This window comes from Salvia hispanica, chromosome 3 (assembly GCF_029641045.1).
Source record: "Salvia hispanica isolate PSC_SH4W2 chromosome 3, Shi_PSC_v1, whole genome shotgun sequence".
NCBI lineage: Eukaryota > Viridiplantae > Streptophyta > Magnoliopsida > Lamiales > Lamiaceae > Salvia > Salvia hispanica.
The window spans coordinates 28,084,289-28,145,892 of NC_142694.1; the positions used below are offsets into that span (position 1 = coordinate 28,084,289).

At 35.1% G+C, this 61,604-nt stretch overlaps 6 protein-coding genes across 10 annotated transcripts; 3 read left to right on the top strand and 3 right to left on the bottom strand.

Annotated features, from left to right (window-relative positions):
- Positions 1-1,792: 1,792 nt before the first annotated feature.
- LOC125216441 (potassium channel SKOR-like) lies at positions 1,793-8,691 on the bottom strand. 2 transcript variants are annotated; one of them, XM_048118152.2, is made up of 13 exons: positions 8,311-8,691; positions 6,296-6,520; positions 6,146-6,209; positions 5,722-6,061; positions 5,154-5,449; positions 4,423-4,503; positions 3,986-4,084; positions 3,518-3,739; positions 3,227-3,415; positions 2,864-2,939; positions 2,489-2,783; positions 2,301-2,419; positions 1,793-2,222 (listed from the first exon to the last, which is right to left on the bottom strand). In XM_048118152.2, the coding sequence occupies exons 1-13, from the start codon at positions 8,544-8,546 to the stop codon at positions 1,969-1,971; spliced, it is 2,496 nt and encodes an 831-aa protein (XP_047974109.1). In that variant the 5' UTR covers positions 8,547-8,691; the 3' UTR covers positions 1,793-1,968. The 2 variants fall into 2 exon arrangements, with proteins under 2 accessions (XP_047974109.1, XP_047974108.1); XM_048118151.2 differs by having other exon boundaries at positions 1,793-2,225.
- Positions 8,692-14,346: 5,655 nt separating this feature from the next.
- LOC125215497 (pre-mRNA-splicing factor ISY1-like protein) lies at positions 14,347-17,346 on the bottom strand. 3 transcript variants are annotated; one of them, XM_048116928.2, is made up of 3 exons: positions 16,793-17,346; positions 15,550-15,985; positions 14,347-14,770 (listed from the first exon to the last, which is right to left on the bottom strand). In XM_048116928.2, exons 1-2 carry the CDS (start codon positions 17,254-17,256, stop codon positions 15,553-15,555), a joined length of 897 nt encoding a protein of 298 aa, XP_047972885.1. In that variant the 5' UTR covers positions 17,257-17,346; the 3' UTR covers positions 14,347-14,770; positions 15,550-15,552. The 3 variants fall into 3 exon arrangements, with proteins under 3 accessions (XP_047972885.1, XP_047972884.1, XP_047972883.1); XM_048116927.2 differs by having other exon boundaries at positions 14,347-14,775; XM_048116926.2 differs by lacking the exon at positions 14,347-14,770 and having other exon boundaries at positions 15,328-15,985.
- A 16,549-nt stretch (positions 17,347-33,895) lies between these two features.
- Positions 33,896-38,891, top strand: LOC125213084 (NADH dehydrogenase [ubiquinone] iron-sulfur protein 1, mitochondrial-like). Its single transcript, XM_048113444.2, has 5 exons — positions 33,896-34,366; positions 34,795-35,041; positions 35,810-36,104; positions 36,570-36,944; positions 37,758-38,891. The coding sequence occupies exons 1-5, from the start codon at positions 33,946-33,948 to the stop codon at positions 38,655-38,657; spliced, it is 2,238 nt and encodes a 745-aa protein (XP_047969401.1). The 5' UTR covers positions 33,896-33,945; the 3' UTR covers positions 38,658-38,891.
- Positions 38,892-45,931: 7,040 nt separating this feature from the next.
- LOC125217064 (aspartic proteinase PCS1-like) lies at positions 45,932-47,401 on the top strand. The gene has a single exon (XM_048118888.2). The coding sequence runs from the start codon at positions 46,018-46,020 to the stop codon at positions 47,302-47,304; it is 1,287 nt and encodes a 428-aa protein (XP_047974845.1). The 5' UTR covers positions 45,932-46,017; the 3' UTR covers positions 47,305-47,401.
- Positions 47,402-50,454: 3,053 nt separating this feature from the next.
- LOC125211140 (Pentatricopeptide repeat (PPR) superfamily protein) lies at positions 50,455-52,683 on the bottom strand. Of its 2 annotated transcripts, XM_048110843.2 has the most exons (2): positions 51,883-52,683; positions 50,455-51,801 (listed from the first exon to the last, which is right to left on the bottom strand). In XM_048110843.2, the coding sequence occupies exons 1-2, from the start codon at positions 52,645-52,647 to the stop codon at positions 50,884-50,886; spliced, it is 1,683 nt and encodes a 560-aa protein (XP_047966800.2). In that variant the 5' UTR covers positions 52,648-52,683; the 3' UTR covers positions 50,455-50,883. The 2 variants fall into 2 exon arrangements, with proteins under 2 accessions (XP_047966800.2, XP_047966799.1); XM_048110842.2 differs by having other exon boundaries at positions 50,455-52,683.
- A 1,982-nt stretch (positions 52,684-54,665) lies between these two features.
- On the top strand, positions 54,666-57,135 carry LOC125216955 (potassium channel SKOR-like). The gene is made up of 7 exons (XM_048118745.2): positions 54,666-54,746; positions 54,939-55,037; positions 55,342-55,563; positions 55,714-55,902; positions 56,196-56,271; positions 56,342-56,636; positions 56,717-57,135. The coding sequence occupies exons 1-7, from the start codon at positions 54,666-54,668 to the stop codon at positions 57,054-57,056; spliced, it is 1,302 nt and encodes a 433-aa protein (XP_047974702.2). The 3' UTR covers positions 57,057-57,135.
- Positions 57,136-61,604: the final 4,469 nt, after the last annotated feature.

A 61,604-nucleotide genomic window follows, 5' to 3' on the forward strand; every position in this document is an offset into this window, starting at 1 on the left:
TCCCCAAATGTTCTACAATATGTACAATTGGATAAGTCAGATGGGTGGGATGATGCCGGGGTAGCGGGGATGGGCGGTATGCCGCCAAATATGGCGGGAGTGGGTGGGATGATGCCCGGGGCAGCGGGGATGGGGAGTATGCCGCCAAATATGGCGGGGATGGGGAGTATGACGCCAAATATGGCGGGGATGGGTGGGTCGATGCAGTACAGAAGCCCGAGGACGCCTAGGGAATCTGTCTATCGCTCATATATAGATTTGTTGGCCGATGATTCCCCTAGTACTGTTCCGGAGACTCAGTACGCCGGCATCGAGACTTTCTCTTTTGAAGAGTTGGGGCAGGAGTTGGGGCTATCGCCGATCCTTGAGACTCCCGATGAGGCGGAGCCTGCTGCAAGGGGCAGGGGCAAAGGCAAGGGCAAGGCCAGGGGCAGGGGTAAGGGGCAAGGGCAACTGGAAAGCCCCGAGCTCTTCCTCGCAAACGGGGGCAGAGGACGAGGATGAGAAGAGGTCGATCTGGACCGTGTGGAAAAACGCCGCGCTTGCGAAGGCCTGGGTCGGTATAGTCGAGGATCCCTATGTCGGGGCGAACCAGTATATTGATCGATTGTGGCATCGCATTAGTGAGGCCTACCTAACACTCAAACCGGCTGGGGCGAAGCCTCGCACTTCCGAGCAATGCCGGAAACAGTGGGATCGGTTGAGGCCTAAGCTCAGTCGTTTTGCCGCCCTCTACCAAAACAACCTGCGCATGGCAACCAGCGGCATGTCTGAGGATGATGTGAAGAACCGGTCCCTGTCCCAGTACCCCGACAAAGAATTGAAGTTCAAAGAGTTTGACCAATGGGAGGCCTTTCTCGTGGTCAGGGATTCGCAAAAATTTTGTGCGGGTGTCGATCGGGATGGAAGCGGACGAAGATCAACTCTTCCGGTGAGTACAGCAGCATGTTGGTTCGCACGAGCTCCCCGAAGCCGAGGAAGTGTCTCCGCTACCACGATCAGACTCTCGCGGTCGTCGTCGCCCGATGGGGCAAAAGGCTGCGCAGCGGATGGCGAGAGGAAGCGGCAGCCGCAGCGGGTCCTTCGAGGTTGAATCGGAGGCCCCAGATGAACTAGACCGTTTCGCCCCCGCGCAGCTAACGAAGACCCTGAGTCAGAACATGCATAGGTGGTTTAGCACGCACGATCCTGTGTACAAAAGGATGTGCAAAGATGTGATTGACGCATGTCGGCGCGATTTAGGAATGCCACCCATTAATGATTATGGCGTCAAGATTGGGGGCGGGGACGTCGGAGGCGGCAGCGGCACGGGCGACGAGGAGGAGTGAGAGCCGAGGGTTGCATTTCTCTACTTTTTATGATTATGTAATTTTTAACTTAATTATGTTTTTTTTTAAGTATTATGTACTATTTTTTTAATGAAGTATTCGAATTTTTCTGTATTCCGTGTCGACATTTTAATTCCGTAAATTTTAATTCCGTAAATTGAATAATTGTGAATTTAATTTTATTGTGGGAAGTTCTAGTGGGAAGTCCTAGTGCAGGGGAAGTCCTAGTGATGTGGCAGTGGAATGAGAAGTCCTAGTGATGACGTGGCAGGAACTTTTTGTGGGAAGTCCTAGTGGAAAGGGCGTCACCGGAGATGCTCTTGGCTTTATAACATGTAAAATCCACATTTAACATAATTTTAAGCTTCAAACCTTAAAAAGACATATTACTAACACACTTACTCGATCATGAGTCTATGACTGCCTAAACTTGTAAACAGTAGTCAAAGAACATGGAGATTAAATTTAATCTAAGTGAGTGGTCAATTATTCTTTTGAAGAAGTCACATGGTCTCATTAGAACATCGAGCAAAAGGATGTACAAAATGCATTCATTGATTCTCGAAAACGATAATTTCTTTTAGGATTATTTGCATGTAAATACACAGATTTTCAATATTTTCTAGTTTTTTCCCGATCTTCAAGGGTTTTGGTGGATGAGATACAATTTCTGTCCGTCCGTTATCATATCGGCCTCAAGAATTTGGCCTCCGTCTTCTGATAATACAATGTATTTTGCTTCTGCATCAAGCATCCCCAGCTGGTGAGACACCGCTTCTATTAGCTCTTCCATGGTGTGAGGAACCCACATCACAACCCCATGTTTTCTTCCTTCTTTGGGATCCCATGGATGAAATGCAAAGACAGTGCACTTCTTCTTTGCATGTGTTTGCTCTGCTATAGTAACAATCATATTAATCAATCAATTTTCCACATTCTCACCAACATTCTTAACCTATAACAAATGACTACCTGTGACCTCGTTGGAACGGGGGCTATCCAATAATTGGGTCGTCCTCGCTTCTTCCAGGAGTCTGATCATGTTTTTGTTTCCACAAATTCTCCCTTCATCTATCGGGCTATTTCCCCATCTGGAAGACAAGTGAGATGTTTCAGCAGTTGGCTAATTTTACTAACAGAGGAAACAAGAGTGTGTATACCTATCTTTTGTCAAGACACTGGCTCCTGCTTCCACAAGCAACTTCCCCATTAGATACAATCCTTGAGAGGCAGCTACGTGAAGAGGGGTTCGATGATCATAGTCTTTTGAGTTGGGATCCATGCCATTGGACAACAACCTTCTCATAAAATCTGAATCTCCTTTTGCAACCACTGAGCACAAGTAGCTACCAGGATTGTCGATTTTCAGTATGGCCCCTTCTTTAGAAAGTAATGAAGCAACCTTGTCGTGCCCATTCTTAATGGCTTCGAGCAAGGGAGTGTTACCGAAGTTATCTGTTTAGAAAAACAAAAGTAAGTAATATGACAGAATTGTGATTTGAATATAAACCTGGTGTAGTTATTCTGAAGCTTACCTTCAGCATTGATATCTACATGTTCTTGTATCAGGAACATAGTGATATCTTCGTATCCTTTTGATGCAGCAAGATGCTGAGCATAAAGTAAACCATTTCATCACTATTACTTGACCACAAAAATGCACATCCAACTATATTTTTCTTATATAATTATATTTTGATGCCTCATAGAAACAAGACGATTAGAAAAGAGAGGAACAAAATCTTATATATTGGCTTCACTGGGTGATTGTATAACCATTTTGAAAGCATGTAGAAAAATAATCGAAAGAGAAGAATAAGAAAGCAGTGCACATGAATTACCAAGTTATTTAATTCATAATTTTACCAAACATTAACATGTAATTGTTTAAACCGTACCAGGGCTGTCCTTCCATCATAATCTTCTTTGTTGGGATCTGCTCCAGAACGGATTACACTTTTAAGTTGATACAAGTCACCGTAAAAAGCTGCACTATTCACTCTCAAAGCAAGATCAGCCTCTTGTTTACCAACATGAAATGTAATATCCGACTCCAATTGCTTCAGTCGAATATTAGATTCTTTTCCCTATCATAAGTTTATTATTTTTAGAACGACAAAGATTAGATTATTTTGCGAAGAAAGGAAGCATAATGGTACTAGACAAGCATAACTCTACAGTTTAATTACCTCCAACAAGTTAGTCAAGACTTTCCGCCCATCATGAAAACATATCTCGAGAATACTAGAGAAAGCTTGTTTATCAATACGGAGGAGTCTGCATAGCTCACATACGCGTACAGTATAGGGCTGGGGTATGTTGCAAAGAATGGAAATCTCTCCAAACGAGCTGTTAGACTCTAAAAGTGACACGGTTTCTTCTAATCCATCAGCCCCTATTAAAACCTCCTCCTGCAACATATGGCACCTTTCGTTCAATCTCATATCCTAAAAGGGAAATAAAGATATCTTACGAAAATCAGCCTAAAAATCATAACTAGTTATGCTGCATGAATTTCTTGATATAAGCCCTGGATATTTGCTAAAATACATCCATATGATGTAAACTAGAAAGATTTTGCATCAAAGCTCATTAGAGAATGTTTCGGAGGAACTTATGCAACATAATATAAAAGTATATGACTTGGAATGTCATACCAAGACACCGTGACAAACAAAATAGAGTTGATCCACAACACTCCCTTGTTCCATTATGACTTCTCCTGGAAGAAAAAATTCCTCATGGACTCGAGTTACCTGGAGAAAGAGATATGTTTAGAAACAATTAGTAGCCTAAACCAAAGAGTGGATGATGAATATTTATCATTTAAGGCGAGTCACAAGGATACATGCTAAGGAAAATTTACTAAATGGAGTATACTACAAACTCTAGTGTTTTCTCTCTACACTACATTAATTACAATCGTTGCATTATGTTATCAGAACATATTCGTTTATCAAAACAATGAAGAACATCATTGTTTATCAAAAACTGAACAGGTTGTCATATAAGTAGACCACCTGCAGTAGGAGAATAGTATATCTGATAGAGCATTCGATTATGAAATTACTTGATGATCACATGATTGACTTACAATTTGATTGTTGAATTCTGGGGAGCAACCTTTGAAAATGGGAATATTTTCTACATATGACTGATACAAAGTCTGAGATATCTGCAAGAAATAAACTATTGTCACTGAAAAGACCATTTCCATCCATTGAACTAACACATTAGTTATAACTTGATAAAAACAATGGACTGAAATATATCATGGTTGTAACACATAACACTTTAAACAATAAGAAACATCAGCCAAAATAGAGAGGAAACAAATTTAAACTAATATGCATAAATAAATGCACATACCTAAGACATAACTTTCCACTGCATAATCAATATGTGTTAAGAATTTAAAGAGGATCAAAACAGCTACATACACTAGCATCATCCAAGGATTATATTTCAACAAGTGATTGGGTCCAACTATAATGCATTGATCTTCAAAAGATGAGAAATTGAACACATTTGTTGAACTAAGGGGTAGGCAATATTGCCATTCAATTGAGCATTTTTACAAAACAGTGCAGGCTCACAGGCAAAACAGATAGTTCAAATCATCAATCTTTAATAATATACAAATCGGAACTCTACAAGTCTACATTGCAAAAGTTCAGCAATATGACCAAAATTCATAGTCATGCGCGCATACACACAATAACAGTTCTAACCATATGGTATAATAGCATCACTGCAATTTTCCAACTCACATAAGGTGATATGATCTGGCTATACATACTTTGTACAGAGTTTGCAGATTCTTACCTTGGCACGAATAGACATTGGGATATCTTGTAGAACAGAAGCATCAGTGAAACTGCTTTCATATTGCAAACGCAAGTGCCCTTTTATTTGATTACGTAATTCCTTTCCAAGTCTGTTTCTATTCATATATTTGGTAAGATCAGTCATTTTGTCTCTATATCTTACTGTCTTTGATCCTTTCACAATCAATGCTGTCATATTACCAATCAAATATGCACCAAGAATCATATCAAAGGAAACATAGATCATAACGAATATCATTTCTCTCAGATTCACGGCGTGTATATCTCCATAACCTGTACAAGAGAGAGACAAATATGATCAATTGAACAAATCTATAGATTCCGAACCTATTATATGAGAAAGTGACAATATAGTAATGTCAACATGGAGAAAGCAAAAGCTGAAGCGTTATTGAAGTTCTCACGGGCTAATAATTTGTTCATGTTCCCCTAACATTTTCTTCATTATGGCTGAATATAACGAAGTCTCATGCAAAATTGAATTTGCAACCAAATATTGTGATAGAGCATTTGGTATGCTTATGTGCAAAGTGAAAAGGACTCACCTACAGTAGCCATAGTGACAATGGCAAAATACATTGAAGTAGTGTAACGCGTCCATATATCTATCTCTCTGAAGTGTGAGTAACTATAGTCACCCAGTTTCAAGCTCCCAATCCATGTGTAACCTTCTTTTTCTTTAGGTATCATAGTAGCTAGGTAGTAGAAGATGCAAGCCGCTGTATGCGTGCAATAGAGTTCAACAGCGATTAGTTTCACTATTCTCGTGAAGAGATAATTGATTCTGATGTCTTTTTCCATCCTCTGGAAGAAATCTGTAAGTCTGCGAGCCCGTATCAACCTGATCCAAAGAAGATACCTCACCTCTTCTTTTCTTCCACAAGCCTATCGGACGTACATATTATATGCATGTTATCCAACTATGAAGGTAACGACACGCATAAATGTCACAAAAAGATAGAGGCAGACCTTATAGATAATATCCCAAGGCATGCAAGCTAGCAGGTCCGGAAAAAAATAAGATTTAATATATCTGCATGTGGAAAACCAAACAAAAGAAATTAACACACAATGCATGAAAGCATAAGAACTACAATGGAAAAAGATTATAATAAGTACCTTAGAGCGATTGGATTACGCTTGTAAATCATTTTGTAGGAATGATTGTCTCTGTAAGCGACAAAGAATTGCAAGATAATGTCGAAGAGGAATGCCACTTGGCCAACAATGTCCAAAATGAAGAGATTCTCCGGTAGTCCCCTGAAGAACCCGAACTCCATTGGTGTGAAGAATGACGAGTATATTGCCCATATTAGTATAAATTTCTCCCAGGCCTTGTACCACCTGCATGATTTCTTTATGAATCAATATTTCGGTGGTGAAGAAATGTTTGATCAGTTGGAGTAACTCTGCTTAACTGTTTTTTTGATCGTTTGATGGAGGGCCAACGACAGGGGTTACAAGATAAAGTTGTAGACATTTATGATCTCTATAAACGATGAAATGGGAGTGATGGCCAATATGCCATATCTACCTTGTTCTTCAAGTTTATTTTTTATCCTTGCAAATTCAAGAAAAACACATTTTTGGCAACAACGTCGTTGGATTTGATCCCAACATAGCAAATGAACACCGAAGAAATGTAATTTTTCGGATGTAATTTTCCTGTTTGAATAATGGTAAAGCTGATCAATGCAATGAAGTTGTAGTTCCATGTTCTAAAAAAAATTTCAATTTGCTTTTCTTTTTTGATTTGGAGTTTTCAGTTTACTATGTTAAGAAGGATGAATATGATACCCAGATTAACATACTATGTTAAGTGGGATAAATATATAATGAGGCAATATTTAATCGCTGCAAGCCGTTGTTACCACACGCTATATGCACATGTTACATGTATGATGAAATGTGGAATCCACAAAAAGTCTATTCACTAATCCTATATACGGGTTAAAAAGTACTCCATTTCCTATATCCACCTTTTGCAGTTTTTAAAATAAATCTCCACCTTTGAAAAATTAATAATTAAAAAAATGACATTAAATTGTTCTATTTTCCAATTCTCTTTATCGGATAAAGTACTCCGGGACTTCCTAATTCGATGTTTGAATCAAAAATATAGAATAATGAAAGATCAACCTATTTTTCACATTTATTAGAGGTCGGAATATTTATAGAACATCGTAGTTGATGCATCATTTCTAGAGGTCAAATTGTGTACTTAAAAAGATCTGTATGAGGTCCATATGTACAGATACGTGTACAAAAAATTCCAGTTACTTGACATGCTAGAAGTTTATTTGCTTACGTACAATATTTATAAATATCGATAAAAAAAAAAAAAAAGGGCTTTGGCCATACTAGTATTATTTAAATATAACCAAACGTAGACATATTATCTATCAGCTCGTTTTAAATATGAGCCAAATACATCTACAATAAACTACACCTAGTACAAATTTAATATTAAGAAACGTTTCTTTGTTCTGCAGGATATAAATTATGAGGGTAAAAAATTGGTAGAATATATATGGTCCGCATACTAAAATTAGAATAAATTAAATAGTTCTATAACTCGTGAACAAATCAAAATGGCACAATTGTTCTTTAAATGATGGATATATAGAGGGAGTAACTTAGTACTAGTAATTCATTAATTTCATCATAGTCCACCGGTAAGTTTTAAAAAATTATTTGAATTTTAAGAAAAAAATTGGAAAAATTAGTGAAATTTAGATTTTATTTTTATACAATATAATACTGTATATAAGGACACGAGTTAATAAACATACGGTTCACGTCACAAAAATAATCAAAGACAATTAGTAGAAATCAGATAAAAATAGTAAAATAAAGCTATACAATATTAAAATAAATGATTTAATATTAGTATACGTATCCCGAAAAATATGTGCTTATCTTTCATTCATATCCTCCACACGTCAGTGCACTTATCAATAAGCATCTAGCTGTATTCATCGGGCAAAAATGTGAAAGTCAAGTAAATAATAATTGGGGCATGTAAACCAGCTCAGACAAACAAATGGATTTCCGACACAACCACACCCCATTGTCTCGTATAGTATAACGTACCGAAACTGTTATACCGTATATTATATAACGAAATGAGTTACCTGTTATCTGGGTGGATGAACCAGCCTTGAGATAGGTCTTTCAAGCCATTGATGAGGTTGAACCTCCGGCGAGTCAAGTCCAAGTCCAGGTCCAAGTCCAAGTCAAGTCTGCCGCGGCGTGACGACTGGACTCGCTCTCTCATATCCTCTACCATGTATTCCTCCGTCCGGCCATGGCTCGAACCCTCTTCCTCACTGTGCCTGATTTTGAATGATTTCTTCTTAAACGACTCCATTTTCAATTTAGAGGAAAAGGAAGAGAAATGTTACAGTTAATCAAAATCTACTGTTGCATGTTGTCGGTGAGAAATGGAGGAATGGATGGATGTATTTATAGGAATTCATAAAACCACTGATATGCTTAGAAAGTGTAGTATCATCATTTATTTATACTGAAAATCTGAATGTACGTGTTGAAATGTTTATATAATGAGGCTATCAGGTTTTACCAATAACTTTGAATATTGGAAAAATATAGTAGTACTAGTATAACTATTTAGTGATCAATTTCTCACACTGAAATATTTTGAAAAAGTTAATCTCATATTATGATAATCATGAGATGTACATAATATGACAAAATAACTTGAAAAAGTTTAGCCACATATGATGATAATCATGATATATAGATGATATGATAAAATTAGTGTTGAAATGTCAAGTCAAACACATAAAAATGATTTCGCTTTGATGATTCATTGATAAAAAAAATTATGTATAATTTTGATTCATGTATTTTTGTTATAAAAATATACTACTATCATTTTTGTTTAATTATAAAATTATATGTTATCTGAGACCAAAATGATATTGGTTTGGACCTTGTGGTATGTCACTTTGGATTCAATTTGAGTGAGACATTTCGAAACACGTCTCATTTCAAGTGGAAAAATTAAATTAAGTAGTATTTATAATATGTCAATTTATTTGTTTTTTCTAATATATGACTTATTTATAATATGTGTGATTTATAGTAATAATTTATTTTGATTAAATTTCTTAATATTCTATAGTAATAATTTGTTTTTATTTGTGAGTTTAATATATTATTTGTTACTACTATTATTTTGTACAAGCCTAAATCATTGTTGCACACATACTTATTTATATAATTTTTATGCCATGTAGATATTGCTTATTTTTATTCGACTGTAAAAATAAATTAGTTATCATTAGTATTAGACATTTTCTCCGATTAGCAACTACTACTTTTTATTAAAAGTTGTACTGCATTTTATTAAGCTTGTTTTTTGGTGACACGGGAAGAACAGTATAGTGATTCTACTTGTTAATTTAGAAAATTAGGTATAAGATTTTGGAGTGAAGTATTTCTGAGTGTTATTTTTACGAATAAAGAGCCGGATTTTATATGATATTTTCAAATCCTTTTTTTTATTTGGGAATCAGATCTCTATGTGTAAATAGACGATGATTGAAATTTAACGATAGTGCCATAGTATTTTGAGTAAATTTATGGTCCTCGAATTCATAATTTCATATAAGTATTTAATGCTTCTCTACTGTCTACAATTTAAAATTTCACTTTGCCTCGATTTAAAAAAATACTACTACTAAAGAAAGTATGTGAAAAATGATAATGAAATGCAGATTTCATATTTATATAGTTCTATTAGTTTTATAATACAATGTAATTGAAATGTGATAGTAGAAAGTGTCACCTAGCAAAATGGCAAAAAATAACAAATATAAATATTATTATGTAGATAGACCGAAATGACCATTATAGATATTATTTTATGGACAAATAGAGTATACAATACTAAATTATCTCGTATACTTATTTAGACCTTAACTAGCTTAGTTTTAAATTTGAATATACTATATTAGTCCTTAATTCATGAATATATCTAGAATACAAAACGTGCTTAGTTTTTAGAGGCAAGTGCATCGATCCACCAACTTGGTCAATTCATATCGATTGCAAATGCATCCACCAACTTAATTGAGGTAGCTACAACTGTTTAAATTCCAATATCTATGTCTATGATAAGGATTAGTGAATAAGCGACCTTTCTTTAAATAAGGTAATCAATATATATGTAAAGCGAACTTCTTTTTAGTTTACTCAAAATAAACTAAATTATGATCATTGTGGGTCAGCTTCAATGTATTTACAAGCAAATTATTAAATAATAAAATTAAAGTACATAATGTCAATGAAAACCGTAAGCATAAACACAAGTTTTCCATGAATGACTATTTTATCATTATTTTGATAAGGGTAAATGGAAGGAAAAGTTAGGAGGATAAATAATTAAAATTCAGTATACACTCTCACTAATCACTGCTAATTAGGGAAAAAAAACTCATTAAAATTACTCCCTTCTCCGTGTTAACAAGGTTGGATTCCTTTTTGGGATATTTAGATTTCTCACTCTTATTTTATTCTATCTTCCGAAAGTATCTTTGTATTTTTAATTTTATTATTTCTATTTAATATATTAAACATTATTTTTTAATTACCATGTTAATATGAAATGTCTCTATTATCGGAACAACGATGGGGTATATTTATACTCGGCCAAAACACATCGAAAAGGGCACAACTTAATTAATTCTCTCAATTCTCCACTACAGTAGATCAGATAATTAATTAGTAATTGAATCAAGTCAAGAGGAGCTTAACTGTTACATTAAATTAAATTTTAAAAAAAGGCAATTATTGGAGGAAAAATTAATCAGTAATTAGTTTTGAGCCACACACTATCCTAATGGAAATCGACGAAGGAACAAACACACAAACAACTGTTATCCACATTATATTCACACTGATTAATTGAAGATGATGATATCCCACTTCAAGAATAACACAAAACTAATGTTGTAATTAATTAAGTCGACCTAAAACACTTTCATAAACAATTAATGGGATTGCGTAAAATATTCCTGTGCAATTTGGTTTTATGTGTGCCTTAACCACCAGTTTCTTTCTACTTCCTTTTTTGGCATACTTAAACAATAACAGTTAGTGGTTTATGCATCTGCGGATTCCCATTAGAGAATCATGACTGTTTAATTACTCGCAAAAATTCTTATAATTTGCTTATCATATAGTACTACAAGTTGCCTTATCTCCTTCTCGTTCACAATATTACTTTATTTAACGTCTCCTAAATTTAACTATCATGTCTCTGTCTGATGTTGTACATATCCATTGAGGATTATTGATTATAATATCAGACACAAACACACACTACCGAAAAATAATGTTAAAAGAACTTTTTTAACTGATAATTTATGTACCACCAACACATTAAAAAATGTCCTTACTGTTATAGAGTGTCCACACAATAGGACCGTCGCGGTGATGGAAGGGCGCCGAGAACGCGGCGTGGACATGGGCGGACCCAAATGGAGGAGACATTTTTCTATTAATTTTTTCAAAAAATTTATTGGTATTTAATGTAAATTATTTTATTAAAGCCCTTGATGTAAATTGTCCAAAAATATACATTGAAATAAAAATTAGAAATCTCAGCTCCTATCGATGTTTATTTCTACGCCCGCCCCTGGGCGTGGACGGGGCAGAGGGGGGAGGGGGTCGCCCGGCGGTTCCGCGGCAGCCTATTGCAGTATTGTCAGCCGTGACGGTCAAAAACGTAGTTTTTTTTTTCTTAATTTATTTTGTGATGGTGTGGCGGAAGAGTTTTTTGTGGCTGTGCTGACTGAGCAGACAAGTTTTTGTGGCTGTGGCGTGGCTGTTCCGCCTCTATTGTGGACACTCTTAGTGTCTCAATTAAAATTATAGGACGTTAATGGAAGCGTACTAAAACGGCAAAATATTAAGTTAATTTTTTCTTAATTTAGAAATGTTTTCATTTGCGTTCTAAATTGTTGTTATTTTTTAAAATTTTCCAACGCAAGTAATTATATCTCAATTTTTTTTTTCTTTAAAACTAAGTTTTTTGTAGTGATATGGTGTACTATAATTTATACACACAAAAGACATAAAGTGCATGGAAGTGTTGGGTAAAAAGTTAAAAGTAAAAATAGCCATAAAATGTTCGTAATTAATATTCTTAAACGCAGGAAATTTATTTTATGCGTATATTTTTCCCCAACTCAGCCAAAAAAAAAACTCAAATTTTAGAGTGATCCAGTGACAATGTCACAAATTTTGCGACAGCATTTTACAAATTTCCTCCATTAGTGTGATGTTTTTATATGGATATCTCGCTATAGTTTGTGTGTTTTTTAGGAAAGATTGCATCGACGTAGAAATCTCAAAATTCAAGACTACCAACTAAATTTGATACTCCATCTGTCCCATTCAAGATGGCCACATTCTTGAGTGTCATGAAATTTTTGAAAGTGTTATTAGGTGAAATAAAGTAAAAAGGAAAAAAGTAGTAGTTGAATATTTTAGAGTTAAGGCCAAAATTAGTCCTAAACATATGGTCATTTTACCTTTTTGGTCTTAAACTTTATCTTTTGGATTTTTGGGTCCTACACATATGGAAATTTGATCATTTTGGTCCTCCGTCAATAGTTCCATTAATTTTTTAATAGTCAACATGCTTTGCCCAATTTTGACCAGATTAGAATCTTAATTATGATTATTAAGTCCCTTTGATGGCAGCAGCGCGGGAATCAACAAAATCATCAAGGTGGAACCTCTTCCCGCTACCCGAGGCGTCGTTGTACCCTCCCTTCCCCTGCTCCAAGCTCAGCCCCAACGGAAACCCGCCGCCGCCGCCTCCAACGGTGTAACCGCCGCCGATTTCAACTCCGAGGCCGACTCCCATCCCGGAGACTCCAACCAGATGAGAGGAGGCGTCGCCCGAGCCGAGCTGCACATCATCGCGGGAGAAGGAGCTTTATTTCCAACCAAAGTATCATCGGCTCCAGCAGTGTAGTTCTGATAGCCTAAAATCTGCTCGAGGAAATCGTCGGAGGGGGTTTCGCCTGGATTGTTGGACATGATTCAAGTAACGGAAATTCAACTGAAATTCACAACTCATCGCAACCCTTCAGCTCTGGCTCTCTCTCTCTCTCTGTATATAATTGTGTGTGCGAGAATTGAATGTATAAGTGAAAGAGAGCAATGTGAATTAGGGAATAATTAGTGACTTAATAATTATAATTAAGATTCTAATCTTGTAAAAATTGGACAAAACGTGTTGACTATTAAAAAATTAACGGAACTATTGATGCAGGACCAAAATAATCAAATTTCTATATGTGCATGACCAAAAAATCTAAAAGATAAAGTTTATGACCAAAAAGATAAAATAATCATATGTTTACGACCAATTTTGGCCTTACCTCAGTATTTTAAAAAAAAACTTAAGAAAAAACTAGGACGGCTCAGTTTTGAAAAAAAAAAATTTAACTAAATAGTACTCCGTATAATGTATCGATTGACGTCCTATTGTTTTTAATGTAAGAAAGCAGAGAATGACTAGGCAATACAACTTTCATTTCAGTGCCATGCTATGTACCACTTTGAGACCTGCCTTATTTTATGCATCAATATTAGGTTGAATAATTTTTTTATTATAGCAGTTTCTTTTATGAGGCTTTAACTGCACTAGCAAACTTTTCATCACTATTTTAACATTATCAATTTTCTCTCTGGAATAATGGAACCTTTGAGGCTCACATTGATAGATAAAATTTACTTGTCAACTAACAAACTTTGATAAAATTTCGGTTTGCGCTTAAAATAATTATTGAACTTTTAATTAAGTTTAATTTTGCTAATGAGGCCAAATTTTCAATTAATAAGGCTCCCATATTTAAGTCAATATTAGTTAATCAGATGATTTTGAAATCGGTATCCAAACCCAAAAGTTGGTCAAAAGTGAATGATTTAGAGTCTGTTAATAAAATGTGTTTATTTGTAACAGCAACACATAAATAATAACCCCGCTCCCAATTAGTGATGAATTTTAAAAACAGTTTTGTCTAAGTGGCAATGGTTAGTTTTGGTTGTTAAAATACATGTGCTTACAAGGGATTTTGATCCCTACTATGCATTTAGCCAGCCCTATTAGATAATAATATATTCATTAATTATAATGTTAATATCTTTTTAATAAAATAATATGGTGTATCAAATAGCATCCCCTGTTTTGGCTGAAGGCACAGCAGGGATCCAAACCCGCTTACAAGGCAATAGCACTTGACTTGAGTAAAACTGATTCTGCATATCTTACCAAAACTGAAATGCTAACATAATCGATTCCCTCCCTCAAAAGCCTCTAACTTTAGATTCTCGGATGCAGTAGCAGATCCAGAACCGATAAATAAGGAGGGGGTGAACGAGAACAAGGATGAAGGAAAATAGTTTGAGCGTGAACGAGAACGGCCACTAGAGATGTCTGTCCTCCTTATATAGTCCAGCTGCTGAAAAGTCTTACTTTCTCGTCCAGTTCTGCCTCAAGTTCCTCCTTTGCCTTCTTTTTGGTTAGTATATGAATTTGTTCATGCACTTCTCCTGTGCTATCTCACAAAAAATCAAAACTTTAGAAAATGAGCTATTTATATTGCAAGTCTTATTTTAAAACTATGTAGTAGTACTATTTACATACTCAATTACTGGAGTATAATTTATATGCATACTTTATAGTTTGTTTTATTATTTTGGTGCGTGATTAAAACTGTTAAAACTGTTTTTATGTTAGCATGGTTTTATATTTGTTCAATTGGGCTAAGTATAAATTGCAAAATCGCTGACAACTAAGTGCATCTTGCTCAACACACCAGATTCCAGGTTTCTCTGTGAGCTTCTTCTGGAATTGGGAGATTTGTTTACTGTGGGGACAGAATAGTCTCTTCTGAAATGCTTTGAGAAAGCTTGCCGTTATCAAACCAGAACGAGAGAACAACATTGTTTTGGGTGCACTCTCTATTTTTTAATTATGCAAACTCAATGTAAAATAAAGGATCTCAAAGAATATGAGATGATTGACTGTTTTTAACTTTTTTCAAGGTTATATTTGTAAAGGTATATTTTAATGAAGAGGGTAAACTTGACAAGCATATACATATAACTAGATATCAACATTTTTATCTTATACCTATCAAACAACAAGATGCAATACCAATCTCAAATCATCCACAAAATATATCTTTCTAACCATTATCTTGATATGCCTACCACACAAGACACCAGAAGTTGATAGTATTATAATGTAGGTGGTCTTTTTTGGTTTCTAATTTAAACAATTAACAGAACGTACATGAGAAATCTAGTTAGGTGGCAGATGAACATACCATCTACTTCTGGATATTAAGCAATGACTTTGCTTCGTTTAGCCCCTCTAGCAACTCACTGCTTGTATACTTGCTCAGCATTTCCAGCTTCTTCTTCTCTAGTACTTTCTTTTTTATCTCCTCCTCATCCGGCAGGGGCACGTGAGCAATAAACTCTCTCTCCTTCTCCTTCTCCTCTCTCTCTTTCATTCTCTCTTCCTCGACCACATCCTCTTCCTCCTCAAACAAGATTTTCGACACAACACCCACTTCCACCACCTCACCGCTCTTTACAGCTCTCCTTGCTTCCTGTTTTATCTTCTCCATCTCCTTCCAGTCTGCCACAGCTGCAGCCCTCATATTCTGCTCTGCTGGTCCTTCAAGTTTCTCTAAAATGCCATCCTCATCATCCCTATAACCATAATAACTTGCATCGATCCTTTTGTATATATCATACCTACAAAAAAAGAGTATGTTAGACAACAGTAGAGATTGCAAAGACATTTATACTGTTGATTTTTAGCAAAACAAGTAATTCAGTGAATGAGTGATTGTAGATCAAATTTGAGAAAAGCAATACGGCGTTGCAAGTAAAACTTTCCATTGGCCATGTCCAATAATAGTGCAAGCCTAATAATCACCATCAATTATCGCCTAAATACCACCAATCTCTTAACTCAGATTGCAAAGACATTTAAACTGTCATTTTCCTACTTCCCATTCCTACATAAACTAAGTCAACATTAGTGACAAGGAATCTGCAACTTTACATTTAATTAAGAAAAACAATGTAAGTGTTTCCAAATAAGTTTGCTTAGCCAACTTGGATCGCTAACTGATGAGTGATGACAAGTAAGGAAGTTCATAAAAAGAGCTTTCTGTGAGGTTACATCATTTCAAAATCCAAAAACCATAGAGGAGGTCTTTCGAGGATCTAAACCTATAATCAGAAGTAACTTTTTTCATAATTCAAAGGCAACGGATTGGTAATATAGCTATTCAACAGAGAAGCAATGCAATTTCTCAGAAAATTAGAATCAATAAAGACTAAACACTTATATTTGCTAATCCAGGCCTATATTTCTTCTATTGCTCAACATCCTACAATGTGTGTGCATAAAGTAGCAACTGGCATACATTAAGAATTTCCCTCTCAAAGATACGAATTAACTTTAAAGTACTGGAGATATCTACATCTGTTCAAAATTCAGGAATTTTATTCACAATACTTCAATATTAATTGAATCTGCAATAAACAAATTACCTTGTGCGCCTTTTCCTCAGTTCAGGAGGCTTCTCGAACAACTCCCGAACACCAGGCAGCTTCTTGGCGGCGCCAAAGTACCTATAACCGGGACCCCTGCCGCTGGGGTTGGGCACGTCGACAATGTTGCCATCCAAATCAGTCATCTTGGCGGAGTGCCTCGAGTAATTATGTCCTCCCAGCTCCACGATGCGCCGCTCCCAATGCACCTTCTCTCGGATGAGCTTGTTGATCTCGTCGTTCAGGTCCCTGATGCGGTGCTCTCCAAGGCCTTCGTTCTGGATCTCAGCGACTTTCCGGCCGATTTCGCGCATGATTTGCTGGCGCCACTTGTCGGCCTCCGCCAGATCGCGGCACTCCGATGCCAGGTAAGGGCGGCGCTGCTTAGGCGGCCTCTTCTCCTCCTCTTTCATAGTGATGAAACGATTCAGCATGGACTGCGCTTTCTCTTCGTTCCGAGCCATGGCGGAAGAATTGGGGAGAAATTAGGATTTTTGGTGGAAGGAATAAACCCTAGATTATGAGGGAGATTGGGAATTGCGGTCTATCTGTTTTAAATTTATCGTATATATGTATATACTGTTTACCGAATCCGTTCAGTTGTCGTAATGGGATTTTATGATTTATGTTAAAAACTCAATGGGCTCTAAATTTCATTTCGGTCATATTTGTAAAAATCTATATGCCCACCAACATCAATTAGAATATGACATAAATTATAAATATTTGAGATCATTAATTTTTACTAGATTTCTAGTATTAAATTGGATTAGAGGTAATGCATCTAATAATATTTGGTAGAATTAAATTTTTAAATTTCTAGTATTGAATTTTTGAATTTATGGCATTAGATTTTTGAATTTTATAGATTTTATGTAATTTAAAGAATTTCTTATTAAATTGAATTTCATAGTTTGGATTCGGATTTCCAGACAATTCAAATTGGAGGTATTTTTTTATAAAATTTTGAATCTCAGATATGATCGAGCAAATCACAAACCAATGTTTTGGACAAGTCAAAATCATAAATTTTGTTCTTTACAGGGATCTTTGATAGCACATTTGTCATTTCATTAAAAACTCTTCTTTTTATTAATAGTAGTGTTAATATCCATGCAATGTATGGGATAAAAAGAGTTTAAAAAAAACAGATACAGAATAAAATAAAAAAATTAAAAATACGTATAAGTAAAGAACAAAAAGTAAAATCAAATAATTTGAAAATCTTACAGCTGACAATCATCTGATTTTAGTCCCTTAACCCCAAGAAATCTACTCCTTCCGTATCAAAAAAATATAAACATTTAAAATGGCACGAGTTTTAATGCACAATCGGTAAAGTAAGTGAGAAAAATTGGCAAAGTGAGAGAGAAGAAAAGAAAATTTATTAAAGTAAGAGAGAGAAAGAGAAAAAGTAGTGAAAGTATAGTTAGTGAAATGTGGGGCTCATGTCCTAAAATAGAAAGATTCTAAAATTTCTATTTTAAGGAATGACCCAAAATGATAATAGTTGTTATTTTTAAAAAACGGAGGAAGTAACAATCTTTGGCCACTTCAGATTACATGTAAATGTAATAAACAAATTTGGATAACCAATCCATCTACAAATTGTCGTCGCATTTTGGTAATTCTTGATCATATATCTTGCAATACCAACAGAACTGGAAGGCAGAATAATTCATTTACCATGCATCGAACCATCTGTCTCACCTAGCAGTACAACCTCCGTCAAACCACTATACATTTTAGCACGTAATTTTTTCTGCTAGGCTCTAACAAACAATAGACGACCAGTCTCAACCATAGTATAAGTGCAACAACAAATTGTTGGAATAAATCAATATTTAATTTGAAAAAAGTTAAAGTACTTTAAATCAAATAGAAAAATTCAAATACATTATAGAAAACGTTTTAGTAAACAACATAACAATAGAATCAAATGTAACATCAACATCATCACTATAGAATATACCAATTTTGTCTTTTGAAAATACAACATAAATTTGCCCATGACTAAAAACATGCCTTTTAGAAATAGGCTAACATGAACAAGCAAATACTAAAGCACAGTAAAATTTAATAATTTGAATAATTGATAAGTATTATCTCCATCCAAATAAACATGAAATACAATTCATTTTATATTTATCCTGACAGTCAAATTTCTAAAATTGTTAGAATGTTGCATATATCACAATATTCGTTGTAATAAATTAATAAAGCAAATGAATTTTGTAGAGTATTATTTATTCTTTTTGAAGAATTGAAAGAAAGACAATAAGAACGCTTATCTTGAATAAAAATAAATCAAATAATATTACTACTAATAATAAATTGCTAGGATTATGAAAATCAATTAATATATTATCCTAATAAAAAATTAGTTTCTATAACAAATAATTCAAATATCGTTTCTCTCTTCTGTGTCTTCGTACAGCTTGATAATAGAGTGGGGATGGGGTGTTCTTCCTCCTTTATTATCTTTATTTTTGTGTATTAATTGTTATCACATAAATTTATACGAAGTATACAATTAAAAATTTAAAACTAAAGGAGGTCATTTATTTTTGCTAATAATATCTATGAGATACGTATAAATATAATTAAAATAATATTAATACATAATATCTATGAGTTTGGGATAAGACATATATAATTGTCATGAATTTGAGCATGAAATAGTGGACCACTTTGACATACGCACACAATGTGTTAAAGATAATATTAAAAATAGAATCTTTGCGGATAATCTTTAGAAACAATTAACTATTTTTATTTCCTCATTAATTATCAAAATATGCATAATGAAACAAAATTAAAGCTAGGTTCTAATTTAAATATGTATATTTATAAATTATTGAGATTGAATAGTAATCTAAAAATAATTTCAAAAGAGTAATAAAAAATATTCAAGAATTAATACACAAATTTAATTTGATTTTAAAAATATATACAAAGCACATAAATTTAAAGCCTAAATCAGAACCTAGCTTTAAAGTATAGCAATAATTATATAGTTTAACACAAAGTCTAGATTTAATTAAAAAGAATATTAATTAAATACTACTCAACCTATGCTACATTAAAAGCCCAAAATTAGAGCCCAATTTGTATAACCCTGACTATTACTACTAATCCATGAAACCCTAAATCAAAATGATGCGCCTCCATTCTCTTTCTCCCTCAACGGTATCCAACTCCTTCCGCCTCCTTGCATCAACACTTCGTCGGCACCTTGCCGTCCACCGCCATGATTCGCCGCCCACTTGCTTCCTCAACACTCGCCGCTAAGCCTGTCAAAATGGATATCAGGTATTGGATACCCGATATCTGAACCCGAAAAAGTTGGATAATTGGATACCCGAAACCCGATTTTTCGGGTTTCGGATCGGGATCGGGTATTGAGAATTTTGGATTTTCGGGTATCGGGTAACCCGATATCTGATCGGTATACCCGATTTTAAAAATAAATAAATAAATAGTGTGTTAATTCTAATTTGCATATTCTTACTCAAATATGAAATAGTCAAACTTTAAGCTTTGTATTAAAATTTCTTCAATCATTGCTATTATATTAGTTCTATTTTTAAAGTTTAAGTAATTAGGTTAATAGTAGTTACTAAGTTACAGCAGACACGCCTCCCTCCCCTTTTCTACTCTCTCGCTTGTGCCTCCCACCGTCAGCGCCTGATAAGGCTAATTTCATGCATCGGTTATATGGTGAAAAGCACTATATTTTACTGGGTCTAACACAGTTTTTAAGCCAGGTGTGTGACAGAATCACTAGATCCAGGAGATGCTGGAGGAAACGGACTAGCGAAGGAATGAAGGAAAAGTGAGCATAATTGAAGGAAAAGGATGCTAGAATAAGGGAGTCAATAGCTGAGGGCAACAAAGTCTATCTATACCTCGTTGGGCCCCGCTTCAACGCCTATAAATAGAGGAGCATGCAACACACAACATATGCAATTTTTTTCGCTCTTAGCTCACACACAACACACACACTTGGGAAATGGGAGTTCTGGGGTAGTTTAGGGTTTTAAGGGGTCTTATCTTCAGAGGAAGTCCGTCGTAACACCGTCCGTGTGAGGGCGAAGATACAATCTATTCACTTTCGGTTCTTTTGCACTTTATTTCGTTCGAACTTCACTTTTGGAAGTCGATTTGGTCGTTGCTGTTACTGATTATCTATGCATTTCCTTTAGTTTCTGTTATATTGGTGTTATCTCATGTTGATCTACGTTGATCCTGTTTGTTTGAGGTTTATTTCTGCAAGTTGCATGTTAATCTCTGTTTTTGTCACTTTGGTGCTTGATCTGGGGAATTTGGCTGTAGATCTGCGGTGTTGTTGTTGATCGGAGGTTGTTTGTTGAATCTGAAGTTATGGAATGTTTTTGGCTGGAGTTTGTGTCGGATGCTTGGATCCGGAGTGGATTTAGCATTCGAGGTTGGATCTGAACAGGGGATTCAAGTTGTGCATGGATTTTGAGTTTTCTGTTTACTTTCTGTTTTACTTCGTCTAGTAGCCGTAGATCTGTTTAGTTCATAATTGTTCTTCGTTAAATTGTTTAATTCCAGTTTGCTCTGTTTTTCCGATTACGCCTTGCACCTGTTCTGAGTTTTTGTGAAATTTGATTTGAAGAAGATGATGTCGCTGTTAGTTAGTACTTTAGTTAGTTGATTTCCCAGCTTTTCATCCGTACTCGCTTTTTCAATCATGGTCCCCACCGTCAGTTTATTTCCCAGGTCTAGGTAATTTAGAATAGTTTCTTAGATCTAGTTATTTTCTCGATTTCAAATTATGTGCATGATTTATGTTTTGCCTAGATCTAGCTGTTAGCGTAGCATATCTCAATTCCAAGTTTAGTTTAATTTCCTCAACCCAAAAAAATGCGTGGCAGCAGCCAACCCAAAAATAATTTCCAAATCCTTGAGCATGTTCATTACGCATCCATCTCTGTGGGATCGATCCCTACTTCCCTGTGCTAAGTTTTAGTATAAGTGGTTGAGGGTTTTTGAAGAAGTGCTCTGTGTGTCCGACGACCGAGATTTTCCAACGACCAGTGAATTCCTAGACCTTGTGATCTAGTGGATTGCTGGACCTAGGAAACTTTTTATTCTTTTCTGTGCACACAGTCTAAGCGAAAATCGATATCTTCAGCGCCCACTGCCGGCGCCGTCTCCTCTCATAGCACCGACCCTCATCTCTCCCAGCGCTAGCCGCAACGAGCTCTCTTTTACTGCCCAGCCGCCGCCATCTACTGCCCAGCTTTCCTCAAAATTGAAATTAAAATCGGGACTGGATACCCGAGTCGGGTATTTGGGTATCCAAAATCAAAATTGGATCGTGTATTGGGTACTAGATATTGGGAAATTCGGGATCGGGTATCCAAAATTTTCGGATCGGGTATCCACGGATACCCGATTTGACAGCCCTACCCGCCGCACTTCATAGCTCGCCCAGTCGCCGTCCTCAGCCTTGCTACCTTCGTCACCCGTCGTGCCGCTGCTCAGCCGCCCTCACACGCAAGCCTAGTTGTGGTGAGCTCCGGCGACTCCCTCGGCCAGCAGCCGCCCTCACTTTTCTCATCTCTCATTGACGTCACTGTCGCCACTGCATTCAGCGCCTATACTCACCGTCAACCGTGTCGTCTCCATTCACGCCAGCGTCGCCCGAGTGAGGTATTTTTCTGTAATTTTATTTCATGTTTTCAAGAGTTCTAATTTAAAATTTATGTTTTGGTCATTTGGTGTTCTAAGGATTTTACCTTTGTCTCTCACTGGACAGTAGCGTCGCTGCCGCTTCCTCTTCATCTCCTGCATCTCTCTCGCCGTCTCACCCGCTTGCTGTCGTCGGAGCCGTCGCCGGATTCCAAACAGAACCTCACCTATTATACTATATCATAAAATAAAATCAGTCCACAAAATCCAGATTCTAATGCAAGTATTTAAAAGTGTTTTAAATCTTTTTCAAGAAGATTACATTTGATTGGACCATTTTTTGTCCAATTAGAGTCCAGATAGTACAATCATAAACCACTCACAAAAAATGGCAACATTTGTGAAAGAAAAAAATTAATTAATTACACAGTCAACTTTTATTTTCCCTCCAAAAAGGGTGTTATGGCAATTTCAACAAACTGCCACTTTTAAGTAGTATAGATAAGCTATAACGTCTATACATAGGGTGTGATTGGTAACCCATAAAAAGTAATAAAAGCCCATAAAAGGCCTTCTTCTTCCTTCTTCTCCTCCGTTTGGTAGATCTCGATTTTCTTGGTGAACCCGGTAGAAAAATCCCGGATCTTGCTGGATTTAAGATTAGATTCGGCGACTGAGGCATTCCACTATCGGAGACAAAAACAGGTATAATTTTTTCTCTACTTGTCCGACTACCTGATTTGTAGCTTTTTGCCTGATTTACCCTCCATCCTACCATTGTTCGACATCTACAACCACATACACATAACCATAAGACACTGATTGACGGCGGCGAATTCAGCTTTCCTACCACCACAGGTATGCCGTTACACTTGTCTTTTATGAACCCTTAATGGAGCATACTACACGTACACAAGCATACTTGTATACATATATGTAAACATATATAAATTTTCATCTAATTAGTTGAATCGTTATTTTAATACTAATTTACTATTTTTATAATATAAAACACAATATAATATAATAAAATATAAAACTTGATACAATTGGATTAGGGATACTACAGATGTGGACACATATTTGCATCCATTAATACCCACCCACTTGCTTGGGTGTGGTAGTGAATACAGTAGGCCAAATTTTGTCCTATAAATAAGGGGTGGTAGGAGCACATTTTTTCACACCTTCTCTCCAAAAAAAAAAGATTCTTAAATTTGTTATTTATACCCCCTCGACAGCATCAATCGCACCAACCATGGCAGGAGGAGAAGCTCACGACTTTCTGAAGTGAGATACTTGTGTTTTTACTTCATTTAAGCGAATAATGTGTATGGTTACACTCATATTTTTTTTCCTTATATGTTTGTTGCAGTGCTATCAAAGAGGTTCCTTAAATGTTTGTGTTTTTGGTTGTTTTGTGATTATAAATTTCTAATGAATAATCATGCAATGTAAGGGTTGCATAAATGTGAGAAAACGTGATAATTAGGGAAAACTTCAATTTGATTATAGTTCTATGTGGGAAGCTAGGATTGTAGCTTGCAAGAAATCATTGTATTCTCATAAACTGTTGTTTGTAGTGTGACATCATCTTTGATCTAGCATCATGTCTTGCATATGTTTTATAGTGCGACGACTTCTTCCTGTGCTGATTGACCATTATGGCAAACATTCTTTCTTTTTTTTGGTTGTTTTGACAGTTTTTATCTAAAATCGCAACGATATTTGCATAGGTTCAACGATATTTGAGTTAGTTCCTGATCTTGAAAAGTCCATGTACACAAAAATTGAGGGATTTCCTTGTGTCTGTCTACTCAACCTTATAGGGGAAATCGGTTGCTCAAGTTGGTACTTCTGTCAAATCACTCATGATAAATGCATGTTAAACTCATTCTCTAAGCAACATGATTTGCATTTTTAGATCCTGGATGTGAGAAAGTTGTTGCTCCAATTGTTAGATTTGACAGAACTAACTATAATCTTGGTTTCTATAGACGAATTTGAAAGCGTGTTGTCAAGGCATGTAATGGTTTCCTTCTTGTTTGTGCCTGATATGCGTCTTGTAATTTGGTTTATTAAATTTGACTAATTGATAGTTAGTTTATTCTTGTTTGTCATGGTTGTGATCAAGTTTTCTGAGTTTCTCTTTTCAATTACTGCTATTTTCTCCATCATGATTCAGATTGAATGTCAATTTTTCTATATAAAGACAGAATATTCAGAGATGAAATGCCACTTGATAGAATTTCTTATATGATAAACTAGTATTGAATTGTGACAGACTGTATAAGTTATAGGCTTTGAATGTTCATACTTCAGGAATATTTACAGAAAAAGTTTATATAGTATGTTATGGAATATCAAGTGATCCAAAAATAATTGGTTAAGACAGAAACATTGCAGGAAACATGAATGAACTAGTTTGAAACTGATTAAATTAGACAAGTACAATTGTTGGCACGGTTGAACAATCCAAATTCCGAGAGTGTTCATTTCTTTCAAATTAATTATCATCTTGCACAGGTAGTTGGGAACTTGGGATTCTAATGATCTAATTTCTTACCATAATTTTGTTCTGAAAAAAAAAGTTTATCCCACCTACAAATGCAGGAAAAGAAAAAACCTCTTGGGAAAAAACCCTTAATATCTTGTATATGTAGGTTGCCATAGCGAGTGAGAATAAAAAGTCTTATACTACTAAAGTTGTTTCTGAGTTTGATCTAATTATGCAGGTAAGCAGTTGTGCAAGAAATTTAAGCAATTCCTTCATATTATAATACAATGCACACAAGGAGAATATGCATACTAATTTTTATTCAAGCAGACTACAAAATCTGGTCCACATGATCCTGACTCTTGTCTGAAAGAAGCAGCGGCGGATGCAGGTGGGGTCGCGCGGGGTCAGCCGACCCCACCGCCGTCCCCAGAGAACCGCCGGAAGACTCCTCCCAACAGCCCCCGATCCCACGGCATTCGGAACTCCGCCCCACGATTCATCCTCAAACCTCAAGCAGCGCAGCTTTTCCGATGAACTCAAGCAGCGCAGCTTTTCTTCTTTTTATGTATTGGGCTTAGGTTTAGGCTTTTTATTAATTAAAAAATACAATTAATACTTTTCCTTTTAACAATTTTATCTTTATATAAGTGTTTAAACTTTATTTATAAATAAGAAATCTCGGTTTCTAGTTTAATGATCATCTTTTAATCATGATTTATTACTTTCTAGTTTTATTTTAGTAGTTTATTGATTATTTTTTAATCATGTTTTATTAGATTTTACTTTTATTTTAATCTAGTAGGAGTAGTAACTGATAATTTTTTTATCTAGCTTTAATAAATTTTCTTTTGATCATTGATTTTAATTACTTTTCATTTAGGTTAATGGATACATTTCTTTTATAAAGATTTTGCGCTTTCGTCGTATGTTCTTCTAGTACTAATGTTGAACACGAACAACGACTAAAAGATATATCCATAGCTATTTTCAATAAAATAACTTTAAGTTAGCTTCAAAACATGAAAACTCGTAGAAGTCGATTATCGCGCTTTATATAAAATAGAGATATTTCATTTGCAATGTATTTTTATTACTATTTTATATATTTAAATATTACTCCTTATATTAGTTTTCTTGTCCGACCCCACCATTTTTAATTCCTGGATCCGCCATTGGAAAGAAGGAACTTGTCTTCCTCTGGTGGATACAGGTTATTCACATATCCTAATTCAAATTCTATAAAAATTTCTTTTATAAAATGCAGGTAAATGTAATTATGTACAAAAAATTGAATTATGATTTGTGACTCTCATGACTATTGATATTATATTGTTGGTTGTTGGATGATCATAAATGAGATCAGGTGTTACAGTTTATCATTTATTACCGTTGCACATAATAATTTTCTATTTCATTTTTGTAGAAGTAGAACATGTTTCCTTTTAGAATGTTAAGGTTTCATATGTTTTATTGATATGGGTACTAGACTACTAGTCGGGCTTATCTGTTGGTATATCAAAAGGTTGAATTCGGCGCCAGCAAGATCAACAACACATTGAATCGAGAATAGAAATGGCTACTTAGTGAACAACTTGAGGTCTGAAATTAGTGTTTGGACTTATCACATGTGTTAGACAGTCATCTCGTTCCGTTTAAACCTTTATCTAGTTTTTGTGCTGATAGCCTGCTACAGCTGAGAAACTTCTACCTTACCTGGACGTAGAATATTAATTTTGGCATGCTTGCAATTCTTGTCTCAGTATTGAATGACTGATTATTTATTTTTCCAATCTTTTCAGTCCCATGGGAGAAAATCTTAGTTCTGGAAATACGTACATGCTTTCTAAGTTATGTATTGTGCTACTTAATTAAAGTCTTAATAGACGGAGCTGGTAATGAATGTCTTAATTTACTTGCTTATTCCAGATTGTACCTTGTGCTAATGAACTGCCTCTTAATGAATAAAGACTCGTGTAAGAAACCCCCAAGAATTTGAGCTGAAGGGTGGAAAGTGATACACATTGCCTTGGAGGACCCATGAAACTGTTGGGGTTTGTTTACTAAAAGATGTTTCAAGCGTACATGCCTTTGTACAGTCAGCTTGTGCATGTATACGAGAAACGCCACGTCCACTTGTTTACCTATTTATGAGAATAAATAATATAATATGATGGTTTATTATTGAAATATAATAAACAAGTCTAAGGCTTTTTACTAGACATGGCCAAACCAAACCGGACCGCCGGTTAACCGGCGGTTCGGAACCGGAATCGGAACCGGACGACGGTTCCGGTTCGAAATCCGGTTACACAGTTTTTACGGTTCGGTTACGGTTCAAGAAATATGCAACCGGAACCGGCGGTTAACCGCCGGTTAACCGGAAAAATAGCCGTTCGCCGATAGGTTCGTAGGGTTGCAGGGGGTAGGTCTGAAAAAGCACGGTTAACCGCCGGTTTGTGTCGGAAACCGGCGGTTTGTGTCAGAAAACCGGCGGTTCCTGACACAAAACCGCCGGTTCCCGCCGGTTCAGGCGTAGGGTTCAGGCGTAGGGTCTAGGGTTCAGGCATAGGGTCTGAAAAGGGGTCGGAAACCGCCGGTTTTCGGTCAGAAACCGGCGGTTTGTGTCAAAAAACCGCCGGTTTCTGACCGAAAACCGGCGGTTTCCGACCGTTTCAAATTTTGAATTTCAAATATATTTTTTTTTTTTTAAATCAGATTTTCCCCCCATTTTTATCTATAAATACCCCCTTCTTCATCACTTCTACTCACCCCATTCTTGTGTTAACAAGGATTTCTCTCTCAATCTCCAATTCTTTATTCTCTACCTCATTCTCTCAATTTGCTCTCTACTTGTTTACTTAAGTTGTTCATCAATTTTCATAATTTGCACTTCATATTAGTTACAACTTACAACTTGTTCAACTACATTACTATAAAAAAAAATATGTCTTCTTCTCGTGGTGGTGGTGACCGTGATTGACGGGGCAAAGGAATTGCAGAAGATCAATCTACCCGTCCGAGAAAATCACGACGACCTACTCGTCGAGAAATTTTGGAGGAGGTTTCCCATGCTGAGGCTGTTCGCTTACAAGTAAGTTATAAAATATTTTGCATATTATTTTTTTTATACATAAAGTCATAACTTAATAAGTTTGAGTTCATGATTTTTCTATGTTCATCATCTTCTAAATTCTAATTCGTACATACTACGTATACTATTTGTAGATGGAAGAAGATCGTCGTGCAGCTGCAGCCATTGCACTATCCCAATTGGGTGGTCATGGCGCGGTTGGCGCCGAATTCGATGCTGATAATTACATCTCGGTCGATGATTACGATATTGATGATGTTAATGTTAATCTCAACGATGATAATGAGGACAGTGACGGTGGTGACCACGAAAATGAGGAAATGCCCCCCGCTTCACAAGACGGCCGCAGAGAAAAAACTAAATATAAATCTGATATATTTGTGAAACATTTCAAAAAGGTCCCAATAGTTTCTTCCGCTAATGAAGTGCCGGTATTTTTTATGGCATATTGTAACTACTGCACCAAAAAATACAAATTCAAGAAGTACGGGGGATATGGCTCTCTCATCCGTCACATGCAGACGATTCATCCCGAACTATATGGGCATACCGCTAGCCAAACCCAACTCAACTTCCAAAGTGCGAGTGCCCATGGCTCCGCTTCCGGTTCGTCTCAAACAGGTACGCCGTCCTCCGCTCTTTTAAGATATGATCATAAGCATACTACTGACGTTATGGCTAAATTTGCTGCCATGCATCATCTTCCTTTTGGTATTTATGATAATCAAGATTATGAAGATTCGATGAAAGAGTGTTATACTTTGAACTCAAAAAGACTACCTAGAACTAGTATTCAACGATCTACCAAAAATCAATATACTGAAATGAAAAAAGATTTATCACGATATTTGAGTAACTTGGGACACAAAGTGAATATTTGCTCTGATGTATGGACTGACGCTTTCCAAAAGCATGCATACATGGGAATTACGGTTCACTTTATGGACAATAGTTGGTCTTTGAACAAACGTTTAATTGCTTTTAGAGATTTTCCTACACCACACACTGCAAATGCAATTGCTTTTTTAATTATTCAAGTTTTGAATGAATATCAATTATGCAATAAGGTGTTTTCTATTGCTTTTGATAATGCAACTGCTAATACTGCAAGTATTAGCGACTTGATTGATGCGTGCTCTCCGATTATCGATGGTAAGTATTTTCATCAAAGATGTGTATGTCATATTTTGAACTTATGTGTACAAGATGCGCTTTCTTTATGGCAAAAGCATGTTGATCCTATTAGAAATGCAGTTAGAGCGATCCATTTCAAGCTTGGCAAGGCTTGGAAAAAATATTGCCGTAACAGGAACATCAGGTATACAACCTTTATAATGGATGTGTCTACTAGATGGAACTCTACATATGATTGCCTCAATTCTACTTTGGAGCATAGAGATGCTTCGTGCGATTTTTTTAGAACTAATCCCTATGGTGATATAGTTCTTACGCCTAATTGTTGGGACCAAAGCATGAGTTTATGTCAATTGTTCAAAGCTTTCAAAAGTGCTACCGTTGAATTATCAGGTGTTTACTATTGCACATCTGTTCGTGTGTTAGAGCATTGCATGTATATAGCACTTGGTTTTAAAACATGCATGAAAAATGCTAGATCTCGTGAGTTAATGTGTGTTTTATTTTATATGATTGAAAAATGGTTGAAGTATTTTAGTGAAATTCCAACTGTGTTTTTAATTGCTAAGTGCTTGGATCCGAAATGGAAATTAGCTGGCACAACTAAGATCTTAGATTTCTATTATCAAAATTTGCGTTCTATTGATCTTAGTCCACTTCAAAATTTGCCTTTTGATGATAATGAAACCTCGAGAGTTTTTGAACTAACCATTCCTGATAGATCACTTGTTCAAGCTCAATTTGAAAGTAGTTTGCGTACTCTCTTTGCCGAATATGAAGAAAAGTATAACCGTACCCACCAAATTCATCCACGTACACAACATGCTCCTCAACCGCAGCAATACGGCGGTTTTGGTTTTGCTTATGATGACCCCGATGCTCAATCACAATTAGCCGACTTATACGGCTACGACACAAGCTCAAGTTCAAGGTCCACCTCAATGGGATCGGTAAGCGAGTTAGATTTTTATTTGGAAGCACGCCACCATACTTTTAGTGATGCAGGTCCGACACCCGCCCAAATCGACGTCCTAGAGTGGTGGGGAACACACGAGAAAGATTATCCAATACTTGCGTCAATGGCTAAGGAGATCTTTGCAGTCCCGGCTTCCACTGTAGCCGTCGAGTCCGCTTTCAGTGTTGGAGCATGTGTCTTGGACGTGAGAAGAAGCAAACTCTCCGCGAGAAATATGGAAGCCGTGATGTTACTTGATGATTGGGGAAAAGCTGCAAGGAGAGCGCAAGAACCAGATTGGGATGCTCGTGAAGAGAGTGAGGAAACCTTCACCGACACCGAGGATGAAGGTGGAGAATGAAGGCCAACCGTCGTCAACCGCCAACCAACAAGGTAAGCAAGGTAAGAGAACTACGTGGACTTTGATTCCTCAATGCAATTGAGCATTAAGGATACGTAGGCACCTCAACTTAAATTTTAAATTTAAGTTGAGCTCAAGTCCTTTTCCTTTTATTTCTTTTTTTTTTCTAATTATTTTAACTTTACTTTTAATATGTTTTTTTTAAATTGTAATTTTGTATTTAAATTTTAAATTCAAGTGTATAGTTGTAGTATTGTTGTATTTTGTAACTTGTAATTGTAATATTATATTGTAGAAATTTACATTCAAAGTTTCAAATCAATAAAATTGCAATTATTTATCGTTATCGATTCTCTTTGGATTTTACTATAGAATTGCAATAAAAGTTATAACTCTAAGATTTTTTTTTTTTTTTAAAAAAAAAAAAAAAAAAAATCGAACCGGAACCGAACCGGTGAAAAACCGGCGGTAACCGGCGGTTAAACCGGAACCGGATAACCGGTATCCGGGCCGGTTACGGTTCATGATTTTGACGAACCGGAACTGCCGGTTCCGAACCGGAACCGGCGGTTTTCGAACCGTGGCCACCACTACTTTTTACTAAGAAGGTCAAGTAGGGAAATTCGATGAATCTCCTCATGAGTTTTCCAGTAGGGGACTTGGCCAGATCTAGTAAGAAGAAAAACGTATTCACAACCTAGATAGGCTTTGGCTACCTATTGGTACGGTTGCGGTGTTTGTGATAATTCTCTCTTACCTAAGATGAGATTAGTAACACCGGTGTGGTAAAGCACTGAAAGGATCTAATCCGAAATGTATTCTTTATTGCTATCTACTGAAAGAATATATTTCAAGAAAGTTTAGTATTTTCTAGTCTATGATATTAATATCAATATTGTTTATTCAATCAAACGCCACTTTGACTTATCAATATGTGAGAGTTTGTACGTAACTCAAGTTCATGATATCTTGGGTGGTAGTAATTGAATAACATGAAGGTATTGGAATATTATTTCATAGAATTCGCGTGCCCAGTGTGGTATGATTAAATCCCTAAAAGGGTGATCCCCAATGAGGTGTTTGAAAGAGGAATTTATTATTCAGAAATCTGCGCAGTTGGAATTTATTCCACGAATAATAAATAAAGTTTCAAACTAGAAAAACTCTTTGGAGAATTAATTTAATTCTAGTCACATAGCAGACAAAAGAATTAAATTGATGGATCAAGATAATCTTAAACGCGGGAAATATTATAAAATAAAATGGACCCAAGTTATTTGTAATTTGGTGATTTAAGTGGGAGTGCAATATTATTCTTTAGTGGAATAAAATAATATTCCATTGATAATATATTAAATCATGGGTCATTTGATTTAATTTGCAATTTATCTAATAGGTGAGCCCAACACTTAAGTCATTCCATGGATCCCCAACCTAGCCCAACAAGTCCATTATAAATAGTGATGAGATGTGGAAACCCTAACACACCACAAGTTACACTCTAAACCCTAACCCTAGCCGCCGATCACTCGGCCTCTCTCTCTCCTTCTTGCCTCGATTTTCGAGCCATAGAACAAGGAGATCTAGGGTTTTGGTTTGTTCTAGTCTTGTTCATTCTAATCCATAGAATTGAATCGAGATAGATAGTTTGGTGTAGTGTTCCTCCTAGATCTCATCAAGACTATTTTGATTATCTAAGATCCGCCCACACGGATGGAGAATCAAGGACTAGGGAATAGGTTGGAAGATTCACGGTCGATAAACCAAGGATCTCCGGGTGGTGCAGCTAGCAACGTCAATCCAATGATGGATTATGAGGTAACAATCGAATTTACATCGAATATGCATGATTATGTGTTTATTTGATGTTATATCTATAGATCTATGTTTCTTGCATGAAATTGGAGTCGAATGCATAATCAACTAAATAGATCCGTTCTAGGACCTGTTTGGTTTCCGTGTCTTCCGCTGCGGTAGTCCCAATAGAAACCCCCAAGAATTTATATTATTAATACTATATTTATACTACAAGTTGCTAGTTCTCTTGGTAGCGCATTGGCTAGCTGCCCTGCCTGCTACCCACTTTGTCTGAGTTCGAATCATTTCAAGCACAGTTCACGTTTTGTCACTTTAATTTGTATTTTTATGATGTATTTTTATTTTTCTTACAACTATTATGCACAAAAAATTTATGTTTAATAAGTGATACTTATTTAATTAATTTATTTTAAATTGAAATTTCAATTTTCTTTTAGCTATTTTTTGTGCTTTTTTTCTATTTTTATGCAACTTTTATACACAAAAATTTCATGTTATATTCATTAATTAATTTATTTCAAATTTATTCATAATTGATATATTAAATATATACATATTTCTAGTTTCCATATCATTTAATTATTTTATCTCATTACTCATCTTCATCACATCTTAATAATGTCGTAATTTTTGGTTGTGCCGCTATAAAAAAAATACCATGATTAGTTACTATATAATTGGACCCCCCAACATTAAAATCGTGCGTCTGCCACTGTACACTAAAGATATATAGGATGTTCACTTCATTTTGATCAAATGCTATATATATCCTTGAGCAATAAATATTTAGTGGTCGTGACATATTGTTGTGTTTAATACCAATCACAATTGCTACGCATTATGTGAGGATGTGTCCGGATCACCAAATCTTTACTCTTATTATCTTGTGATACGATATTAGCAGCTCAGATATTGTGATTATTCCAAAACTGAATGTTGAATTATGTTTCATTTTATCTTGTCATACAATATAAGCCAGCTCAAATATCCAGCAAACAATCGATGATTATACTCCATCGTTCTCATACTTTGCTATTCCAATATATTTTGATTTAAAGTATCTTTACTATTTTTTTCTATTTTTAATAGATGAATCTCATATTTCATTAAATCATCATATTCATCTCATTATAAAACTCTATAAAAGTGAATACAGATGTTTGCTGTTTCAGTATCCAGCATTTCACGGAGTTTAAAAATCTCTACTATTAATTATTTTTGTAATAATAGTATAAATACACCAAGATTTAGACAGTAGTAACATTTTAGTTCCAAATATTGCATAGAAATTTTCCGACTCGCAATTGATTTATTATGAACTACTTTTGGGCAATTTTTACACCCTTTTATTTATTTCATTCTAGCCGTATGTTACTTTCACCTTTTGGAAAAAATAACTCAAAAACATATTCATGTTAGTACTCTATAATTGAACTAAAACATCGATTTTAAAATTAATTAAACACCATTAAAAATTTGAAAAATGTAAATTGAAATAAAATTCGAAGCGAAGCGGGTTGTATGTACATAAACGGGTCAAACCGAGTTTTGTGAGCCGTAAAGTATCCGGATATTTCCTAACCCAAATTGAAATTGTGGGCAACACAAGCACACGCAGTAACTCAAAGTGATAATGGGGCTGAGTCACCTCGCTTCTCGGGCCATTTTCCGATCCGCCCGCCTCGCCGCCTCCAACTCCAACTCCCGCTACCTCCGCCGCTCCATCGTCACCACTCCGGAGCTCCACAACTCCGCTGAAGCAGCTGCGGCAAATGCCCAACCTGAGCCAGATCTCCCCAAGCGGAACCCTGTGGCCGGCGCTCGTGTCCATTTCCCCAACCCGGATGACGCAATTGAGGTCTTCGTCGATGGCTACCCTGTCAAAGTCCCTAAGGGGATGACGGTGCTCCAGGCCTGCTTGCTCGCAGGCGTCGATGTTCCCAGGTTCTGCTACCACGACCGCCTCTCCATCGCCGGAAACTGCCGTATGTGCCTCGTCGAGGTCGAGAAATCGCCCAAGCCGGTCGCCTCCTGCGCTATGCCCGCTCTTCCAGGTACTAACATGATGATCTTTTTTGTTTAGATTGGGGTTTTGTGGAAATGCCTAATTCGTTATTTAAATTATTGACGCTGAACTTTTTATTTCTTCATTTTGTTTGATTGATATGTATAAATATGGTCTTTAGTAGAGGCCTTTTCATCTGAGTTAAATATACGTATAACATGATGGGGTTTTCTATGCTACTCTTATTATTTGTTCTCAGATGATGGTTTTTGTGTGATTGAATGGAGGATCCTGTCTATAACACTATTTAAGCTTTTTGCAATGTGATTCTTTGTAATTAATAGAGAAGAGCTTGCTTAAGGAATTATCTGTATTTCAAGTGGCTAAATAGTGTGGTGCTTAGGATGGGTGCAGACATTTTGATCATCCAATGTAATCTGTTTTTGTTGACATAACTTTTCACTATCTGTCCCATAGGAATGAAAATCAAGACAGATACACCACTCGCAAAGAAGGCGCGGGAAGGAGTAATGGAGTTTCTATTAATGAATCATCCACTGGATTGCCCAATCTGTGACCAGGGTGGAGAGTGTGATCTCCAGGATCAGTCCATGGCTTTTGGTTCTGATCGTGGTCGTTTTACTGAAACTAAGAGATCAGTAGTTGATAAGAACCTAGGCCCTCTGGTTAAGACAGTGATGACTCGATGTATCCAGTGTACCAGGTGCCAATTGATTTGCACTTATCATTTGCCAATTGATCAGTAGTTTGCTGTATAGTCTCAACTAAATTTTCAAAATTTCTCTATATATTTTCTCAAGGTGCGGGAGCCAAATATTTCACTGTCTTGAGTAAAAAAATGAGAACTGGAACCACAATGAGAATATTAAGTCAATAGTTTGTGGCAGAGTTTTTTGTATTATTCATCTACGTTAGCAGAAAACCTGAAACGGACTGGTTGGTTGGATATCTAAATAAATCTCGTGAGGAAGACACCTTTCTGCCAGGGTTCATGATGCCTAAAATAACTTGCTTCATAGTATTAGCTAATATTCTTATCTTTTCTATATGAAGTGCCTGCTGAGTCCTGACTGACTGTCATTGTGAAATTGGAATATGTTTCATGTAGTTTGCCTGGTAGATTGCAGTTTAAGACTAGTTCCATTTCCATGACTGAAATTTTCTGACGTGGCTCTACTTGTAAAGAATAACAACTATTTCAAGTTTGTTAGATCAAAAGTGATAAATTTGTTCTATAATAAAAAAGGCTTTTATGAGAATAAACCACCTAGGTGATTATGTCCTGTAACTGAAAAAATGTTGTCTTGTTTTTTTTTTAGTATTTTCATCTTGCTGTGCTCCCTGCCTCTTCGCTTTTCGATAATGTTATCTGTGATAATCATTTTGCCTGATACATAAAGATGTGGAACTGGAATTATTATTGATTGTTTTGAACCGACTGCTATTCACATGTGGACTTGTTATCAAATAGGTGTGTGAGGTTTGCATCAGAAATAGCTGGCGTTCCTGATCTTGGCATGCTGGGCCGTGGCAGTGGAGAAGAAATTGGAACTTATGTTGAAAAACTTATGACCAGTGAATTGTCAGGCAATGTAATAGATATTTGTCCTGTAGGTGCCCTGACATCAAAGCCTTTTGCCTTTAAAGCCCGTAATTGGGAGCTAAAGGGAACTGAAAGCATTGATATAACAGATGCGGTTGGTTCGAATATTCGAATCGATAGTAGAGGTCCTGAGGTCATGCGAATTGTTCCCCGGTTGAATGAGGTTAGATGTGATACCCATTGTGTGCCCAAGCTATATCTGTTCTTTACATATTAGAAGGGTTAAACTCATTTTCTTCATTTTGTTCTGATTGGATTTTGATTATGAAGCCATTTTATGTTTTTATAACGATGACCAAAAACTTAGATTATGGCTCTGCCAAGTTGTGGCTAATAACTTTCTCAATTATTATGAGAGTTTAATGCTGCCAAAGTTCAGTTGTATTTATGTTACTGAAGATCAAGTTTAGGCTGCATGCATTGGCATTGAAGCAGATCATGAACATTCAAATGTGAAAGACTTATTATCTTCTTTTTGCGTGTGTTTATTTTTTGCATCAACATCCACATGCACATCTTACAGTCTCTGCTTCCTTAGTATTATGTTATCATCATTTATGTTTGACTCATTTCAATTGTTTTACCGTGCGATTGGATTTGTTGTATGCAATTTGGTGCATGTCTACAGGACATCAACGAGGAGTGGATATCAGATAAAACCCGTTTCTTTTATGATGGCCTGAAGAGACAAAGGCTCAATGATCCAATGATTCGGGGTGCAGATGGGCGCTTTAAGGCTGTGAGCTGGCACGATGCACTTGCAGTGGTTGCAAAAGCAATCCACAAAGTTGAACCAGAAAAAATTGTTGGGGTTGCTGGGAAGCTGTCAGATGCTGAATCTATGATGGCACTAAAGGATTTCTTGAATGAGATAGGGTCAGATAACATTTGGTGTGAAGGAAATGGCCCCAGTCCAAATGCAGACCTGCGATCTGGATATATTATGAACACTAGCATTAGTGGGTTGGAGAAAGCTGATGCTTTTCTCCTAGTTGGTACACAGGTAAATTTTATTGCTCATTGGTATTGACGGCTAATGACTCTGAAGCAGCTCTTCTTAATAACTGATCAACCTTTATAGAAGTACTCAGAAGCAGTCTAATGATAGATCATGCTTTATAATGTCTCAGCGTAGAGTTAATATTTAGTTGAATTTGTCTTTCATACTCGGTCTTAGTTCATAATGGTTTTTTAGAAGGCACTTCAGCTACAAGCTATGCCTTCATGTTGAGGAAGTAGGTAGTTCCTGGTCAGGATTCATGGGATTATGTAAAAAGTGAGATGGTAACATGTACTATGATATACAAATATAGTCAATTATGATCTATGAAGCATAATGATATTTATTGAGAACAGAAACAGTTACCCACTGAATGACCTGTGCCCCCTAAGAAATAGAAGCTAATGTTGAGGCGTATCAATGAAGAGGTAGATTTATAATTTTTTGATCTAATTCATACTCCCTCCGTCCCATTAAAATAGAGATATTTGAGAGTCTGAGACGGCACGGGTTTTAATGCATAATTGGTAAAGTAGGAGAGAGATAGAAAGAAAAAATTATTGGAGTAAGCTAGTGGAGAATGGGGCCCATCTCATTAGAAATACAGAAATTACCAAAAGTAGATGTGGACTATTTTTACGGTACGGACAAATGGAAGAGTCTATTTTTATGGATGGAGGGAGTATAAGTTAAAGAAATAGCATATGCAATGTCTGTTTCTCTTCGTTGTAGCTTTGTAGCATTATTTTGTTTGTGTAAACTTCTTTGCGCCACTCTTTTATTCATTACCCCAAACTGGCTATTTTTCTCTTTCAGCCAAGGGTTGAAGCCGCCATGGTGAATGCCAGAATTCGCAAAACAGTAAAAGCAACTAATGCTAAGGTTGGCTATGTGGGCCCTCCAGCCGATTTAAACTATGCTCACGAGCATTTGGGAACAGGCCCAGAAACACTGACTGAACTTGCTGAGGGACGCCATCCGTTTTACTCTTCCCTATCCAATGCTAAAAACCCTGTCATAATTGTTGGTGCTGGGATTTTTGGACGGAACGATAAGGATGCAATTTTCTCAGTTGTTGAGACCATTGCCAAGAAAATAAACGCGGTCAGGCCTGAATGGAATGGGCTCAATGTTTTGTTGCTTAATGCTGCCCAAGCTGCTGCTCTGGACCTTGGACTTGTAGCCGAATCAGAAAAAAGCATTGAATCTGCCAAGTTTGTCTATCTGATGGGTGCAGATGACGTTAATTTGGACAGAACCCCTGATGATGCCTTCGTGGTATACCAAGGCCACCATGGTGATCGGGGTGTGTATCGTGCCAATGTAATTCTACCATCATCTGCCTTCACTGAAAAAGAAGGCACATATGCAAACACGGAGGGGTGTGCTCAAACTACAGTACCTGCAGTACCCACTGTTGGTGACTCCAGAGATGACTGGAAAATCATTAGAGCATTGTCTGAGGTGGTTGGTTCTGCTCTACCTTACAACAACCTCAATGCAATCAGATCCCGAATAAGTACAGTGGCACCCAACCTATTGCGCGTTGATGAGAGAGAGCCTGCTGTGTTTTCAACTTCTGCATTGAGACCGGAAGTCAAGGAGAAGCCCGATGCTGCTCCTTTCACAGCTGCTGTAGAGAACTTCTATATGACCGACTCCATTACCAGGGCGTCGAAGATCATGGCGCAGTGCAGTGCCTTGTTGAAGAAATGAGTGTGTCCCGGAAGTTATAATAACCATGCCATTTCAAATCTTCTTTTAATATTCATTGTGAGAGAGAACATGTAACCTTGTAATGCCTTGTTCTATGCCATAGTGTTTGGCTCATAAATGGCAATACAACTGCAATCTATAAGATGCTTGCTGCCTCTTTTTGTACTTTAACATTTCTGTTGTGATATCAACAGATTTTTATATGGATCAACTGAGATACGTTATTTTCTTTTATATTTTGGTTTAATATTATTCTGATTACATGCTGTTGTGTTGTTGATGGGGAAGTGGTGAGTGAAGCAGGAAATATTGAATTATATCAAATGTCGCCAATCTCTTAACTCAGCTGCTAAGCTTCAACAAGCCATATTTGTTATCCAAGACAAATTTTTTATACAGCTACAGCCTACAGGCTAAAATTACTAATCTCTAGAATTAGGTGGTATTGGCTAATAATTGAGTTAAAGGTCTTAAATTTGAATCTATTGTTATATGAGATTTAAAACTATTTGTTGATTCACTAACATACAAAAGGAAAAATAAGGAAGGGTGTTTGTTCAACTTGAGAAAGGTAAATAAAGGATATCGTGAAAATGTATACTTATCTAAATGTCTTAGATTTGAATGTCTTGAGAGCTTCAAAATTATCTGTTCATTCACAAAAAAAAAGGAAATAAGAAAAAGAATTAGGTGTTGCTGTGATTCAGGAAGGACATGAAAGATTGGTTCTCAAAATAAGTTGGAGAGCATTTTAGTGAATTGCCAAATAAGTCATAGTTTTATCTGCGCTATATATATTTAAATAATTCTTTTGTTAGTAACCTATGAACCATTCAAAAAGTTTCTGGACAAATATTATTTGCACATTTCCGATACCCTTTAAAGTCAATATCCTTAAACGTCTATGAACAAAGATATAATCATGTTTAAAGTACTTTGGTATACTACTGTAATATTTTATTTTTTTGTTATTTCTTCCTCTTTTTATCTCATTTCTAATACCAAGGTAAGGAGGCCGTGTAAAAGACCTCATGTGATACATGGTCAACTATTATCTTAAAATACATGATAATTGGACTCTTTTGTTGTAGTAAATAATTTAAAGAATTAAATACTAACAATTAATTTGGAATGAAAAAGTATTTTACAATAGGAATCAATTTCATGTGTGGTCAAAAATAGGAACAATCATATACTCCTACTTAGCAAAAAGCATGCTTCATGAAGTATATACGATTTCTCTAATGAATTTTATATGCTCCCTTGAACTAACATACATATGACCAATCATAAGTATAGTTCCACCAATAAATCAATCTAATCAAGCTTTAGCAAAGTTAGGAGGCCTTCGCATCAAAGTCCATAAAATGTCATATGAATTTATATGACAATTTCAGATTATACAAAGATACCGGTCCAAATTTATTTTAAGTTTACCTTAAAGGAAAAATACATATTTGACCCTTTAACATTAATTTATGTATCCAAGTTTTTCCTTCTTTCAATCTTTGATGATTTAGCCTACACAAATCCCCATTTAGTCACCATCATAACTGGAAGTTCGATCTTCCTTCAATTATTATGTATCTAACTTAGAAGTGGTAGTCATGATCAATGATTAACTTTCTTATCTTATTTAAAACCAAATTAATAAGTGTGGATACTATAGATAAGCATTAATAAATCCAAGGGATAAAATTTGGAAGAAATAAATATGTGGTCCAAGAAGAAGTTGGGCATGCACTCAATTGCTATGCTTTAAAAGTTTATAGAGTGTTGATTTATTATCACAAGGTTCCGGCGGATACTTATATATTGATCATGATGTTGATGTCACAAACATCCATTGCTATTCATTTTGTATGAATTATTTATTTTAAATTCTTGTTATGCTTATCGTTGTGCACTATATAAAACATGATTAGAATAAATTATGTGTCGTTTTCTAACTGCGTGACATTAATTTGAACCGCCCTTCAATTATTCATGTCTTGTTTGTCTAAAACATTTCTTTTTCAATCTTGGTTGTCCATTTTCTTTTGTAGCATATGCTTTTCTTGATATCAAGATGGATTATAAACCGACTGGTAGAGTGGCAGAGTGCAATAGGTTGTCATAGTTCTCTTTTAACCATTCTATTATGGATTGTTAAATTTTAAAAATAAAAGGGAGATTTTGAAAGGGTTGGAAACTTGTTTATTCTAAAAATTGTTACTACATACTGTATTATATAGGGATGTATTTATTTGGTAATTAATTCTTATTGCATTTTATCTATAAAGAGAGAGGTACTAATAAAAACGCATTTTATTGTGAGAATGGATGAATATATTCTTGATTTTTTATTTCGAAAATCATTGGTGGATGCATTTTTTGTAACTGCTTCAAGTTAAATTCAATTAGTATATAGTCTCCATTAGAATTCTAGATAAGGTTTTAGGTCCATTGACGTGCAACATACCGTCATCATTATGAAATGTAGCAAATTTGTAGACAGGAAGACAAAATTTCTGCCACTCTGCTTAATAAGACAAACTACAATTGAATTATTTATACATATGACATAGGTTGTTGGTACATGACAAGATTAATATGCACAAATACATGTGTTTTAAAATAGTAAATACACATACATTTACGAGTAGAAAAAAAACAAGATTCATGCCGATTAAATAAATATAATAGTAACCCTCCACCGAATGTGTCTTGCCTACTATTTACGTTGATGGTTTGTCACCAATGAACAATTAAATAACATTACAATTCATAAAGTTATTTTAATTTTATAGGATTATTAAATTGCACTGTTACAACTCCTATTAAAAAATATTTCAATAATTTTCCAACCTTTTAATCACTAGTATAGTCATATCTATTAGTGAATTGCAAGAGTTTGGAGCTGATGTTCATTTAAGGTCGGAATTCAAATTATTTTATAATGTTTAAAAGTTAACACCATTATAGTAGTATCTTTTTATATTGTTAATTTTATTCATGGATACTAAAAATTTTAATCAACTTTTTTTTCCACAATCCAACTTCCGATTCAATTGCTATTGCTCTGTATAAAGACACATTTCAAATCTGAATGAATGCTCCATCAAATATGTTGCTACATAACAAGCTGTCGGACTTGATTCATTGTACCAATAATTCTCAACAAAATAAAAATGAATAAACTAGTTAGGGCCTCACAAGTGTTGAGTGTGGGTGGGAAGGGATACCAACAAAGTCCAAAGTTGCATGACCCATATTCTAACTGTCGGTCTTAAATTTCTCATAAATTCGATCAATAAATCAGAATAATATAATATATACTCTCTCCGTAATTTTCAACAAATAATAACCCTACACATCATTCCACTAACACTACTTCCTACTACTTTTTCTCCTTCTACTTTTTCCCTTCTCTCTTATTTTACCAATTCTATACTAAAACTCGTGTCATACATCAATTGTCCTATTTTTTTTGGACGGAGGGAGTACTACATTGGAGTATATGAGAATAACATAAAATAATTAAAAGTTAATTTAAAGTATAGTACTAATTAGAAATTTATTTCTAGCCCTTTGCCGACTCTATTCCTAATTCTAGGTTTGAATCTCATAAACAGCAAATTTCTGATTTTTTGCAGTTAATCAATAAATTCATCGATACGTGAGTACACCGTACTTAGTTTATACTCCCTCCGTCAGCAAATAGAAGTTCTGTTTTCCTATTTTGGTCCGTCCGCGAATAGGAGTCCTCATTCATTATTACTCCCTTCGTTCCATAGTAATGGAGGCGTTTCTTTTCGGCACGGAAATTAAGAAAAATTGTGTTTGGTAAGTTAAGTAAAGGGAGAATAAAGTGGAAAATGAAAAGGTAGAGAGATGAATAGAGAAAAAAATAAGAGAGAGTAAAGTAGGTGTAGAAAAATGTGTTGACTTTTACTAGAAAGGGAAATAACTGTATTATTATGGAACGTACCAAAATGACAAAATGACTCTATTACTATGGAACGGGGGGAGTACTATAAATGGTAAAGAGACCTCACATTCCACCAACTCATTCCACTTACATATCATGTAAAATTAATATATACAAGTGGGGCCTATATTCCACTAACTTTCTTTCACCCCCATTTTTCTTAATATTTCTTAAAACTCGTGCCGGAATGAAATGAGACTCCTATTTGCGGACGGATGGAGTATTCAGGAGGATTGTAGGATAATCATATCCTGTATGTACGTATGTGTATACTATATATTTTGTGGCTGGTAAAGTCACTCAATGTTGAATTCGTAACTTACTACTACTAGCTAATTGCTTTCACGATATTTTAATTTCACAGCTGTAGATGATTAATCAAAAAAGCCAACTGATTAACAATTTGGAATATATACTGCATCAAATAAAAAATACTACTACCATGCATCGTTTTCAAAATAATTTACACAGTCGACACTCAAGTTATAATCAAAATGATTTCGATCAGATAAAAATTGATAGGTTTGCTTCCCCATTATTTTTTTTTGTTTAAATTTTATGCTAATTAATCTGATAAGTCGTATGGTTCATGAGATGTTTTTCGTGGACATAAAACGAGGATTATAACAAGTTGGAAAATGATATATAACTGTACAAATAGTAGATCACATTCAATCATATAAATCATATGAAACGACACGATCTTTTACGCGTGTTGAATTTTTCACAACTTGTTACCACAGTAGATTGGGTTGCGACTCTGACAAGCTGAGTATCAACATTCTGACACTTGGATATTGAAAAAGCCTATTCAACTAAATTCTAATCTGTCTATTACACGGTCATGACTAACAACAATTACTTTAATAAACTAAATGAATAAGAATAAATAAGTAAAAATTATGTAAAGCAAATTAAATGTTTTGTTATTGAGTAAATGAAAAAGTATTGTTCTCTAAAACCATGAACTTTGACTTAATTTTGATATTTTTTGTACACTTTAAAATTAATTCAGAATATAAAAAATAAGATATATTTGGCCAAAAAATTTATTCTATATGGTCAACCATGAAACATATATGATATTTTAGACCATTTTTTAAAATTTGTGACAAATATGATATAAAGTCACGCTGATTTATTTGTGTCAAGTAGGATAAAAAGATCATGTAAGTTAGTTGGATATAGTGCTTGTTCACTGGCTTTTAGTTTACAACATGAATTTGAGAACACGGAATGAACCAAAACGCCATTATAGTAAACTAAATATTTTACGGAGTATCTCCACTATATATTATACTGAACTAAATCGCTTATATAGTAAACTATATAAAATCGTTCTCATGAAGAACTAAATTTGTGTTCTCTAGCTATACATTTAACATTTGTTTTATTTCGATTATCTCTCTTTCCTTATATGCTACAGAGATGTGTTAACAGTTTCAAATTGACATTTGTACTTGGATGGTCAATTGTAATGATAACTTGAAAACGAAATACTAATAATTATAAGAAGAAGAGCAAACTTAAAGGAAATTTCCCTCGGAAAAAACACTTGTTGGATATCATAACACAATATGGGAACCATACCAAACAAAACTTTACTCTCAAGTTATGCATCTCCCTATCAGTCTAATTAATTTTGCTAGCTGGAAACCAAAACTTAAATTAAATGACGAGAAGCCTCCTCTTAATTATTATTCAGAAAAATCAAGCCTTTAATTAAGAAATTAGAAAAGAAATAATATTGAAACTCAGCTTTAAACATCTTAACTCTGTAGGGTCTATTTGTTTTCCACATTATAGATTATATCTCAAACTTTAACTCATAATTTGAGTGTAGCACCATTTTCATGTGGCGATCTGTAAATGCCGATTAACACTAGTTTTAATAAATCCATTGGCCTATATATGTTAATTGATTATGATCACAAATTCGTCCTATATCTAACTTACACAGTAGGATTGCAAGAATAGAATTTCAATATACATAAATTTGTGCCATATCCAACATGGCATGACTAGCATGATCATGTGAACCACTAAAAAAATATATACCAAAAGGAAACAAAATGGATCATGTGAAAATACACTATTAAAAATAGCACAAAAATACGAAATATTTGTGGAATTTAGTGCCAAATTACATGCACCAATTAAAAATTTGTGTGTAATTAGGACATAACTATGGACCCCTCCACCCATTTGGCCCCACACATTCCGGTGACCACCTAAATTTAAAGGCAATGAAAAAGAAATACAAAGAAAAATTGGAAAGCTTGGACAAGTGTTTTCCCATGAATAAATTTCGGTTTTGTTTGATGCCTTTAATTTTCTTAATTAGCAAGACAAAGTAAAAGCCTACAACTAAAGACTGATAGAGGCGCTATTATTTGGATATGCTTTTCTTTACCCTTAAATGTAAAAGGAATATTTTGTTAAAACAAAAATCCTTTCACTTCAATTGATTAAACGGTTTATTATGTTATCACTTTAGCAGTTATGTCATCGCTATCGTAGATATTATATTTTGTATGTGTTTTATTATAATCAAATGAAGTATTATATATTAATGCCTTCAATTTTGATTGCTAACCACCCATTTTTTTCCACTATTAAAATCTTGTACGAGTATATTTATTTATTTGAGTGTTTGATAGTATTTCCTTTGGCGGCCAGTCAAAAGCATTGAAATATACGCATGTATGGTAGAATGGTAGTAGGCTAGTAGCTGTAAAGTATATTATTGTATCATTACCAAAACGAGTTGTTGGTTTTTTCTTTTAAAAACTTTAATAGAGTAATGTGAACAAGAAACTCCTGTTATTGGGCTTGGGATAACTTCACATTCAAATCTTTCCTCGTATGATCGTATCGCACCACGTCGTGCACTATCTAGTAACTTCTTCCTAAGTCATATCCATCTATATTTATATTGATGGCATATTTAAAGGCACTCCCTTAAAATTGCTTATAAGGGAAATTATTCACTATTTATAAAGAAGTGAATATTATCATTTTTTCAATAGAATCATTTGACATCAGTATACTTGTAGCAAAGAAATTCATTATCAATTTGGGTTTGCGCGGATAAATGATCTTATAAGGAAAGGGTTATATACTGACTTATAGAGAAATCAAGATCACTAATTTGTAGACGACGAGACAAGAAGATGTTTCAATAAAATATAGCATTAAGAGCTTTATAGCAATGTAGAGGACTAGTGATTTTTCTTTGTTTTTGAAAATTTGAGGGAAAGCTAAATGGGGATTATTAGACACAAGCACTCTATAATTAGCAAAGTGAAAACCGCGTGATTCCCTTTTTGTGGGCTTTGAAAGCCATATAAATGAAATCCCCACGCTCACTCCCAGCTCCACTCCTCAACAATGGCTTCCTCCACCTCCCTCTCCCTCCTCCTCTTCACACTACTCTCCACTTTCCACCCCTCTCTTCAACATGGCTCCTTCCCCCTCACTTCCGCTCCCCTGTCCAACACCTCCGCTTTCAAAGCTAGGTATTTATCATCTCTTGCAGCCAACAAGGGCGCTGGCTCGTCGTCGGGATACAACTTCCACTCCTCGTTCAAGTACTCAATGGCCCTGATCGTCTCGCTCCCAATCGGCACGCCGCCGCAGACGCAGAAGATGGTGGTGGACACCGGCAGCCAGCTCTCGTGGATTCAGTGCCACCGGAAATCGCCGCGGCAGCAGCCTCCTCAGGCGCCCTTTGATCCCTCCCTCTCCTCCTCCTTCTCCGTCCTCCCCTGCAACCACCCCCTCTGCAAGCCCCGGATTCCCGATTTTACCCTCCCCACCACTTGCGACCAGAACCGCCTCTGCCACTACTCCTACTTCTACGCCGACGGGACCCTCGCCGAGGGCAATCTCGTCAGAGAAAAATTCACTCTCTCCACTTCCCAAACTACCCCTCCCCTGATCCTCGGCTGCGCCACCGACTCTGGCGAGGCCGAGGGCATTCTCGGAATGAACCTCGGACGCCTGTCCTTCATTTCCCAAGCCAAGGTCCCGAAATTCTCCTACTGCGTGCCGCGCCGCGACACGGTCTCTCCGACAGGCGGCTTTTACCTAGGCCACAACCCCAATTCAAATACATTTAACTACATCAAACTTTTGACTTTCCCCAAAAGTCAACAAACCCCCAATTTTGACCCACTGGCCTACACGGTAGGCCTGGCTGGGATCAAAATTGGAGGGAAAAAATTGAATATCTCAGCGGCGGTGTTTCGCCCGGATGCTACTGGGTCTGGGCAGACCATGATTGATTCGGGCACTCAATACACCTTTCTAGTGGACGCAGCCTATGCCAGGGTGAGGGACCAAGTCGTGAGGGTAGCGGGTCCGAAATTGAAGAAGGGGTACGTTTACGGAGGCTCGTTGGATATGTGCTTCGACGGGGACGCGGTCGAGATCGGACGGTCCATAGGCGACATGGCTTTCGAATTCGATAATGGCGCGGAGATTGTGATCAATAAAGAGAGGATTTTAGATGAAGTTGGTGACGGTGTGCATTGCGTCGCCATCGGCCGATCGGAATCGTTGGGCGTTGCTAGTAATATTATTGGCAATTTTCATCAGCAAAATCTTTGGGTGGAATTTGATATGAATAATAGGCAAATAGGATTTGGAGCAGCTGATTGTAGCAAGTCGGCATGATCATCTTCCTCATGAATTTCATTTTGTGTATACATGTAAATCATTTATTTTAATGAAAAATAAGTATAAATTGTGACGAAATTAAATTAGTGAATCAGTTGGATGTTGTCATATGCGTTCGTTAAACCCGTGTGACCTAATTAATTTGGCTTCATGCAAAACTACATAAAAGTTGATGTCACTGTTTACAAGTGTAGTTGTTACTTGTAGTGGCTAGTTTACGAGATTGAATTATTTATTCTTTGCATAAATAGCAAGTAATACTTATTTTTCAAAAAAAACAACCGCCACAATAAACCATTAATTGTCGTGATCAGCCAGCAATAATCTAATTATTGCGCCACTTTACGAGAGTCTCCCGTCCACTCTTTATTCTTTGCTGAAATGTATCAAACCACATCCTATTTAATTTATTTATATTTTATTTGTATGCTAAACAATTAAATAATAAACTTAAATCAGGGTTTTATGAAAAAACAAAACATTTTTTTGGGAGATGTCTCAATCTTGGATATCTTTTCAAGTGTCACATCCCACTTTAATTCATGCGACACTTGTTCGAATCATATATCAATGTATTTACTCTTTGTGGAAAATTATGCCTTCCAGATATACTCGAGTGATTTGATGAGCGATTCTTGAGTAAATTTCATTTTGTATGGAGTACTATTCTATAATTTCTATTGCAATAATAGCATCCATCGCAAAATATAATCTTATACTCCCTCTTTCCTCTGTCTCTTACTAAGTAATATTTTTTTTAGAAAATGGTTTTGTTAATTAAATAAAGAAAATAAAATAAGCTATATAAAAAAATAAAGAGGCAAAAATAAGAGAGAAAATTGTTAAAAAAAAAAGAAATAACTAACTTAGCTTGAGATATCCCAAAAAAATATTATATCAATTAACAATGATCTCAGGAGAATTTTAGTGCTCACTTCCTCCAATATTGACTAGGTCAAAATACTATATCTCCAGTCTCCACAGTCCACACACACACACACATGATCTCCGATGCAAGGCTTTAAAAATAAAATATGCAATCTTCAATATTGATGATGATATTATTGTGAATAATGATAATAATTTAAGTAGAAATATAATTTGAGGGTGAGGGAGGAGTTGAAATATGAAGTCCTACCACTTACCAACATCAAAATGAAGGTATGTTGAGAAATCTAAATATAACTGTGGTAGGATCCACCACTTTGCTTCTTGCTAGCTAGCCACGTACTAAGACAACATTCATTTTTTCCTATGCAGTCCGCATCCTTATCCTTCCACACACTTACTCATATTCTTTTATCTATATTATTCAGAATATAATATAGTTTAATTATGTTTAATTCCCTTCCTAGTTTTGATTTGTTTGGTAATTCCTTTAGATCAACAAGTCTTACGGGAAGTTGTAAATATGAGGTCCATATTTAGTTAGTTGAATGACAAATGTAATGAGTTAAAGATGGTATGATACACTCCCTTCGTCCCATAATAGTAGAGATATTTTGTCATTTTGATACGTTCTATAGTAATGTAGTAATTTTCCTCTTTAGTAAAAGTCAACACATTTCTTCTCATTTACTTTACTCACTTTTATTTTATTTTTTCTTCATCTCTTTACCTTTTCATTTCCTACCTTATTCCACATTTACTTAACTCACTTAACAAAAATTTTCTTAAGTTTCGTACAGGAAAGAAATGTCTCCACTACAATGGAACGGAAGGAGTAGTATTAATTTTTTAAAATAAATAAAAATATTTTATGTTATTTTTTTTAATAGATAAATATAAATATAAAGATGAATTACATTATACAACAAGGTCTTTACATCAGTCAATACCAAATGGACAGATGTAATAATTTACCTTATGTTCACTTATTGTGTAGAATTCGCACACATGGCACATGTTTGTGCGGTACATATGGAAATCAAGTAAAGTCGTATCTAGTCCATGCACTTTTACTAATTAATGCCACTGTGAGAATTGTTCACGAGGATTCTTACCTTTTCTATTACAGCACATCACGTCAAACTTATATCTGGGCATCATTTATTCATTTGTTTTCATTCTTAAAATAATTCATTTCATTACATAATTCGCTTCGTTAGAGTAAATCATATTTCGGCCGTCGCATAAAAATATAACTATTGACATGATCAAGAATTAAAACAAAATTTATAAAATACTAAGAAAGAGGAGAAGGAGAAGGAGAAGGAGAAAGATAGTTAAAATAGTATTAGTAGATAGTAAAACTCACATTATTAAAAGTATTTAAAAGTGGTATAAGTTGCAATAAGTTGATGAGATAAATTTCCAAAAATAGTATACACAAATTTTTGTGGGACGAACGAAAATGAAAAGTGCACATATTTATATGAGACGGATGTAGTACCTCCGTCCACCAATAAATGACCTAATTTTGATCAGTACAGATTTAAAGAAATTGTTTAACTTTATTAAAGAAAGTGGAGAAAAAGTTAGTGAAATGTTTATCTTGTTTTTATATATTGGTTTTGTAATTATAATATGAGTGTAATGGGTTAGTGGAATACAAGGTTTACGTACCAAAAATAGTAAAATTGAAATGAGATATTTATTGTCGGACGGGAAAAAAGAAAAAATGAGATATTTAATTGTGGACTGAGGAAGTATTATTAGTAATATATATTTCACATTCTTCTTTTGAAAAGAAAACAAAGCCTCTCCATGCCTGGATAAATTGATTAACTTATCAACGGGTCAGTAAGTAACATGCCTAGATATATTACAACAGTTTACATAAAAAAAGTAGAAACCGTTTGAGGTTACAACATTAGTTTATGTTCCTCTCTAGATTTTCCCTTGTTGGATGCAAAAAAAAGTACTACTGCTGCTGCTGTAAGAAAAGACCCAAAAGCTTGGTTAGTTATTTAATTACTGATGAATAAGATAGGATGCAAAACAATGAAAATGGATTGCCCTCTCTCCCGTGAAGTAAGCATCTTTAACAAAATGCATATGATTTTTTATCCAACAACTTCTTAGCTTTATTCTGATGTATCATTTTCTCCTGGTAAATCTATTTCTTGTGACATTAAGAAAGTTCATGCGATATGTTTAACAAATTATAAGTGTGCAACTTGCGAAACTATTTAAGCAAGGGCTAAATTTCTTAAAATAATTTAAACCATCTACTAATCTCAAAAATACAATATTTAATTACACCATTTCGGAATGTTAAGTCATCCATATGCACAATTAGTGATGTTAGTTCAACCAGAAACTCACATGTCAGATCTGAGTAACCCGTTAAATTTATAAGGTTTCGGGCTTAAATATCATAACTCAGTTCATGTCGCAGCTTAGATTCTATTCGCATCAGGGACAGTGTGTACGACTGCAGAATGATCAACAAGCTGGGTAAACAAGATTATATATATCGTCTATCTAACTGTAGCACGATTTTATGATACAAGGCTCCACCTTATTCTGGCTCAGTTCACATCACCAGTATCCTTTTACATACATCAACTCTGCAGAAGAAGCTGCTTCTGCTTTCTGAAAAACGAAACCAAGGCTTCATCAACTGTTATGTTATTATTCCTTGGAACGGCTTCTTGAATTGCTACTTAAGCTGTCAATCAATGAAGTATACGCAGCGTAATCAAGAACAAGCCCTTTTGCACCGCGCAGTTTTGAGACATCTTCTGCTTTTCTGTATTTACAGTAGCCTTCGAGAAGGGTGTTATATGTGATGTCATCAGGCTCCACCCCGAGATTCAGCATGGCAGTAAGAAGCATATTTGCATTCTTCATCTGCCCTACTCTGCAGTAGCCGTTGATAAGCACATTGTACGACACAACAGACGCAGCGATCCCATCTCTCTGCATCTCCCTAAGCAGCACGGACGCCGTCCTAACTTCTCCCCTCTTACAGAAGCCATCCATTACCATCGTATATGTTCCACAATCAGGTTTCAAATCAGCTCTCAACATCTCCCTCAACATTTTCTCCGCATCAACCACTCGCCCTTCTTGGCACAAACCACTAATAAGGGCGGTGTAAACCACACTATCAAGTGGGATACTTTCTTCAATCATTCTCTTCTTCAGCTCAATCGCAGTCTCCAAATCTCCCTCCTTGCAACATCCATCGACAAGGGTAGTGTATGTGACCTTATCCGGCTTCAAACCCTTCACACTCATCTCCTTAATCAGATCCTGTGCTTCCTTCAACTCTCCCTTCTTGCAAAGCACATTGATGATCGCATTATAAGTGATCAAATCAGGCACTAAGCCATCTGCCAGCATTTGTCTATAAACATCCATGGCTAAATCGATCCTCTCGTTCTTGCAATGGCCATCGATCAATGTAGTGAATGTAACATGATTCGGAGACAACCCAACATCAAGCATTTCGTTGAACAATTCATCAGCACGGTCCATTTTTCTAGCCTTGCACAACCCATTGAGAAGAACACTATAAGTATAAACATCAGGCAAGATTCCATTTTCCTGCATTACATACTTGAGCTTAAACCCTTGAGCCAAAGCGCCCAACCTAACATAACCATTTATCAAAGTGTTGAAACTAACCACACTAGGCCTCAAACCCCATTTCCTAATCGAATCGAAAACCGATTGTGCGAGCTTCACTTCACCTGATTTGCAGAATTTATGCATCAAAATGTTGAAAAAATACAAACTTGCAGGATACCCACATTCCAGAATCTCCTGATAAAACCCCCAAACTAATTTGTAAGACTTGAGCTCAATCAAATGTTCAAGAACACTCCTACAAGCATCAAACGGCATCTGAATTTTATGCTTCTTAGCCAGTCTAAAACACTGAATGGCATCAAGAACAAGCCCTGATTGTAAATAAGCAGTCATTAATCCAGAGAAGACATAAAGATTGGATTTTTGAGTAGCTTTGCATTCAAGAATTGCTGCAAAAACATCAGAAGCGGAATTTCTCCCTTTTCTTGAGACTAAGACTCGGAGCAAGTTTTTGGCCTCTGAAAACATTTGATGGGAGCAGAGAAAATGGATCATGGTGCAATACGATTGGAGGGTGTGGCGAAAAGTGGAGCTGCCGGAAGTGGAGGAAAGCCATTGGAAGAGAGAGAAGAGAGAGAGCGGGGGGAGAGAGAGTGGATTGAGGTTGATGAGATTTACGATGTGGTGGGCGTGGATTGATGGGAGGAGATGTTTGAGGGAGGCGTTGAGGGGTTTCGAAGGAGCGTTTTGGATGGCTTGAGACAGGGCCGTGAGGATGGGGTCTGATTCCTGAAGGACAGGCGGAGAGTACCAGGAGATGGCGGCGGCGCCGTGGAGTCGTGAAATGTTCTTGTTGGCCATGGCCCATGCCAGAATTCCTTTCTACTATTAGATCTCCCTAATATCTATTTTCATATTTGGGCCACTGCAATAAAGCCCAAACAAAATAAATTATAAAATCCAGGACAATAAAATAACAAAATATCAAAACAATCAAATAATATACATGTAAGTATAATTATAGAGGAATGATACGCTACAACACGAAAGTGATAGCTCACATAGCATATTATTTCTCTATGTAAAAATATTTATCAGTTTCTTTATTCCGATACATTATTGGTCCGGTCAATTGAAGTATTAACCAAATTAATTCGAGCCTCTTGGATTGGCTTGAAATGACTTAATTCTCAATATTTAATTTTCAATTTTTCAAAAGCTTACTAAAATATTTCTTGTTCAAATATATTTTGATTTATTATTTTGATATTAGTATACCCATTTTATATTTCATTCTTCCCTTATCATAAACACTTTTATAATTACAATTTTTAAATTAATAAATAATCATTTTGTAAAATACGATTATATTCAATTGTTTTTATGCATGCAGCTTCTGTTGCCTTTTCAGTTTCACGCCTCCATCGCCTCATCCAGTTCTATTGCTTAGTGATTTATTTATTTAATTTCTAATTATTAATTTGTTCTAGATTTTAGGAATCTTTTATGTGATCGATCGGTTTAGTAATTGATTATGTTAGTAGAGTGTTAGAGATATTTCAGGAATTTGTTGAGCACTCTTTTCTGCCATCCTTCCTTCTTTGTTGTTTTAGACTGCGATTTCCCTCACTGCTCCACCACTGCCGGAGAAACCAACTCTCCTCAATGTAATTTTTTTTATGCTAACATAAAGTAATTTGTCACCCCTTGTCTCTATCTTGAATGAATTTTGTGTGACCACATTGATTAACCATGCATAATTCTTCTCACTTTTGAAATTGTATGTGAATATATTGATTAATCAGCTTTAATCCAAAATTTATTTATAAATGTTTGCTACAGACAGTTTAAAACATTAAATCGTGAACCAATTTTCCTATGCAGATTTTTGAGAAATGGATGGGAGCAAAAGGGGGACGTTCAAGAACAAATCATTCAAGACCAAGCACAATGATATTGGAGGTTCGATCCATGGTAGGGAGGACGTTTCGAGGGATAAAATTCCGTTGGAAGACCTATCTCAAGGCTTGTTCGTCTACCTTGATAATTGTTGGTAATCAATTATTTTTATTAAACTACAATTAACCATGTGTATACATACGAGTTGAAAATATTGGGGCTTGGATTGGATATGGCATTTGTTGAGAGTTCTTTACAATAGGAATGTTGAATTTTGCTAGTAATTATGCAGGTGGTACAATGCATGGGAGAAACTTGTACTAATCGCTGTTGCAATCTACTGCACTTACAAGTTATGTGAGTATAGTTTCTCTTTTGTACAAGTAATGGAGATATACAAGCTAAAAATCTGAGATACTACTATTATTCATTATAATCCATGTTTCCTTCATCACAGCTTTGATCTTGAAAAGATCAAAGATGATGGCTCATCTTACCAAATATTTGACTGGAAACATACTTGGAAGGAACTTGCCTAATCAAATAAAAGGGGATGCCGCCGTTCTACAAGTAAGAATCTTCAAACTTTGTACAGAGTTTATAAAAAAATGATGGTTTCAACCATCTGATTTTCCTTAAGAGCCTCCACTGTTAGGTCTGAAACCACCTAGTTCAACAAATGTGATCAATTTCTCATCTTCTAAATCACTTCGTTCAATTATAATATTTGCAGTATTTGTTTTGATGCGATATCATAAACTCTTAACACATATTCATTGTTTTAGGTACATTTCTTTATGCATATAATAAGTATTTGGTGAAATATTCTCTTTGGCAGCGGTTTCATATTGTTTTAAGTGTTTTGTGTTGAGAACGTGAGATATTTCAGTCTGACTAATTTTAGTCATGTTTTAGATAAATTCTTCACTTGTTGAATGGAAATTGCCTTTTTAGTGACAGTTATTTTTTTTTTTTTGCAGATGTATCAAACTTTGTATCAGTCATGTGTGGAAAATATCCCAATTTTCAAAGGTTGCTCCCAAGAATTCATCAATGAAATTGTGAGTTTGTCATCAAGTAATTTCATTCAATAATCGAAGGCACTACGAGTGGGCTACAATATGTCAAACAATTCATTTTTTTTTTATAAACAAAGATATTCCAGACATTAATGTGTAAATTGTTATTTGTTTGGCATATAAATATATTAATTGTTCATCATTCATTGCTGCTAATCATATCTCTCTTTGCAGGTAACTCGAGTCCATGAGGATTTCTTTATTCCAGGAGAAGTCATAATGGAAGAAGGGAACGTTGTGGATCAGCTCTATTTTGTCTGTCAAGGTGCCTTGGTATGACATCCTAAATCTTGTTCTTAAATCTTTTATATTTTAATACACGAGTTCTTCTGAGGTTTTTCTACAGGAGCTGAGCAATTTCAAATCGGCACGGTTGCTTGTTCATGTAATATCCTTGGGGGTGTACATCATATAGATATATTTTAGCAAATACGTATATAGGATTGCATCAAGGATGAATAGGACTAGTATTTTCCCATGAAACATATTTTAGATATGATTATGATGTTGTATTTTGTTAAATATCTTTATTTCCCTTTTAGATATGAGATTGATTGATTGGTGTCATATTCTACAGGAGGAGGTTGGAAATGGGACTGATGGATCAGAGGAGATTGTGTCTCTTCTAGAGTCTAACAGCTCGTTTGGAGATATTCCCATTCTTTGCAAAATTCCTCAGCCCTATACTGTACGCGTACGTGAACAATGCCGACTCTTGCGTGTTGATAGACAATCTTTCTCCAATATCCTTGAGATATATTTCAATGATGGACGGAAAGTCATGACTAACTTGTTGGAGGTAATTAACTGACCGCCAGATCCCACTGTGATTCCTCTCTTTAGGGAAAATAATCTAATTGTTGTCTTTTTTCTAATCATAAATAACCTTATGTCAGGGAAAATAATCTAATTGTTGTCTTTCTTCTAATCATAAATAACCTTATGTCAGGGAAAAGAATCTAATCTTCGTCTGAAGCAATTGAAGTTGGATATTATGGTCCATATTAATAGACAAGAGACTACCCTTGCTTTGAGAGTGAATAATGCAGCCTTTTGCGGTGACCTGAATCAACTTAAAAGCATGCTCCGTTCTGGAGCAGATCCCAGCAAGCAAGATTATAGTGGAAAAACAGCCTTGGTATGGTTTAAAGTTTAAACAAATACCTATGATTATAGTGGAGTAGTACTTAAATTATTTCATATGTACTTCTTGCTGATTCTCCTCTTCCATCTATTTTTATGTCCTTTCAAACTGTTATATGTTCTTTCTAAATCTCCTTAAAAATGCTTCTGCAATCACCCAATGAAGCCAATATATAAGATTTTGGTCGAAAAATGTACATTTTTATGAGCTCAAGACTCAAGTTTATGGCATTGAATGAAGTGCCATAAAGTAGTGATGACTGATGAGATGGTTTACCTTTTCCTCAGCATCTTGCTGCATCTAGAGGATACCAAGATATCACTTTGTTCCTGATACAAGCAAGTGTGGACATCAATGCTGAAGGTAAGCTCCAGAAATAACTATTCAGTTCACAATTTTTTCATACTACTTAAATTTGTGTTTTTCTAAACAGATAACATAGGCAACACCCCCTTGCTCGAAGCCATCAAGAATGGACACGACAAGGTTGCTTCACTTCTATATAAAGAAGGGGCTAAACTGAAAATTGACAATGCCGGTAGCTACTTGTGCTCAGTGGTTGCAAGAGGAGATTCGGATCTCCTAAGAAGGTTGTTGATCTATGGCATGGATCCCAACTCGAAAGATTATGATCATCGAAGCCCCCTTCACATAGCTGCCTCTCAAGGATTCTATCTAATCGGACAGATGCTCGTGTTGGCTGGAGCCAGTGTCTTAACAAAAGACAAGTAGTTTACACAAGTTGTTTGATTCATTCTTGTTCGCGTTGTTTGTAAAATTATCTGAAACATCACAATTGTCTTTACAGATGTGGAAAGAGTCCAATAGATGAAGCAAGAATGTGCGGGAATGAATTCCTGATCGAATATCTGGAAGAACAGGCAAAGATGGGTCGTAAGGAAACGTATCCAAAGACGAAGATGTGCAATGTGCTTCCATGTCGTCCATGGGATCCTCTAGAAGGAAGAAAATTGGGAATTAGGATGTGGGTTCCTCAGACCATGGAAGAGCTAATAAAAAATGCATCCCACAAGCTGAGGATGCTTGAAGCAAAATGCATTATATTATGCGAGGAAGGATGTCAAGTTACCGATGTAGATTCTATTGTGGACATGCAAAGGTTGTATCTCATCTACCAAACTAAATGAATCATGTGTAACATAATGATTCAATACACCTTTTTTTCGATTATATCCATAATGATTCAATACACCTTTTTTTCGATTATATCCTTTTGCTCAGTGTATTTTTGGAGATCATGTTACTTTTGTTTCATTGAATAATTTGACCATCAGCCGATAAGAAATTCACATGTGTGAGTTGATATGAAAAATGAGAATGTTCTAACTGAAATTAAATTTCATTTCCTTTTTCTCCCATTTCAAGTATTGCAATTACAATTTAGAGAATAGGAAATGTAGTTTCCACTATTTTGTGAAATTCTAGTTTTGCATAACAAGTTGTATATCCGGTTATAAATTTTAATTTGATTTTGAAACCAATCAAGATACAATTTGTTCGTTGTCTCTATAAATTAATTTTATTAATTCTTTGAACTTATTTAAAACTAATACTTAATTTTTTTATTTTCTCTATAAATTTAAATAAATAAAAATAATAAACCAAACTATGATTTTTATATGTTTATAGGAAACCAAATTGTATGTAAAGTTATGAATTTTCAGAATAGTTTAGTTTTTCTCGTGAATTTTAATTGTTGCGCGAAAAGTTGTGAATTTTGCCGGACTGTGTAAATTTTCCATCCAACCCGACCCCGATAGATTTCCGACACAAACTTATCCTACGTGGCGCGCCGGAGGCGTGACTTGACAAATGACAAATTTAAGATTCAATTTGAATTGTGGAATTAATGCTACTTTTATGCTGAATTCGATTTGTATGTTTATGTCGGTTTGTATGTTGAATTCGGTTTGCATGTTTTCATTTTTGCTACTTGTATGTTTGTGATAAGTTCATGGTTAAATATTGTAAAGATAGAAGATAAACAATCAGAATTAGTGGAGTTTTGTCAAGTCGGAGGCGCGCCACGTAGGATAAGTAATTGTGTCGGAAATCTATTGGGTCGGGTCGGATGAGAAATTTACACAGACCGATAAAGTTCATGATTTTTCATGCAATTTAAAGTTAACGGGAAAAATCAAACTATTTTGAAAGTTCATTTCTTTACAAGCAATTTGTCCATTAATATACGACACTGAACTTTATTAACTGTAATTTATAGTGGTGCTATAACATTTCTCTCTATATATACTGATTATTATGTAAATCAATACTTATTTAAAGTTCTTAGTGGCAATGGCAGAATTCCGGTGTCAGTTTTTAGTAGTTTGATACCAAATAAATTTGTTATAATTAGTTTACTTTTTGTAGCTTGTTCACGTTCAAACATTTGAACCACTGTCCATGTGCTCTTTTTTTTTACCAGGAAAAAACAGATTCTCTTTTTTGAATATGCAATACTGTTGGATTACTTTTGGTAAGTGTAACCGTGAACAATTTCGAGGAAACGACTTTGGAAAAAAATTCTTGAGTGAATTGTTCATAACAACAAACGCACTATCAAATTTACTAATTCATGACATATTTTGTGTAGTAGTAAGCTTACACTTCTTCTGAAGGAGCCAGTATAAAAATATGCATTCCAAATTGCATGATTACTTAATTATAATGATTATATGGCTGATTTGTACCACCTACATTTTAAGAGAAATAAAATACTTAAAATTCATTCTCAATCCTTAGATCATGAAGATCTACATAATAATCTAGTTGTTTTATGTATAATGGTGTATATTTTATTGCATAATGGTGTCTTTAAAAATGAATATACATACAACATCAAGTTTTTTTAGTTGTGAGATACCTGAAAAAATTATCGAAGTTTTATTTATTTTATAAATGGTAGGATTGACCATATATTGAATAAATTTAGTAATTTTTCTTTAAATTAACTCTAAATAGATCGTTGACCATTGCAGCTAAGTTAATAAATTTATCACTATATTTTATTTCGGATGCTTCACCAAAATTACTCTATTATGGTCTATATCATGATGCGAGTCTCAATTTTCAACTAACAAAACTTTAATAATTATTTTTTATTTCTTTTGTTAGTAATTTTGCATTAAACTTTATATACTATTCATCTCCAAAACTATTTTTTATGTCTAGATGTAGTATTTATTATATCTACGTGATAGACGGCATACCATAGAGACATCATAAATGTAGTAAGTCAGAAGATAGACACCCAGAACAATACTTGATGCAGCATCGGTCCACATCCACCGTATTCCACTTCAATTATATACAATCCTATATAATTTAACTGAATTTCATTTGCACATATGGAATTCCCCAAAAAATATCACTAATAAAGTTAGAAACTATTTTTATTTCATAGAACACAAATATGTTGGAATTGGCACTATTACATTAATTCGTGAACTAATTAGGTCCGAATTTTATAGGAAATATAATATTAATTTCTAAACACGTACATAAAATTCATACATATTCCACATTGACAGAATAAAGTCATGATTCCTTATTTTATTTTAACATTAATTTTCAGTCCGACTATTCCCTGCACATAAAATGTACATTAAGAGTTGAGATGTATATGAATTATTAACGTAGAATGATACGTCTGTTTCCATTTATATTACCTGAATTTGTTATTAAATAGAGCGTTTAATGAATAATGCACGAAAGGAAATCATCCATGAATACTTTTACACAAGGACGCCAAAAAGGACCATACTTTAAAATTTAAATATGGATAGTGATAAATTAACAAAAATTGTGTATACAAAATTGGACATTTTAGGTATTCTATATTCATAAGACATTAATGATGATGAAATATTACGCATTTACCCTTTAACAACTAATTAGGAAATGATTATGCTTCTTAATCAAATAACCACAGATTTAAGGAAAGTATTATTCATTGTATCTTGAACCTACAAAATTATAGCAGATCAAAACTAAAAAGATGGATTCATCACATATTTCACCATATATTTTTAAAAATATTAGCAAGTGTTTAAAGAATATTAACAAATTTCTTTTATTTCCTCAACACTTGCTACATTATCATACAATAAATTTAATAAATAAATTGACATATAAAAATTTAGTCATTAAAAGAACGCACAAAATTATAAATAAAAAATGATGTATTTGTGATTATCATCCAATTAATTGAAGATTATTACTTCAATTTATTTATAATAGAAAATAACAAAAACAATAATAGTTATTCAAAATCAACTACTTTCATTGTTAAATGGAGTAGTAACAAAATTATAAATACAATTACTTGTAAACATACTTAATTTATTAGTATTGTCGTCTAACTAATTAGCATTACATCAATTTCCTTTAATATTGTACATTTTGACTCTAAAATTATGAAATGAATATAAACAACAAAAAATAAATTAAAATAATAACAGTCTCATTAGTATCCAACTATTTTAATACTAAACAATTTTTAAAATTGTGAATTACTTAACAACCACATATATACACTTAATTTTAAAATAGTTCTATCATCAGACTAACATATGATCATTAAATCAATTTTTTTCCGTATTCAATATCTTGACTCAAAATCATGAGAAAAATAAATTTGATACTACATAATAATAAAAATGAATTAAAATAATAATAAGTCATTCACATCCAACTGTTTTATTATTCTATAATTTTAAAATTACAAATTATAAAAGTAACTATATAAACTTAATTTCTAGCATCCAACTAATTGATGGTCATCACATCGATTTTCTTGTGTACTCTACTCCTTGACTCAAAAATTATGATACAAAAAATAAAATATAATGTATAATAGAAAAAAAAAGAGATTAAAACGATAATAGCCATTCGCATCAAACTATATTAATTATACAATTCTAAGGGCATCCACAGTGATTCACAAAACCGTCTCTATCTCGTCTCGGAGAGACGAGACGGATAAGAGACGGCGCTGTGGGATGCATCCCGTCCCCATCCTGTCTCTATCTCGTCCCACGTCTCTTAGTGAAGGGGCTCCCGGCGAGACGAGACGCCACGCGCTTGGGCGACGTGGCGAGCTCCGGCTCGTGCGTGACGCCAACTCGCCGTCCCGCGAGTGGGCGTCGTTTATATCCGTTAAAATTGATTTTTTTTTTTTTTTTTTTAAAAAATCATAAAAATTCAAAAAAATAAAAAATATATATAAAAAAAATTTCAAAAATTATACTAGCCGTTTATAGCCGTTTTTTACAAATTTTTAATTTTTTTAAAATTTTTTTTGAGCCCCAAATCACTTCTATAAATACCAAATCATTCCCACAAATTATCCACCATAAAAAAACTCTCTAGTCTCACTCAAACACACTACATTCTTCATCTCAAAACATTTTTCTTCTCTCAAATTTAATCAATTCATGATCTTCATTTTGGCAAAATTTGGCAACGAGTAGACGCAAATGATCTTCATTAGACAACTCTTTGCCTCCATTTTTTTTAATGGTGTGTATTTTTATTTTTTTAGGATTTTAATTATGTGTGTTTTTTTTTTAGGATTTTAATTATGTATTTTTTTTAGGATTTTAAATTGTAATTTTATTTTATTTAATGAAGTGTGTTTTTTATTAATTGGATTTGTTGAAAACAAAAATGAAAAA

Excerpts from the sequence above, each read along its gene's own strand:
- LOC125216955 (XM_048118745.2), top strand. The coding sequence starts at position 54,666 with ATGTATCAAACTTTGTATCAGTCATGTGTGGAAAATATCCCAATTTTC. Across the intron at positions 55,038-55,341 it reads TTGTCTGTCAAGGTGCCTTG|GAGGAGGTTGGAAATGGGAC; the intron begins GTATGACATCCT and ends CATATTCTACAG. Across the intron at positions 56,637-56,716 it reads AGTGTCTTAACAAAAGACAA|ATGTGGAAAGAGTCCAATAG; the intron begins GTAGTTTACACA and ends TTGTCTTTACAG.
- LOC125211140 (XM_048110842.2), bottom strand. The coding sequence starts at position 52,647 with ATGGCCAACAAGAACATTTCACGACTCCACGGCGCCGCCGCCATCTCC.
- LOC125217064 (XM_048118888.2), top strand. The coding sequence starts at position 46,018 with ATGGCTTCCTCCACCTCCCTCTCCCTCCTCCTCTTCACACTACTCTCC.
- LOC125216441 (XM_048118151.2), bottom strand. The coding sequence starts at position 8,546 with ATGGAGTCGTTTAAGAAGAAATCATTCAAAATCAGGCACAGTGAGGAA. Across the intron at positions 4,504-5,153 it reads CAATGTCTATTCGTGCCAAG|ATATCTCAGACTTTGTATCA; the intron begins GTAAGAATCTGC and ends TATTTCTTGCAG. Across the intron at positions 4,085-4,422 it reads CAGAATTCAACAATCAAATT|GTAACTCGAGTCCATGAGGA; the intron begins GTAAGTCAATCA and ends CTCTTTCTCCAG.
- LOC125215497 (XM_048116928.2), bottom strand. The coding sequence starts at position 17,256 with ATGGCTCGGAACGAAGAGAAAGCGCAGTCCATGCTGAATCGTTTCATC. Across the intron at positions 15,986-16,792 it reads CTGAGGAAAAGGCGCACAAG|GTATGATATATACAAAAGGA; the intron begins GTAATTTGTTTA and ends CTTTTTTTGTAG.
- LOC125213084 (XM_048113444.2), top strand. The coding sequence starts at position 33,946 with ATGGGGCTGAGTCACCTCGCTTCTCGGGCCATTTTCCGATCCGCCCGC. Across the intron at positions 36,105-36,569 it reads TTGTTCCCCGGTTGAATGAG|GACATCAACGAGGAGTGGAT; the intron begins GTTAGATGTGAT and ends GCATGTCTACAG. Across the intron at positions 36,945-37,757 it reads TTCTCCTAGTTGGTACACAG|CCAAGGGTTGAAGCCGCCAT; the intron begins GTAAATTTTATT and ends TTTCTCTTTCAG.